Source organism: Coregonus clupeaformis, unplaced genomic scaffold, assembly GCF_020615455.1.
Source record: "Coregonus clupeaformis isolate EN_2021a unplaced genomic scaffold, ASM2061545v1 scaf0243, whole genome shotgun sequence".
NCBI lineage: Eukaryota > Metazoa > Chordata > Actinopteri > Salmoniformes > Salmonidae > Coregonus > Coregonus clupeaformis.
In genome coordinates, this window is record NW_025533698.1 from 460868 (window position 1) to 514279 (window position 53412).

The following is a 53412-nucleotide window of genomic DNA, read 5'->3' on the forward strand; positions in this document are numbered from 1 at the left end:
ATGAACAATCACAAACAGTAAACTTTAAACACACAAAAGTTTCAAAAGAGAAAGACATTTGAAATGTTAATAATTTAACTATAAACAAACAAAACATAAAATATGAGTGTATCAGTCCTGACCTGTATAGGCCGCCGGTCAATACACTGTAAATGAAATATAAACTAGCTGGCTCCACTAGGGTCCTCTCAGTCAGCCGGCTCCACTAGGGTCCTCTCAGCCAGGTGGCTCCACTAGGGCCCTCTCAGCCAGATGGCTCCACTAGGGTCCTCTCAGCCAGGTGGCTCCACTAGGGTCCTCTCAGCCAGGTGGCTCCACTAGGGCCCTCTCAGCCAGGTGGCTCCACTAGGGCCCTCTCAGCCAGGTGGCTCCACTAGGGCCCTCTCAGCCAGGTGGCTCCACTAAGCCCTCTCAGCCAGGTGGCTCCACTAGGGTCCTCTCAGCCAGCTGGCTCCACTAAGCCCTCTCAGCCAGGTAGCTCCACTAGGGTTCTCTCAGCCAGGTGTTTCCACTAGGACCCTCTCAGCCAGGTGGCTCCACTAGGGTCCTCTCAGCCAGCTGGCTCCACTAGGGTCCTCTCAGCCAGGTGGCTCCACTAGGGTCCTCTCAGCCAACTGGTGTGTGTAGGAGAGTGTGAGCTGTGTGTGCAAAATGTAGAAGTACAAATGGCAAGGGAAATGAAATAAACTGATAAATCTAGGCCTAGGTTTTATTTACTGTGGTGTTTGTTCTCCACTGGTTACCCTATTCTTATCACAACAGGTCACACATTTTGCTGCCATGATTGCACGCTGCTTTATTTCACCTAACAGATATGGGAGCTTATCAATATTATATTTGTTTTCAAAGTATTTGGGGGTCCTTGTAATCTGAGGGAAATATGTCTCTCTCATATCATCGTTTAATTGGCAGGAGGTTAGGAGGGGAAGCTCAGTTTCCTCTCCTCTTCTCCCCCTCTCCTCTTCTCCCCCTCTACTCTTCTCCCCCCTCTCCTGTTCTCCCCTTCTCCTCTTCTCTCCCCCTCTCCTCTTCTCTCTCCTCTCCTCTCCTCTCCTCTCCTCTCCTCTCCTCTCCTCTCCTCTCCTCTCCTCTCCTCTCCTCTCCTCTCCTCTCCTCTCCTCTTCTCCCCCTCTCCTCTTCTCCCCCTCTCTCTCACATCATCGTTTAATTGGCAGGAGGTTAGGAGGGGCAGCTCAGTTTCCTCTCCTCTTCTCCCCCTCTCCTCTTCTCCCCCTCTCCTCTTCTCCCCCCCTCTCCTGTTCTCCCCTTCTCCTCTTCTCTCCCCCTCTCCTCTTCTCCCCCCTCTCCTCTGCTCTCCTCTCCTCTTCTCCCCCTCTCCTCTTCTCCCCCCTCTCCTCTTCTCCCCCTCTCCTCTTCTCCCCCTCTCCTCTTCTCCCCCCTCTCCTCTCCTCACCTCTCCTCTTCTCCCCCCTCCCCTCTCCTCTTCTCCCCCTTTCCTCTTCTTCCCCCTCTCCTCTCCTCACCTCTCCTCTTCTCCCCCCTCCCCTCTTCTCTTCTCCCCCTCTCCTCTTCTCCCCCTCTCCTCTCCTCTTCTCCCCCTCTCCTCTTCTCCCCCTCTCCTCTTCTCCCCCCTCTCCTGTTCTCCCCTTCTCCTCTTCTCTCCCCCTTCTCTCTCCTCTCCTCTCCTCTCCTCTCCTCTCCTCTCCTCTCCTCTCCTCTCCTCTCCTCTCCTCTCCTCTCTCTCTCCTCTCCTCTCCTCTCCTCTCCTCTCTCTCCTCTCCTCTCCTCTCCTCTCCCTCTCCTCTCCTCTCCTCTTCTCCCCCTCTCCTCTCCTCTCCTCTTCTCCCCCTCTCCTCTCCTCTCCTCTCCTCTCCCTCTCCTCTCCTCTCCTCTCCCTCTCCTCTCCTCTCCTCTCCTCTCCTCTCCTCTCCTCTCCTCTCCTCTCCTCTCCTCTCCTCTCCTCTCCTCTCCTCTTCTCCCCCTCTCCTCTCCTCTCCTCTTCTCCCCCTCTCTCTCACATCATCGTTTAATTGGCAGGGGGTTGGGAGGGGCAGCTCTTTCCTCTCCTCTTCTCCCCCTCTCCTCTTCTCCCCCTCTCCTCTTCTCCCCCTCTCCTTTCTCCCCTTCTCCTCTTCTCTCCCCCTCTCCTCTTCTCCCCCTCTCCTCTCCTCTCCTCTCCTCTTCTCCCCCTCTCCTCTTCTCCCCCTCTCCTCTTCTCCCTCCTCTCCTCTTCTCTCCCTCTCCTCTCTCCCCTCTCCTCTCCTCACCTCTCCTCTTCTCCCCCTCCCTCTCCTCTTCTCCCCCTCTCCTCTTCTCCCCCTCTCCTCTCCTCTCCTCTCCTCTTCTCCCCCCTCCTCTTCTCTTCTCCCCCTCTCCTCTTCTCCCCCTCTCCTCTCTCTCCTCACCTCTCCTCTTCTCCCCTCTCCTCTCCTCTTCACCCCTCTCTCTCACATCATCGTTTAATTGGTAGGAGGTTAGGAGGGGCAGCTCATTCCTCTCCTCTTCTCCCCTCTCCTCTTCTCCCCCTCTCCTCTTCTCCCCCTCTCCTGTTCTCCCTTCTCCTCTTCTCTCCCTCTTCTCCCCCTCTCCTTTCTCCTCCTCTTCCCCCCTCTCCTCTCCTCTCCTCTCTCTCTCTCTCTTCTCTCCTCTTCTCCTCTCCTCTTCTCCCCCTCTCTCTCTCCCCCTCTCCTCTTCTCCCCCTCTCCTCTTCTCCCCCCTCTCCTCTCCTCACCTCTCCTCTTCTCCCCCCCTCCCCCTCTCCTCTTCTCCCCCTCTCCTCTTCTTCCCCCTCTCCTCTCCTCACCTCTCCTCTTCTCCCCCCTCCCCTCTTCTCTTCCCCCCCTCTCCTCTTCTCCCCCTCTCCTCTCCTCTCCTCACCTCTCCTCTTCTCCCCCTCTCCTCTCCTCTTCACCCCCTCTCTCTCACATCATCGTTTAATTGGCAGGAGGTTAGGAGGGGCAGCTCAGTTTCCTCTCCTCTTCTCCCCCTCTCCTCTTCTCCCCCTCTCCTCTTCTCCCCCCTCTCCTGTTCTCCCCTTCTCCTCTTCTCTCCCCCTCTCCTCTTCTCCCCTCTCTCTCTCCTCTCCTCTCCTCTTCTCCCCCTCTCCTCTTCTCCCCCCTCTCCTCTTCTCCCCCTCTCCTCTTCTCCCCCCTCTCCTCTTCTCCCCCCTCTCCTCTCCTCACCTCTCCTCTTCTCCCCCCTCCCTCTCCTCTTCTCCCCCTCTCCTCTTCTTACCCCTCTCCTCTCCTACCTCTCCTCTTCTCCCCCCTCCCCTCTTCTCTTCTCCCCCCTCCTCTTCTCCCCCTCTCCTCTTCTCCCCCTCTCCTCTTCTCCCCCTCTCCTCTTCTCCCCCCTCTCCTGTTCTCCCCCTCTCCTCTTCTCCCCCTCTCCTCTTCTCCCCCCTCTCCTCTCCTCTCCTCTCCTCACCTCTCCTCTTCTCCCCCTCTCCTCTTCTCCCCCTCTCCTCTTCTCCCCCTCTCCTCTTCTCCCCCTCTCATCTTCTCCCCTCTCCTCTTCTCCCCCTCTCCTCTTCTCCCCCCTCTCCTGTTCTCCCCCTCTCCTCTTCTCCCCTTCTCCTCTTCTCTCCCCCTCTCCTCTTCTCCCCCTCTCCTCTCCTCACCTCTCCTCTTCTACCCCTCTCTTCTTCTCCCCCTCTCCTCTCCTCACCTCTCCTCTTCTCCCCCCTCTCCTCTTCTCCCCCTCTCCTCTTCTCCCCCTCTCCTCTTCTCCCCCTCTCCTCTTCTCCCCCTCTCCTCTTCTCCCCCTCTCCTCTTCTCCCCTTCTCCTTTTCTCCCCACTCTCCTCTTCTCCCCTTCCAATTCTCCCTCCCCTTATATAATATACATTTGAGGAGGGAGGGAGGGAGGGAGGGAGGGAGGAGGGAGGGAGGGAGGGAGGGAGGGAGTAATGGTCAGAACCAGTAATGGTCAGTCCCCTCTTCTCTTCTCCCCCTCTCCTCTTCTCCCCCTCTCCCCTCCTCTCCTCACCTCTCCTCTTCTCCCCCTCTCCTCTTCTCCCCTCTCCTCTTTTCCCCCTCTCCTCTTCTCCCCCCTCTCCTCTTCTCCCCCCTCTCCTCTTCTCCCCCTCTCCTCTTCTGCCCCCCTCTCCTGTTCTCCCCCTCTCCTCTTCTCCCCTTCTCCTCTTCTCTCCCCCTCTCCTCTTCTCCTCCTCTCCTCTTCTCCCCCTCTCCTCTCCTCACCTCTCCTCTTCTACCCCCTCTCTTCTTCTCCCCCTCTCCTCTCCTCACCTCTCCTCTTCTCCCCTTCTCCTCTTCTCCCCCTCTCCTCTTCTCCCCCTCTCCTCTTCTCCCCCTCTCCTCTTCTCCCCCTCTCCTCTTCTCCCCCTCTCCTCTTCTCCCTCCTCTCCTGTTCTCCCCCTCTCCTCTTCTCCCCTTCTCCTCTTCTCTCCCCTCTCCTCTTCTCCCCCTCTCCTCTTCTCCCCCTCTCCTCTCCTCACCTCTCCTCTTCTACCCCTCTCTTCTTCTCCCCCTCTCCTCTCCTCACCTCTCCTCTTCTCCCCCCTCTCCTCTTCTCCCCCTCTCCTCTTCTCCCCCTCTCCTCTTCTCCCCCCTCTCCTGTTCTCCCCTTCTCCTTTTCTCCCCCTCTCCTCTTCTCCCCTTCCAATTCTCCCTCCCCTTATATAATATACATTTGGAGGAGAGGAGGGAGGAGGGAGGGAGGGAGGGAGGAGGGAGGGGGAGGGGGGGGGGTGGGGGAGGGAGGGGGAGGGAGGGGGAATGGTCAGAACCATAGAGAGGGGGAGGGAAGGCGAGGGAAAGATGGAGGAGGGGAGAGAGAGATCTGAGAGAGAGAGAGAATATATAATATATTTTTATCACAGACTTCTCACCAGTGATGTCATCATAACCAGTAACCTTACCCACTTTTGGCCCAGCCCAGCCTGACCCTGACATATAGCATCAGGCCTGTTGAGTTGACTTGGGTAACAGACCTCTAGCTTCTACAACACATCCCCCCTTCTCCTGCTCTAACATGAGACCTCATCAGTACTCATTTTGGGTGCTGGTACTGTTTATATTTAGGTGCTGGAACATTAACCAATATTCTATAAGAGGTGAACTCAAGCAGTAGAAAGTTTGATGTGACTTTCCCAAGTCAAGCATTGATGATAATTTAAGATATTATAGCACACACTATGTGAACTTTGCTGCTCTGTCAGCAGTTTCCAGTGGGGGGTTTCAAAACAGATCATTTTGCTGTATTTAGCTGAGTTCAACCAGTGATCCAAGATAAGTTGCTAAGAAGTTTATCTCACATCAAAGACCTAATGAACTAATAAGATAGAAGTCATATAGCCTAGCAGTATTTTCCACTCTTCAGTCCACTCTTCATGACAGTAGACTTGTATAGCTCAGTGGAGCCCTAGTTAGAGACAGATATGATACCTGCAGTGATATTGATGATCCTGTTCTGGAGCACAGGTAGGATGCTGTTATACTGATATAAACTTATGACAGTTACTGAGATAGAGGAGGGAGTGGGGAGAGAGAGGGGGAGAGGGATGGGTGTGGAGAGGGGAGGAGGAGAGAGAGGGGAGAGAGGGTGGGGGGGGGCAGCGGAGGGGAGGGGGTAGAGAGAGAGAGAGAGGAGGGTGGAGAGGCGAGAGGGTAGAGAGAGGAGGAGGAGGGGAGAGGAGGGAGGGAGTGGGGGAGAGATGGGAGGAGGGAGGAGGGACAGAAGCATAGCCATATACACTTGTGACAGTTACTGAGATATGATTTGATATTGTAATATATATGATCATTTACAGGGCTAGTAAAAGAAAATACAACTGGAAGCAGACAGTAAAAATCTGTCTCAAAGCAGGACAATGACGTTATCACCTGTAAATATACTTTACTGTAGCATAATTGTCCATCTGGGGACAGGCACTAATATCAGTTAGGTTGTGATGGTGTCATGCATCTGACTGTTGTATATTCAGTGTGTCAATGATTGATTGTATATGTCTCTATGTAAATGAAAGAGAGTATATATTATATATTTTATATTGGTAATCTGTTGGAGGGCGGGGGAGAGAGAGAGGGGGTAAATGCTAGATGCCACAAAACACACACCCACACACATTCAGGGTGATGTCTTTACACAAAGCCACACTGAGACACTTTGGACTAACTCCTTGATGAGATCCACAACTAGGGACTTTTTTAATGCCTTCCAAGGCCTGTCTTAATGAATTGGACCTGTCGTATAGAGCTGCTCTTTCTTTTTAAACAATCTTAAGAGCTGTCATTTTATTGTGAGGAACTGTAGTTTATCAGACCTTTTTCTGTTCTGTCCTCTGTTGTGTGAGTGATCAGGTCACAGACTCAGGTCTGGTCCAATGATAGAGGTCTGTGACCTGAGTCAAGATCAACAGGCCTGATGCTATATGTCAGGAAGAGAGAGAGAACTAGAAAGAGACGAGTAGAGAGATGAGAAGAGAGGTGGGTAGTATATGGGGCTTTGGTGACAAAACGGATGGCACTGTGATAGACTACATCCAATTTGCTGAGTAGAGTGTTGGAGACTATTTTGTAAATGACATCGCCGAAGTCAAGGATCGGTAGGATAGTCAGTTTTACGAGGGTATGTTTGGCAGCATGAGTGAAGGAGGCTTTGTTGCGAAATAGGAAGCAGATTCTAGATTTAACTTTGGATTGGAGATGCTTAATGTGAGTCTGGAAGGAGAGTTTACCGTCTAACCAGACACCAAGGTATGTGTAGTTGTCCACATATTCTAAGTCAGACCCGCCGAGTGATTCTAGTCGGGCGGGCGGGTGCAAGCAGCGTTCGATTGAAGAGCATGCATTTAGTTTTACTAGCATTTAAGAGCAGTTGGGGGCTACGGAAGGAGTGTTGTATGGCATTGAAGCTCGTTTGGAGGTTTGTTAACATAGTGTCCAATGAAGGGCCAGATGTATACAAAATGGTGTCGTCTGCATAGAGGTGGATCTGAGAGTCACCCGCAGCAAGGGCGACATCATTGATATACACAGAGAATAGAGTCGGCCTGGGAATTGAACCCTGTGGCACCCCCATGGAGACTGCCATAGGTCCAGACAACAGGCCCTCCGATTTGACACATTGAACTCTATCTGAGAAGTAGTTGGTGAACTAGGCGAGGCAGTCATTTGAGAAACCAAGGCTATTTAGTCTGCCAATAAGAATGCGGTGATTGACAGAGTCGAAAGCCTTGGCCAGGTCGATGAAGACGGCTGCACAGTACTGTCTTTTATCGATCGCGGTTGTAATATTGTTTAGGACCTTGAGCGTGGCTGAGGTGCACCCATGACCAGCTCGGAACCAGATTGCATAGCGGAGAAGGTGCGGTGGGATTCGAAATGGTCGGTTATCTGTTTGTTAACTTGGCTTTCAAATACTTTCGAAAGGCAGGGGCAGGATGGATATAGGTCTGTAACAGTTTGGATCGAGTGTCTCCCCCCTTTGAAGAGGGGGATGACCGCGGCAGCTTTCCAATCTCTAGGGATCTCAGACAATACGAAAGATAGGTTGAACAGGCTAGTACTAGGGGTTGCGACAAATTCGCGGCTAATTTTGAAAGAAAGGGTCCATATTGTCTAGCCCAGCTGATTTGTAGGGATCCAGATTTTGCAGCTCTTTCGGAACATCAGCTATCTGAATTTGGGTGAATGAGAAGGGGGGGGGGGCATGGGCAAGTTGCAGCGGAGGGTGCAGAGCTTGTTGCCGGGATAGGGGTAGTCAGGTGGAAAGTATGGCCAGCCATAGCAAAATGCTTATTGAAAATCTCGATTATCGTACATTTATCGGTGGTAACATTGTTTCCTAGCCTCAGTGCAGTGGGCAGCTGGGAGGAGGTGCTCTTATTCTCCATGGACTTTACAGTGTCCCAAAACCTTTTGGAGTTAGTGCTAGAGGATGCACATTTCAGTTTGAAAAAGCTAGCCTTTGCTTTCCTAGCTGAATGTGTAGTACATTTTACACTCCATTTCAAATACCTTTAAACCTAATATAAACCTCATATTGCAGTGATAATTCATGTCTGGGGGCATTTTGTTAGTTTTTGCTGTTCTCCAAATTGTATTTTAGAGTTTTAAGTACAGTAAATGAGCGTCAACTGGTGGGGGGATTTCTACACAACCCATTTAGCCATACACTAGGTTTAGCTGTGTTTCTACACACCCCATTTAGCCATACCCTAGGTTTAGCTGTATTTCTACACACCTCATTTAGCCATACCCTAGGTTTAGCTGTATTTCTACACCCCCAAACAACTTCATGCGGCTACGCAGGGGAGGGGGGGAGATGGATAGTGAGAGAAGAGGAGGAGAGAGAGGGAGATGTCAAAAGAGATAGGGCTGACAAACGATTAGTTGGAGTGTAACTCCAGTTCTATGAGTGGGCGGAGCCCCATAGGGAGCTCTGCTCTATTGGTTTACCCACTGCCCTAAGACAAAATGATGCACACACCTGCAGCCAATAGGAGTACAGGTGTCCCTATAAGAGGGGAAGCCTCTCCTCAATCAGCCTCCCGAGATATTTATCTTCAGCGAGACTAGAGAGGGTCGGCAGGGCCTTAAGTCCTATGGGGCTCCGCTCCACTCATAGAACTGGAGTTACACTCCGGTAACTAATCGTTCTATATCGTGGAGCTCCGCCCCATAGGGGATCTCTGCTCCTCGTGGTTTAAGGCGGAGCGTAGCGCTCCAAAATGTACTCCCTGCCGAGCCCAACACTTCCCATCAAAATGAAAAGGTCAGGCCTAGCAATGGCTGCAACCAATTCCCGCAGTACTGTAACCACTGTCACCCTACAAGTGTCACAATATACTGCGTCATCGGTTAAAAACCCGCCCCACCTAGTCCAATGGCAACACCAATGACTAGTGGGCAGATCACCAGAATACCGGCCATACTAATCTGAACAAGCAGATAGATGACGTCACATTCCGTCAAATTGTCATGACCGGTCTATTAGTATCGTAACCAAGTTACTACTATTATCCCCCATCATTCCGCCCCACTCCAGTGAATCACTGGTGGGCAGATCAATACACGCCCTCTACTGTACTGAACCTGTCAGTCAGGAGTCATGCAAAAAATATGTCCTTCTATCAGAAGCGGACCTGATAGAGACCCTGTCTCCACAGTCCTGCATTCCTCTCCTCCTAGCTCAAAGTCTCCCTTCAGCCACGCTGAGTACAGACTGAGCCAAAGAGTTAGAAGACATATCAAGAGATAGAAACTGATAAATGGAGACAGTGTTGACCATGACGCCGCTCTACATATATCCTCTACCCTGTTCCTCTGAAAAGGGCAGTAGAAGCTGCTACTCCACGAGTGGAGTGAGCTCCTGAAACCCTGAGGCAATTGTCGCCCCGCTGCCTCATAAGCTGTCTCAATGCCCTCACAGAGCCAATGAGACAGGCTGTTTCGACAGTGGTCTACCTAGTGCAGCAGCACCATGACACACAAACAGCTGAGGCAATGACCTAATCGCTGCTGTGCGCTCGACGTAACACGCCAAGGCGCGTACTGGGCACAGGCAATGGAGCCTTTCCTCACTCCTCTCCCTATGAGGATGGGGAGAAAAAGCCCACAGCTCCACGGTCTGTGATCTATATGAACTCCTAATAACCTTCGGCACAAATGCCGGGTTAGGACATAACACCGCTCTGCTCAGATCGCCATTAATGGCCAGGTAGTCGGGTCTCGTCGAAAGAGCACACAAATCACTAACACGCTTAGCCGTAGTCAAAGCGAGCAACAGTGCTGTCTTCAAAGACAGCATCTTGAGGGGTATTTGATTCAATGGCTCGAACGGCGACTTACATAGCGCCGAGTACAAAGCCAAATCCCACTGAGGAAGCGTGGCTCTAGGTGTTGGCCTAAGCCACCGCGTTCCTAATAGGAAACGTTTCACTAGAGGGTGGCTAAAGACATTGTCTCTGCCAAACCCCTCATGACAAGCTGAAATCGCCGCTGCAAACACCTTAATGGTGGCGGGCGATCTCTGCTTGTCAAACATAAGTTGTAGGAAAGAGAGAATACTCTCAACCTGACAGCTCATGGGGTCTACACCTTGTGTGACACACCATTGTGAAAACACGTTCCATCTACTGGCATACATCTTAGAAGTGGAACTGGCACGTGAACCCTGTATGGTCCTGATCACCGCATCAGATAACCCACGGCGCTCTAGCCTGTCCCTCTCAGCAGCCAGGCCTTCAGTGGTTGGCCGATTATGGCTTAAGGCGGCGCCTCGATACCTTATTTACATTCACCTCCTGTGTGTGCTCAGCTCTGCACCCCTGGTGGGCTGAGCTACACTCAGTGTGGTGAGCATCAGCACATTCTGAGAGAAACGGGGCCGCCGATATGTTGGTTAAACCTGTAACCGTAGTATTCCGGCCCTCCTTGAATGCAGCACGGGTCTGAACTGCACTAACAGAGGCCTTAGCCTGAGACAGTGCGCCATCCCCGAATAGCGGTTGCATCATCCTGTCACTATTTGACTGAGACTGCAGCCTGCTATGTGACACACTCACTACAGCACTCCTAGGATTCTATAATGGGAGGTCTCTATGAGGTAACACAAGGCGGCGCCTTGATACCATTTTTTAACATTCACCTCCTGTGTGTGCTCAGCTCTGCACCCCTGGTGGGCTGAGCTACACTTGGTGTGGTGAGCATAAGCGCGTTCTGAGAGAAACGGGGCGCCGATACGTTGGTTAAACTCGTAACCACAGTATTCCGGCCCTCCGTGAACGCAGCACGGGTCTGAACTGCACTGACTGAGACCTTAGTCTGAGACAGAGCGCCGTCCCGAATAGCGGTCGCGTCATCATGCCATTACTCCTAGGAGTCTGTAAAGTGAAGTCTTCATAAGGTAACATCTTAAAATTAATATCCTTTTTTATACCTACCTTATGTGTGCGCTCAGCTGCACTCGAGTGTTAAGAGAGAGAGCGAGAGTGAGGAAGGTCGAACGCTCTCGGATGTATTATGGAAAAAGGGCTATTTTTTTGACAAAGTCAGGTAGAGCCAATTCTTTATTACACACATCAACAAAAAACATTCTCCTCCATACACTCAACAGTAGGGTGGCGGGGAACAGTGGGCTCAGTCACACCAGGCGCTGCGCCGTCTTCCGTTCTCTCCCCCTCGCCATGTCATAAACGGCGTCTCTTCTGGCCGCCCTTCGGGTGATGCCAGGATGACGCTTTAATGACCTCTCTCTCCGGCGGAATGGTCGGCCCCTCTGGCGCTGCAGGGGGGGTGAGGCCCGCTCCCTTGCTGCTGGAGGCCGCCGTCTGACGCCATGCTGTAGCGAGAGTAACGGCCGCCCTCCATCATGTCCACTTCCGGGTTGGAGGGAATGGGGGGGCAGCTAATCTCCCGCTGTTTAGCAGCCCACTCAATGAGACCTGAAAATTCAGAGCACAGAGAGGCTGTGGCGTCATCATCCAGGGATGTAAATGACCTCACACTTTCCTGAGGGAAAAGGGGTGTTAAACATCTGGGTCGGTGTAATAAATTGTTCCAATAGAATATTCATTTCTTCCCCAATAGCCCTGTCATCCCCTGAGTCAGCGCCTTCAGATGATGCCTCAGAAGCTGAGGCTAACACTGATAGCACATCCTCAAGAGGAATATCCTCCCTAAAAATGCCCAACGCTGCTTCCTCTCCTTCAAAAAAGGAGGGCACAGCTGGCGCATAGTGGGGGATTAATGAGGCCGTCCCTGGCGTGCTGTGTCCCTCAACCCACGAAACATAAGTCGGGGGGGGTCGACAGCCACCAAGGGAAACAGCGACATTGCGAACAGAAACAGCGAAAAGAGCTTTTGTTAAATACTTACCCTATGGATAAGCTTGGTGTGCTCATCGTAGGACGACGTCGATGATCTGGAAATCGACAGCGTTTTCTTCGTCCTGAGTCTTCTCTTCGTCTCTTCTTGGCTTCTTCAGTCTAGTCCAGTCGCTAAAGATAAAGGGAGGCTGATTGAGGGGAGGCATCCTCTCTTATAGGGACACCAGTACTCCTATTGGCTGCAGGTGCGTGCATAATTTTGTCTCAGGCTGATGCTGCCTTAGGGCAGTGGGTAAACCAATAGGAGCAGAGCTCCCCTATGGGGCGGAGCTCCACGATATAGAACTAACACGCAGTCAACTGAATATCTTTTCATAACTGACTTCTCACCAGTGATGTCATCACAACCAGTAACCTTGTCCACTCTTCCACTCCTGGTACGGCTCAGCTTGACCTCTGACCTATGAAATGAATTATTTCAAAAAAAGACAAAAGCAGAGATATTAAATTATATATAAACTCATCTGCAAAGAGAGGTTCACCTTTCCACGGAAGGGGAATGTGTGTACACATGGGTGTTGTTGCACCATACCAACGATAAGCCTATCTTCCCCATCACATCATGAAAGGTCATGTTTATGTTCATTTCTCCTCTATTTTGCCTAGGTGGCTCCACTAGGGTCCTCTCAGCCAAGTGGCTCCACTAGGGCCCTCTCAGTCAGCTGGTTCCCCATTCCTCCTCTCCCTCTCTCCCCCTATTCCCCCTCTCCTCCTCTCCCACTCTCCCACTTTCCCCCTCTCCTCTCCCCCTCACCTCCTCTCCCCCCTCTCCTCTTCTCCCTCTCTCCCCTCTCTCCCCTCTCCTCTTCTCCCTCTTTCCCCCTCTCCTCATCTCCTCCTCTCCCTCTCTCCCACTCTCCCCCTCCCCCCCTCTCCCCTTTTCCCCCTCTCCCCCTCTCCTCCCTCTACTCCTCTCCCTCTCTCCTCCTCTCCCACCCTCTCATCCTCTACCATTCTCCCCCTGTCCCCCTCTCCTCTCCCCCCTCACCTCCTCTCACCCCTCTCCTCTTCTCCCTCTCTCCCCTCTCTCCCCTCTCCTCTTCTCCCTCTTTCCCCCCTCTCCTCATCTCCTCCTCTCCCTCTCTCCCTCTCCCCCCTCCCCCCTCTCCCCCTTTTCCCCCCTCTCCCCTCTCCCCCCATCTCCTCTTCTCCATCTCTCCCCCTCTCTCCACTCTCCTAATCTCCCTCTCTCCCCCTTTCTCCCTCTTCTATTTTCCTCCTCTCCCCCTCTCCTCTTCTCCCTCTCTCCCCTTCTCCACCTGTCTTTTCTTCTCCCCCTCTCCTCTTCTCCCTCTCTCCCCTCTCTTTTCTTCTCCCCCTCTCCCCCTCTCCTCTTCTCCCTCTCTCCACCTCTCCCCCTCTCCCCCTCTCCTCTTCTCCCCCTCTCAACTACTCCCACCTCTCCTCTCCTCTCCCCTCTCCCCCCTCTCTCATCTCTCTCTTTCCTCCTCTCCCCCTCTCCTCCTCTCCCTCTCTCCCCCTTTCCCCCTCACCTCTCCCTCTCTCCTTCCATCCCCCTCTACTCTTTTCCCTCTCTCTTCCCCTCTTCCCCTCTCCTCTTTTCCCCTTCTCCCCCTCTCCCCCTCTCCTCTTCTCCCTCTCTCCCCCTCTCTTTTCTTCTCCCCCTCTCCCCCTCTCCCCCTCTCCTCTTCTCCCTCTCTCCACCTCTCCCCCTCTCCCCCTCTCCTCTTCTCCCTCTCTCAACTTCTCCCACCTCTCCTCTCCTCTCCCCTCTACCCCTCTCCCACCTCTCTCATCTTCCTCTTTCCTCCTCTCCCCCTCTCCTCCTCTCCCTCTCTCCCCTTTCCCCCCTCTCCTCTCCCTCTCTCCTTCTTTCCCCCTCTACTCTTTTCACTCTCTCTTCCCCTCTTCCCCTCTCCTCTTTCCCCTTCTCCCCCCTCATCTTCTCCCTCTTTACCTCTCTCCCCTCTCCTCTTCTCCCTCTCTCCCCCTCCCCCTCTCCTCTCCCCCTCTCCTCCTCTCCCCATCTCCTCTTCTACACCTCTACTGTTCTCCCCCTCTCCCCCTCTTCCCCTCTCCCCTCTCCCCTCTCCTCTTCTCAGTCTCTCCCCATCTCCACCCTCTCCTCTTCTCCCTCTCTCCCCTCTCCCCCTCTCCTCTCCCCCTCCCCCCTTTCCCCCCTCTCCTCTTCTCCCTCACTCCCCCCTCTCCACCCTCTCCTCTTCTCGTCTCTCCCCCTCTCCCCCTCCTCTCCTCTCCTCCTCTCCTCTTCTCACTCTCTGCTCCTCTCCCCTTCCCCTCCTCTCCCTCTCGCCATCTCTCCCCTCTCTCTTTTCTTCTCCCCTCTCCCCCTCTCCCCCTCTCCCCCTCTCCTCTTCTCCCTCTTCCACCCGCTCCCCCTCTCTCCTCTTCTCCCTCTCTCCCCTCCCCCTTCTCCTCTCTTCTCCCCCTCTCCACCCTCTCCCCCCTCTCCTCCTCTGCCTCTCTCCTCCTCTCCCCCTCTGCTCCTCTCCCTCTCTCCCCCTCTCTCCCTCTTCTCTTTGCCCCCTCTCCCCCTCTCCTCCTCTCCCCCCTCTCCTCTTCTTCCCTCTCCCCCTCTCCGCCTCACCCCCCCTCCTCCACTCCCCCTCTCCTCTTCTCCCTCTCTGCTCCTCTCCCCCCTCTCCTCCTCTACCTCTCTCTCTCCTCCTCTCCTCTTCTCCTCCTCTCCCTCTCTCTCCCTCTCCCCCTCTCCTCCTCTTCCTCTCTCCCCCTCTCCTCTTCCTCTCTCCCCCTGTCCCCCTCTCCTCTTCTCCCCCTCTCCTCCTCTCCCCTCTCCTCTTCTCCCTCTCTCCCCCTCTCCACCCTCTCCTCTTCTCCCTCTCTCCCCCTCTCCCCCCTCTCCTCTCCTCCTCTCCTCCCCTCCTCCTCTCCTCCTCTCCTCCTCTCCTCCTCTCCCCTTCTCCTCCTCTCCCTCTCTCAACCTCCTCTCCCTCTCTCCTCCTCTCCCCACTCTCCTCTCCTCCTCTCCCCCCTCTTCCCCTCTTCTTTTCCCTCCCCTTACATTATATAATATATATTTGAGGAGGGGAGGGAGAGAGAGAGAGAGAGGGAGGTAGGGAGGAGGAAGAGAGTAATGTGGCAGATGTTGAGAGGGGGAGGGAAAGGGGAGGAGAGAGGGAGGAGAGGGAGAGATGGGAGAGAGAGAATATATTATTATCACTGACTTCTCACAAGTGATCATAACCAGAATCCTTTTCCACTCTTGGCCCAGCCCAGCCTGACCCTGACATATATTATCAGGCCTGTTGAGTTGACTTGGGTAACAGACCTCTAGCTTCTACACCACATCCCCCCTTCTCCTGCTCTAACATGAGACCTCATCAGTACTCATTTTGGGTGCTGGTACTGTTTATATTTAGGTGCAGGAACATTAACCAATATTCTATAAGAGGTGAACTCAAGCAGTAGAAAGTTAGAGGTGATATTATAGGACACACTATGTGAAACATTGCTACTCTGTCAGCAGTGTCCTGTGGGGGTTTTCAAAACAGACCAGTTTACTGTAGTTAGCTGGGTTCAACCACTGATCCAAGATAAGTTGCTAAGAAGTTTATCTCACATCAAAGACCTAATGAACTAATGACATAGAAGTCATAAAGCCTAGCAGTATTTTTCCACTCTTCAGTCCACTCTTCATGACAGCAGACTTGTATAGCTCAGTGGAGACCCAGTTAGAGACAGATATGATACCTGCAGTGATATTGATGATCCTGTTCTGGAGCACAGGTAGGATGCTGTTATACTGATATACACTTGTGACAGTTACTGAGATATGATTTGATATTGTAATATATATGATCATTTACAGGGCTAGTAAAAGAAAATACAATTGGAAGCAGACAGTAAAAATCTGTCTCAAAGCAGAACAATGACGTTATCACCTGTAAATGCACTTTACTGTAGCATAATTGTCCATCTGGGGAGAGGCACTAATGTCAGTTAAGTTGTGATGGTGACAGCAATCTGACTGTTGTATATTCAGTGTGTCAATGATTGATTGTATATGTCTCTATGTAAATGAAAGAGAGTATATATTATATATTTTATATTGGTCATCTGTTGGAGGGGGGGGGAATGCTAGATGCCACAAAACACACACCCCGCACACACACACACATTCAGGGGAATGTCTTTACACAAAGCCACACTGAGACACTTTGGACTAACTCCTTGATGAGATCCACAACTAGGGACTTTTTTAATGCCTTCCAAGGCCTGTCTTAATGAATTGGACCTGGAGTTACTGTCAGCTCAAAACAATTAGTTTGAATGTCGTATAGAGCTGCTCTTTCTTTTTAAACAATCTTAAGAGCTGTCATTTTATTGTGAGGAACTGTAGTTTATCATACCTTTTTCTGTTCTGTCCTCTGTTGTGTGAGTGATCAGGTCACAGTCTCAGGTCTGTTCCAATGATAGAGGTCTGTGACCTGAGTCAAGATCAACAGGCCTGATGTTATATGTCAGGAAGAGAGAGAGAACGCGAGAGAGAGAGAAAGAGAGAGGAGTAGAGAGAGACAGAGACAGAGAGAGAGAGAGAGAGAGAGAGAGAGAGAGAGAGAGAGAGAGAGAGAGAGAGAGAAGGAGAGGGGTAGAGAGAGACAGAGACAGAGAAGAGAGAGAGAGAGAGAGAGAGAGAGAGAGAGGGAGGAGGAGAGAGGCAGGGGAGGGGAGAGAGAGGGGAGGGGACAGAGAGGAGGGAGTGGAGCGAGAGAGTAGGGAGTGGGGAGAGAAAGGAGGGAGTGGGGAGAGAGAGGAGTGAGTGGTGTTCAATTAGAATTCAATGTGTCAAATCGGATGGCCAGTTGATTGGACCTATGGCAGTCTCTAATAGGGTGCCACAGGGTTCAATTCCCAGGCCGACTCTATTCTCTGTGTATATCAATGATGTCGCCCTTGCTGCTGGTGACTCTCAGATCCACATCGACGCAGACGACACCATTTTGTATACATCTGGCCCTTCATTGGACACTGTGTTAACAAACCTCCAAACGAGCTTCAATGCCATACAACACTCCGTCAGTAGCCTCCAACTGCTCTTAAACTCTAGTAAAACTTCAATCGAACGCTGCTGGCACCCGCCCACCCAACTAGAATCACAACTCTCGACGGGTCTGACCTAGAGTATGTGGACAACTACAAATACCAAGGTGTCTGGATAGACTGTAAACTCTCCTTCCAGACGCACATTAAGAATCTCCAATCCAAAGTTAAATCTAGAATCGGTTTCCTATTTCGCAACAAAGCCTCCTTCACTCATCCTGCCAAACATGCCCTCGTAAAACTGACTATCCTACCGATCCATGACTTCGGCGATGTCATTTACAAAATAGCCTCCAACACTCTACTCAGCAAATTGGATGTAGTCTTTCACAGTGCCATCCGTTTTGTCTCCAAAGCCCCATATACTACCCACCACTGTGACCTGTACGCTCTTGTTGGCTGGTCCTCACAACATATTCGTCGCCAAACCCACTGGCTCCAGGCCATCTATAAATCACTGCTAGGCAAATCCCCGCTTTATCTTAGCTCATTGGTCACCATAGCAGCACCCACCCGTAGTCTGCGCTCCAGCAGGTATATCTCACTGGTCATCCCCAAAGCCAACACCTCCTTTGGCCGCCATTCCTTAAAGTTCTCTGCTGCCAATGACTGGAACAAATTGCAAAAATCTCTGAAGCTGGAGACTCTTATCTCCCTCACTAACTTTAAGCATCAGTTGTCAGAGCACCTTACCGATCACTGCACCTGTACACAGCCCATCTGAAATTAGCCCACCCAACTACCTCATCCCTATATTGTTATTTATTTTGCTCATTTGCTCCCCAGTATCTCTATTTGCACATCATCTCTTGCACATCTATCATTCCAGTGTTAATATTAATTGTAATTATTTTGCACTATAGCCTATTTATTGCCTTAACTCCATAACTTGCTACATTTGAACACACTGTATATATATTTTCTGTTGTATTTATGACTTTATGTTTTGTTTTTACCCCATGTGTAACTCTGTGTTTTTATCGCACTGCTTTGCTTTATCTTGGCCAGGTCGCAGTTGTACATGAGAACTTGTTCTCAACTCGCTTACCTGGTTAAATAAAGGTGAAATAAAAATAAATAAATAAAAAGTGGAGAGAGAGAGGAGGGAGAGGAATAGAGAGGAGGGAGTGGGGAGAGAGAGGATGGGACATAGAGGAGGGAGTGGGGAGAGAGAGGAGGGAGATCGCAAAATCGTTTATTATGCATGTCAGATTTCAATACTGGCCGATGTCATGACTCGGGAGGTTGTCTTCTCTCGAATGAGCCATTGATCATATTTCTGCGATATTCCTACCTACTGAAATGTGTAATTTAACGGAGGGTCTAGCACATTTTTCCTATTTGTCTGCCTCTTTAGTCCAGGGTGCATTGCATGGTGCAGTTCCACAGATATTATAGAAAAGAGATAGAATCCAATGAAGAATGTATAATGTCCCACCCAGCAGACTGTCGACCAATCGCGTTCACGTTGTCAATCTGCGTCACGCGGTTGCTAAGCTAATCGTCAGGCTATTCCTTCTCAAAGTCAGTCTGTGTCGAGAAACGTGCCTATTTTCCTCAAAAGTACATAATAACACGATTCCAAAGCTATACGATACTACAGATAGCAAGTTAATTATCTCACATCTCGCAAAAAGATTTGTGTTGCACTTCTTGTGTTGACGAAATTCGTGCTAATGTTAGGTTTTTGAGCTAGCGCCCAATAGACTACCATTCACTTCTTGAAGGAGAGCTCTCCTTGTCCCGGAATCGCCCAGAATGCACCGCGCTGCCCATTGACCTAGTATGGGCAACGTTTCCCATCTCCTCCAAGTATATCTGCTGTTGTGAATGTTAGACTCCACTCTGTGAGCGACATCGATCTGCAGGAGATTGTAGACTCCTAAATTGATTGTGCAGTTTGTTTAGGCGATTTTACAGCTAGCTAGCTACTTCACATGCTGATATTGTCTTTGTATTATTGTGTATAGCCAGCCCATAGAGAGAGCATTGCATTGTGGATTTTGTAGTCTACTTGAGCTGCAACAGATTTCCACAACGAGTTTCCATGTTGCTACCAACATTATTATAACGTCAAAATTAAACATTTGTTTACAAAATTGTTTTCACATGTTAGTGTAATTTAACACTGTAAATGAAAGTGATGAGTGGCTTTGTGTGGATTTTTCCTTTAATGTGTAGATTTGCATTTTGTATTTCATGATTTTCTTCATTCTTTGGTTGAGTTTGTTTGTCTTTATACGTCCTTGTCGATTGTAGGCCTAAGTAATTCCTTTGATGTATGCCTTTTATTTCAATGCATGTGTAGGATTTATCTGGGATAGTTTGCATTCACAGTCAGCTGTTTTATGCTCCAGTTACTTTCACATTGATGTCAGTATTTGAAGTCAGTCTTTGAATCGTGTATTATGCATCTATTTCATTGCACTGTATTTACTGTTCCCCAAGTAGGCTAAATGAGTCAATGGGGAGGTTGAGTAGTATGATGAGGTTGAGTTTGTTTATATGTTATATATATATATATATATATATATATATTACCATTATTTAACCAGATAGGCCAGTTGAGAACAAGTTCTTATTTACAACTGCGACCTGGCCAAGATAAAGCAAAACAGTGTGATAAAAACAACAACACAGAGTTACATATGGGGTAAACAAAACGTACAGTTAATAACACAATAGAAAATAGAAAAGCTATATACAGTGTGTGCAAATGTAGTAAGTTATGGAGGTAAGCCAATAAATAGGCCATAGTGCAAAATAATTACAATTTAGTATTAACACTGGAGAGATAGATGTGCAGAAGATGATATGCAAATAGAGATACTGGGGTGCAAATGAGCAAAATAAATAACAATATGGGGATGAGGTAGTTGGGTGGGCTAATTACAGATTGGTCTGTGTACAGGTGCAGTGATCAGTAAGCTGCTCTGACAACTGATGCTTAAAGTTAGTGAGGGAGATAAGAGTCTACAGCTTCAGAGATTTTTGCAGTTCGTTCCAGTTATTGGCAGCAGAGAACTGGAAAGACTGGCGGCCAAAGGAGGTGTTGGCTTTGGGCATGACCAGTGAGATATACTTGCTGGAGCGCAGACTACGGGTTGGTGTTGCTATGTTGACCAAAGAGCTACGATAAGGCGGGATTTGCCTAGCAGTGATTTATAGATGACCTGGAGCCAGTGGGTTTGGCGACGAATATGTAGTGAGGGCCAGCCAACGAGCGAACAGGTCACAATGGTGGGTAGTATATGGGGCTTTGGTGACAAAACGGATGGCACTGTGAAAGACTACATCCAATTTGCTGAGTAGAGTGTTGGAGGCTATTTTGTAAATGACATCGCCGAAGTCAAGGATCGGTAGGATAGTCAGTTTTACGAGGGCATGTTTGGCAGCATGAGTGAAGGACGCTTTGTTGCGAAATAGGAAGCAGATTCTAGATTTAACTTTGGATTGGAGATGCTTAATGTGAGTCTGGAAGGAGAGTTTACCGTCTAACCAGACACCAAGGTATTTGTAGTTGTCCACATATTCTAAGTCAGACCCGCCGGGGGGCATGGGCAAGTTGCAGCGGAGGGTGCAGAGCTTGTTGCCGGGATAGGGGTAGTCAGGTGGAAAGCATGGCCAGCCGTAGCAAAATGCTTATTGAAATTCTTGATTATCGTAGATTTATCGGTGGTAACAGTGTTTCCTAGCCTCAGTGCAGTGGGCAGCTGGGAGGAGGTGCTCTTATTCTCCATGGACTTTACAGTGTCCCAAAACCTTTTGGAGTTAGTGCTAGAGGATGCACATTTCCGTTTGAAAAAGCTAGCCTTTGCTTTCCTAACTGATTGTGTAGTACATTTTACACTCCATTTAAAATACCTTTAAACCTAATATAAACCTCATATTGCAGTGATAATTCATGTCTGGGGTCATTTTGTTAGTTTTTGCTGTTCTCCAAATAGTATTTTAGAGTTTTAAGTACAGTAAATGAGCTTCAACTGGTGGGGGGATTTCTACACACCCCATTTAGCCATACCCAAGGTTTAGCTGTGTTTCTACACACCCCATTTAGCCATACCCTAGGTTTAGTTGTATTTCTACACACCCCATTTAGCCATACCCTGGGTTTAGCTGTATTTCTGCACACCCCATTTAGCCATCCGTTAGGTTTAGCTATATTTCTACACACCCCATTTAGCCACACACTAGGTTTAGCTGTGTTTCTACACACAACATTTAGCCATTCACTAGGTTTAGTTGTATTTCTACACAACCCATTTAGCCATACACTAGGTTTAGCTGTGTTTCTACACACAACATTTAGCCATACCCTAGGTTTAATTGTATTTCTACAGCCCCCATTTAGCCATACCCTAGGTTTAGCTGTATTTCTACACACCCCATTTAGCCATACCCTAGGTTTAGTTGTATTTCTACAACCCCCATTTAGCCATACCCTAGGTTTAGCTGTATTTTTACACACCCAATTTAGCCATACCCTAGGTTTAGCTTTATTTCTATACACCCCATTTAGCCATACCCTAGGTTTAGTTGTATTTCTACACACCCCATTTAGCCATACCCTAGGTTTAGTTGTATTTCTACACACCCCATTTAGCCATACCCTAGGTTTAGTTGTATTTCTACACACCCCATTTAGCCATACCCTAGGTTTAGCTGTATTTCTGCACACCGCATTTAGCCATACCCTAGGTTTAGCTGTATTTCTACACACCCCATTTAGCCATACCCTAGGTTTAGCTTTATATCTACACACCCCATTTAGCCATACCCTAGGTTTAGCTGTATTTCTACACACCCCATTTAGCCATACCCTAGGTTTAGCTGTATTTCTACACACCCCATTTAGCCATACCCTAGGTTTAGTTGTATATCTACACACCCCATTTAGCCATACCCTAGGTTTAGCTGTATTTCTGCACACCCCATTTAGCCATACCCTAGGTTTAGCTGTATTTCTACACACCCCATTTAGCCATACCCTAGGTTTAGCTTTATATCTACACACCCCATTTAGCCATACCCTAGGTTTAGCTGTATTTCTACACACCCAATTTAGCCATACCCTAGGTTTAGCTGTATTTCTACACACCTCATTTAGCCATACCCTAGGTTTAGCTGTATTTCTACACCCCCAAACTACTTCCTGCGGCTACAGGACAGAGGAGGAGGGGAGGGGAGATGGATAGTGAGAGAGAAGAGGAGGAGTGAGAGGGAGATGTCAAAAGAGATAGGGCTGACAGACTAACACGCAGTCAACTGAATATATTTTCATAACTGACTTCTCACCAGTAATGTCATCACAACCAGTAACCTTGTCCACTCTTCCACTCCTGGTACGGCTCAGCTTGACCTCTGACCTATGAAATGAATGATTTCAAAAACAGACAAAAGCAAAGGTATTAAATGATATATAAACTCATCTGCAAAGAGAGGTTCACCTTTCCACGGAAGGGGAATGTGTGTACACATGGGTGTTGTTGCGTCATACCAACGATAAGCCTATCTTCCCCATCACATCATGAAAGGTCATGTTGATGTTCATTTCTCCTCTCTTTTGCATAGGTGGCTCCACTAGGGTCCTCTCAGCCAAGTGGCTCCACTAGGGCCCTCTCTGTCAGCTGGTTCCCCAATCCTCCTCTCCCTCTCTCCCCCTCTTCCCCCTCTCCTCCTCTCCCCCTCTCCCTTTCTCCCTCTCTCCCCCTCTCCCCCTCTCTTTTTTTCTCCCCCTCTCCCCCCTCTCACCTCCTCGCCTCCTCTTCCCCCTCTCCCTCTCCCACCTTCTCCTCCTCTACCATTCTCCCCCTCTCTCCCTCTCCTCTTCTCCCTCTTTTCCTCTCTCCCCATCTCCTCCTCTCCCTCTCTCCCACTCTCCCCCTCACCCCTCTCCCCTTCTACCCCTCTCCCCCTCTCCCCCCTCTCCTCTTCTCCATCTCTCCCCCTCTCTCCACTCTCCTACTCTCCCTCTCTCCCCCTCTCTCCCTCTTCTCTTTTCCCCCTCTCCCCCTCTCCTCTTCTCCCTCTCTCCCCTTCTCCACCTGTCTTTTCTTCTCCCCCTCTCCTCTTCTCCCTCTCTCCCCCTCTCTTTTCTTCTCCCCCTCTCCCCCTCTCCTCTTTTCCCTCTCTCCACCTCTCAACCTCTCCCCCTCTCCTCTTCTCCCCTCTCAACTACTCCCACCTCTCCTCTCCTCTCCCCTCTCCCCCCTCTCTCATCTCTCTCTTTCCTCCTCTCCCCCTCTCCTCCTCTCCCTCTCTCCCCCTTTCCCCCTCACCTCTCCCTCTCTCCTTCTATCCCCCTCTACTCTTTTTCCCTCTCTCTTCCCCTCTTCCCTCTCCTCTTTTCCCCTTCTCCCCTCTCCCCTCTCCTCTTCTCCCTCTCTAACTCTCTCCACCCTCTCCTCTTCTCCCTCTCTCCCCCTCTCCCACTCTCCTCACCTCTCCCTATCTCATCCTCTCCCCCCTCTCCTCCTCTCCCTCTCTCCTCCTCTCCCCATCTCCTTTTCTCCACCTCTCCTGTTCTCCCCCTCTCCCCCTCTCCCCCCTCTCCCCTCTCCTCTTCTCACTCTCTCTCCATCTCCACCCTCTCCTCTTCTCCCTCTCTCCCCCTCTCCCCCTTTCCCCCCTCTCCTCTTCACTCACTCCCCCTCTCCACCCCCTCCTCTTTTCCCTCTCTCCTCCTCTCCCCCCCTCCTCTCCTCTCCTCCTCTCCTCTTCTCACTCTCTGCTCCTCTCGCCTTCTCCTCCTCTCCCTCTCGCCATCTCTCCCCCCTCTCTTTTCTTCTCCCCTTTCCCCCTCTCCCCCTCTCCTCTTCTCCCTCTTCCCCCTCTCCTCTCTTCTCCCCCTCTCCACCCTCTCCCCCCTCTCCTCCTCTGCCTCTCTCCTCCTCTCCCCCCTCCCCTCCTCTCCCTCTCTCCCCCTCTCTCCCTCTTCTCTTTTCCCCCTCTCCCTCTCTCCCCCTCTCCCCCTCTCCTCTTCTTCCCTCTCCCCCTCTCCCCGTCTCCTCTTCTCCCTCTCTCCCCCTCTCCCCCCTCTCCTCCTCTCCCCCTCTCCCCCTCTCCTCTTCTCCCTCTCTGCTCCTCTCCCCCCTCTCCTCCTCTACCTCTCTCCTCTTCTCCTCCTCTCCCTCGTTCTTCCTCTCCCCCTCTCCTCATCTTCCTCTCTCCCCCTCTCCTCTTCCTCTCTCCCCCTTTCCCCCTCTCCTCTTCTCCCCCTCTCCTCCTCTCCCCTCTCCTATTCTCCCTCTATCCCCCTCTCCACCCTCTCCTCTTCTCCCTCTCTCCCCTTCTCCCCCCTCTCCTCTCCTCTCCTCCTCTCCTCCTCTCCCCTTCTCCTCCTCTCCCTCTCTCCTCCTCTCCCCACTCTCCTCTCCTCCTATCCCCCCTCTTCCCCTCTTCTTTTCCCTCCCCTTACATGATATAATATATATTTGAGGAGGGGAGGGAGAGAGAGAGAGAGAGGGAGGGAGGGAGGGAGGGAGGAGGAAGAGAGTAATGTGGCGTTGAGAGGGGGGTGGAAAGGGGAGGAGAGAGGGAGGAGAGGGAGAGATGGGAGAGAGAATATAGTATTAACACTGACTTCTCACCAGTGATGTCATCATAACCAGTAACCTTTTCCACTCTTGGCCCAGCCCAGCCTGACCCTGACATATAGCATCAGGCCTGTTGAGTTGATTTGGGTAACAGACCTCTAGCTTCTACACCACATCCCCCCTTCTCCTGCTCTAACATGAGACCTCATCAGTTTCCTGTGGGATTTTTCAAAACAGATCAGTTTGATGTAGTTAGCTGGGTTCAAATAGTGATCCAAGATAAGTTGCTAAGACGTTTATCTCACATCAAAGACCTAATGAACTAATGACATATAGCCTAGCAGTATTTTCCACTCTTCAGTCCACTCTTCATGACAGCAGACTTGTATAGCTCAGTGGAGCCCCAGTTAGAGACAGATATGATACCTGCAGTGATATTGATGATCCTGTTCTGGAGCACAGGTAGGATGCTGTTATACTGATATACACTTGTGACAATTACTGAGATATGATTTGATATTGTAAGATATATGATCATTTACAGGGCTAGTAAAATAACATACAACTGGAAGCAGACAATAAAAATCTGTCTCAAAGCAGAACAATAATGTGATCACCTGTAAATGTACTTTACTATAGCATAACTGTCCATCTGGGGCCAGGCACTAATGTCAGTTAAGTTGTGATGGTGTCATGCATCTGACTGTTGTATATTCAGTGTGTCAACAATTGATTATATCTGTCTCTGTGTAAACGAATGAGAGTATATATGATATATTACATTGGTCTTATGTTAGTGTAGGATAATGGGTGGTGTAGATGCTAGAGGTCTGTGACCTGAGTCAAGCTCAACAGGCCTGATGCTATATGTCAGGAAGAGAGAGAGAGGACAGAGCGGAGGGGGTGGGGAGGGCAGAGGAGAGAGTGGTGGAGAGAGGATGGAGGGGGCAGAGGAGGGGAGGGAGATAGAGAGGGAGAGAGAAGGGAGAGGAGAGAGAGGGAGATTTCAAAAGAGATAGGGCTGACAGATTAACATGCAGTCAGCTGAATATCTTTTCATCACTGAATTCTCACCAGTGATGTCATCATAACCAGTAACCTTTTCTACTCTTCCACTCAGCTTGACCCTGACCTCTGAAACAACAGACAAAAAAAATGTAATAAATTGGATATAAACTCATCTGGAAAGAGTGTTACACATTTCCATCTATAGTGTATGTACACATGGGTGTTGTTGCATCATACCAACAATTAGCCTATCTTCCCCAGCACATCATGAAAGGTCATGTTGATGTTCATTTAACCTCTGCCTCTTTCTCTCTCTCTCTCATCCTCTGACTCCTCTCTTTCTCCTTTGTTTCTTTCTTTCTCTCTCTCTCTCTCTCTCTCTCTCTCTCTCTCTCTCTCTCTCTCTCTCTCTCTCTCTCTCTCTCTCTCTCTCTCTCTCTCTCTCTCTCTCTCTCTCTCTCTCTCTCTCTCTCTCTCTCTCCTCAGATAACCAGGCTCAAAGCATCAGTCCACCAGGTAGGTAGAGTATAAATCTACAATGATTATAGCAGTTCAATATTAGTCAACTTTATTATCCCACATGGAGAAAGTCATGTGTCCATACACACCATTCTAAAACCCAATAACAAGTACTGTTTTATGGCACTACTAATACTTGTCAACCACAAAGCATTACTGCTGTTAGAATAACAGAAGCCCTGTCATAATCTGTCCTCACCACTGTGTTTTCCTCTCTGCTGTTTACAGCTGAACTCTCAGTCAGACTGGTGAATGGGACCAGTTCCTGTTCTGGGACACTGGAAGTCTTTTATGAAGGAGAGTGGTTAGGTCTATGTCCTGGGTGGTGGAGCATGATAGACGCTAAGGTTGTGTGTAGAGAGCTGGGCTGTGGGAATGTTGTAGCTGTATCTAGAGGACCTCTGGTTGAAGAGGGAAGAGGAGGAGGAGTCATACTAAGGGGTAGTACATGCAGTGGAAATGAGTCTACTATTAGAGAGTGTGACATCAGTAGAGCAGGACCTACTGTCTGTTATAGTGGATATTATCATCATGTGATCTGTTCAGGTAAGAGACTGGTAATATTGAGAGATTTAATATGTACATTATACAAGATTAGCATATATCATGTTTTATGTTTTTTTCATTTAAAGAGGGAGAGATGTTAGATGTATTTAAACATTATATTTGTGTTTGTCATATTCATTTATGGGAGATGTGCATGGGCAGATCATTGTAGTTCAGATGTTACTGAAGTGAAGCTGCCTGATGGATGTCCAGCTGTTTATTTTCTATAAAGTGAAGTGAACTTATTCCTGTCTCCTGCCTGCATTATTCCCAACCCTGTCCTGAGTGACTAAGAACCCATTTCTACCTCTTACAGTATCAAACATAGCAACCTACAATCTTTTATCCAACATATTTGTGTTTAGTCCTTGACAGTGTCATCAACAAAACGGATTGAATGTTCAACCAACTCTTTTTCTCCAGAGTCTGTGCAGCTTGTGGATGGAGCTGGTCTCTGCTCTGGGAGACTGGAGGTGAAGTCCAATCAGTCCTGGGCCTCAGTGTGTGAAGCTGACTTTGACCAGCAGGATGCAGAGGTAGTCTGTGGGGAGCTTGGCTGTGGGGCTCCTGCAGCTCTACAGGGGGGGCTCTATGGAGAAGATGAGGGTCAGACCTGGGATAAAGAGTTCCAGTGTAAAGGCAATGAGTCCCTTCTCCTGGACTGTGACACCTCAGACAGAAAAAACAACACCTGCCTACCTGGTAATGCTGTTGGACTCACCTGCTCAGGTAAGAAACAGTTTGTCACTCAATCAACATTGTTTCTCGCCTGGAGTGAAGAATATGAGAGGCAATATATAGTGGGCTCCAAAATTACTGGCACCCCTGTCTGGCAATGCACAAACAATACTTACAGAAATATAAACAATATCATTATAGAGAGAAACTGAAAATACCAACATGTGAGAAATACTGTACTATATTAATGTTCCAATGGAACCCACCAAAATCATTTATTGATTAAATAAAAAATCAATGTCCTCCAAATCAAGGTTTCACAATTAATTGCACCCTTAAAGACTATTGTAAATAACATCTACCAAAATTAAACCAGTGTTAAGTGAATATTTAAATCTCAATGGTTGAACTCAACTATTTCAGTGTCTCTGTGCGTATCCCAAAAGGTTGTAATGCTTTTGGATCAAGAAACGGACAGAGTCCCGGTCTGCATAGTCAGGCCTTTATTCATTGAGAATTCTGTTCATCACAATTTCAGAGTCCATCTTTTATACTCACACATCATACAAAAATCCCACCCCTTTTAGGCGGGCTGTTTTCCTCTGCTCTCCTAACCATCAGGTCACACACACATGTTCTTATCATAGGCTGCATTCCTTAGTTATCGCCGTCCTCATACTCCTTAAAAAGCCTAACCGTTTCTCTCCTCCCTTCATTGGGAGGCCTCTTTATCTTGGTTTCCCAGTTGTCTGTAGCCAGTTCTCCTTGTCCTTTGTTGTCTGGTCTAACTCTTAATCACATTGCTAAATAGTAGCTCAATGTCATAGTCTTTACTGGTCCTACACTCACACATTCTAACACATTTCACACAGTTTCAGGGTGTAAAATTAGTCATTAATAATTATTCTATCAACCAGGAAATAAATTCCACTTATTTAAGTGTATCTAAGTCTTAAGGAACTATATTGAGCCATTACATCACTTCCTGTTTCACTAGGATATAAAAATGAGGTAACACGCATACAATATCCCTTTGTCATCCAACACCATGAAGAAAACAAAATAACTGGCAGTTCAAAAGAGACAGATGGTCGTAGACCTTCATAAATCTGGTAATGGCTACAAGAAGATCCACAAACGATTGAATATACCACTGAGCACTGTCAGGGCAATTATTAAAAAATAAAAAAGATATGGAACAGTTGAAAACCTCACGGTAGAGGACGCAAATGCATTTTGCCCCCCAGGATAGGGAGGAGGATGGTGAGAGAAGCAACAAAATCCCCAAGAATAACTGTGAACGAATTGCAGGCCTTGGTGGCGTCTTGGGGTCACCAGGTTTCAAAAAGCACCATCAGACGCCACCTCCACAACCACAGGCTCTTTGGAAGGTTTGCCAGAAGAAAGACCTTTCTGACCCCAAGACACAGACGCAAGCGCTTTGAGTTTGCCAAATGTCATTTACATTATGACTGGAAGAAGGTGCTCTGGTCAGATGAGACCAAAATTGAACGTTTTGGTCAGATACAGCATCGACATGTTTGACGTCGAAACAGAGATGCATACAAGGAGAGGCACCTCATACCCACTGTGAAATATGGTGGTGGGTCAGTGATGATTTGGGGCTGTTTTAATTCCAGAGGTCCAGGGGCACTGGATGGCATAATGAATTCCACCAAGTATCAGGCCATTTCGGCTGACAAAGAAGGCTGGGATTTGGCCGAAAGTGGACATTCCAACAAGACAATGACCCAAAACATACCTCAAGATCCACACAGAAATGGTTCTGTGACAAAAAATATATATCTTCTGCCATGGCCATCTCAGTCAGACCTCAATCCAATCGAAAATCTGTGGGCTGATTTGAAGATGGCAGTTGATAAGCGCAAACCCAAGAATGTGAAGGATCTTGAAAGGATCTGCATAGAGGAATGGTCCAAAATCCCTCCAAATGTGTTCCTTAACCTTGTCAAACATTACAGGAAAAGACTCCATGCTGTTATCCTTGCCTGAGGTGGTTGCACTAAGTACTAAATGAGGAGTGCCAATAATTATGAAACCTTGATTTAGGTGACTTTTATTTTGTATTAAATAATTGTATGATTTTGGTTGGTTCCATTGAAACATTAATAAAGTACAGTATTGTTTATATTTTTTTATGTATTGTTGGTGCAGTCAGGGGTGCCAGTAATTTTGGAGCCCACTGTAGATGTGTTTTAGTGTGAAAATAGTAAGATTACTGTCTCTCTCTCTTCTCTCTGTGGTCCTCTGTAGCTCAGCTGGTAGAGCACGGTGCTTGTAATGCCAAGGTAGTGGGTTCGATCCCCGGGACCACCAATACACAAAAATGTATGCACGCATGACTGTAAGTCGCTTTGGATAAAAGCGTTTGCTAAATGGCATATTATTATTATTATTCTTTTCTCAGAGCCTGATGATGTGAGGCTGGTGGGAGGAGGCAGTCGCTGTGCTGGTGGACTGGAGCGGTACGACCAGGGAGAGTGGAGGACTGTGGGAACTGATGACAGGAACAAGGAGGCTGTAGCTGCAGTAGTGTGTAGACAGCTGGGTTGTGGCTCCACTGTTTCAGTACTAGCTGGAAACACCACTATGGGGTTTAATGTTATCTGTTATGGGTCTGATCCTTCACTGAGGGAGTGTAGGAGAACAAATAATCTCCTTCCTGGACTCACAGTGATCTGCTCAGGTAATAACAAGATATTATAAATATATTCAACTGATTTCCTTCATTCATACAACTTCCTCTGCACCTCTCACAATGACTGTTTAGCTTGTAAGTCTGCTTTGCAAAACAGATCACTCAGTCAAGTAGGAATAAAATACAACTTAAATATCCCAGAATGCTTTTGTATTTGAGTGTTATCTCAGTGAACGTCTCTACTCACTGCCACTGTCACATGTCATGTTATTGTCATATCTAAATGAGGAAAGTAGTTGAGGAGCTACGTTTTCTTTTTCTCTCCTCTTGTTCCAGATGTCCTGCTTCAGCCTGATATCAACATATGTTGTCTCAGTGACTGTAGGCCCACTACTCATGTTGCCATGTGAGGGAGGGTGGCTAGCACTGTTACATGCTGATGTTATTGTCATATCTATAGGAAACTATTAGAAGAGGTTTTTCTTGTTCTCTTTTCTTGTTACAGATCTCCTGGTCCAGCCTGATATCTTCCTGACTGACTCAATGGGAGGGGTCTCCAGGGGCCACCAGGGGCCCGAAGTGTTTAGGGGCTACAGCTTCACCATCACCTGCTCCACTCAGCCACAGTACCCAGGAGGCTCCTTCCTCCTCACGTTCACCGGCTCCAACAGAACCCAGACCCAGCCAGCTGTCAATCACTCTGCTGCCTTCCTCTTCCCTGCTGCAGATGACTCCCACCAAGGGAACTACAGCTGTGTTTATGACAATTATGTTTTCTCTCATAACTTCTTCTCTGAGAGTGAGCTCCTCAACCTCACCGTCACAGGTAACTGAACATGAACCAGACTTCTAACTTTGTCATTGACAGATTTCCCACAGATCTATGTGATGATGACCAGTCCCCTCATCAAAGGTGTTTCTGTTTTCAGCCTCTCCTCTACCAGCCTTCATCATCAGACACGTTGTAGTGCTGCTGATCCTACTGACAGCCATCACCACCATCTACCTGTACTACAAGGTAAAGACAGTTACTCAGACGTTACAAGTCATTTAAATGTTTGTGTCTATGAGCAGGGTTCAGATTCTACATTGGTCTATATCTGTGTTTAAGGTGTGTGATTAACCAGATGTGTATCTTTGACTTGTGTTGCACTATCTTGGGTTTGTTCTTCAGTACTGTTCTGATTATGAGAGAACGAGAGGGGGAGAGAACGAGAGGGGGAGAGAACGAGAGGGGGAGAGAACGAGAGGGGGAGAGAACGAGAGGGAGAGAACGAGAGGGGGAGAACGAGAGGGGGAGAGACACGGACAGAGAGGGAGAGAGAGAGACAGAGAGAGAGACAGAGAGAGAGAGACACCAGTGGCAAGGTGACTGTGAACATGGATGTGTATCAAACAGGCACAACGACAGTACAGGGACAAAGTATGAGCAATTCAAGGGCTCATACACGAGACGTATGTGGCAGGGACTCCAGACAATCCCAGATTATAAAGGGAAAGCTAGCCACGTATGGGACACCGACGCCTCGCTCCCGGACAAGATAAACACCTTCTTCTCCCGCATTGAGGATAACACAGTGCCACCGACGCGTGTGGTGAAGGTAGGCAGCAACACCTCTGCCACCCTGATCCTCAACACAGGGGGCCCATAGGGGTGCGTGCTCAGCCCCTTCCTGTACTCCCTGTTTACCCATGACTGTGTGGCCACGCACGTCTCCAACTCAATCATCAAGTTTGCTGATGACACAACAGTGGTAGGCCTGATTAACAACAACAACGAGACGGCCTACAGGGAGGAGGTGAGAGCCCTGGCGGAGTGGTGCCAGGAAAATAACCTCTCGCTCAACGTCAACAAAATGAAGGAGTTGATCATGGACTTCAGGAGACAGCAGAGGGAGCACGCCCCCATCCACATCAACGGGGCCACAGCGGAGAGGGTGAAAAGCTTCAAGTTCCTCGGCGTGCACATCACTGACAACCTGAAATGGTCCCTTCACACAGACAGTGTGGTGAAGAAGGCGCAACAGCACCTCTTCAACCTCAGGAGGCTGAAGAAATTCGGTTTGGCCCCTAAGATCCTCATGAACTTCTACAGATGCACCACTGAGAGCATCTTGTCGAGCTGTATCACCGCCTGGTATGCAACTGCACAGAATGCATCCTCAGGGCTCTCCAGAGGGTGGTGCGATCAGCCTGTCGTATCGGGTGAATGGTGGCCATTATTGCTGTCAACAAAGAGTCCGTTTATGCTGCATCGTATTAGAGGCTTTTATTAAAATCACGAGGTTACAGCATAAGTACAGACCCGCGGTGTCCGGAGAACGGCTTCTCAGATTGCCATGGCCGCTCTGACTTTCTTCTTCGTTTAACCCCTATTTATAAACAATGAAGCTCCCTCTTCTGGCCAATCACCAGTCTCCCCTGTCTACAATCCACTTCATGTCTGTTGTACATGATGTTACACTAAAACATATACTAACATCACCAACATTCCATTTCTTCATGAAAAACATTTAACAAAGACATCATCTTCAGATACGATATTCCCCCCTTCGAGATGAACAGTCTCGAAAACAAACAGAATAGGAATATGACTAGTAACAATTTATCTTATTGAGTATCTTTAACATTAAACCAAACACATTCTCCTCTAGAGTGTAAATACCTTTCTATGAAATATGAATAACTGTTTATGAAGTGTGAATACATTACTATCTTTATGAAGTGTGAATACATTACTATGAAATATGAAGAAATCTCTATGGAGTGTAAGAGCGAAAAACTGTCCGGCAACCTTCCATCCATCAATCAAGACAGTAAAATTCTCTCACGGTCCCTCTGCCCCAGGCAACCACCTTCGGTACTCCAGATAACCTCATAAACCATGTAAATGTATTTAAACTATGATGCAATTAAATACACATGTAAGCCCCTGCAAACAAAATCCTATCCAAAAACATCCACTCTAAGGCTGGTCAACCCATTGGACCCTAAAGTGGAACTCTCCCTGCCTAAATTCCCTGTCCCTAAACATCACCGAAATAAACAAAAACATCTAAGATCCTCACATGTATTCAACAACATCAAACATCATTCTACTAAAATGAATACCTAAGAATATGACACAATTATGTATTACACATGTCTATATTTCATTGCAAACACTGGAATGTAGTCCACTACACTTAATCTCCCTGTAGTCTCCTCTTCCAATGGATTGTTGATGATGGAATCAGCCACACCCTCCTTGTTTCATCTCCTCCAGTCATTGTCGTTTCATATTGTCCCTTCATATTGTCCTTGTTTGAGTCACATGTTCCCCCAAATGCTTCTGGAAGAAAAGAAAAGAAACGACCAAACAGTATCTTTTGCAAAACAACCCTTTCAAATTAAACATCAATATCCACTAAGAATATAAAAATGATATATAAATGATGCATGAATCACATAAACCCATTCCCCCCTTTGATTCATAAATCATACCAACATCACCCCAATATTGAATTTTTTTTGAAAAATCATCAAATAATCAAAATGATATTTATCCATCAGTTCCACTTGTCCATCTTTATCCAGATCAGGAACAGTCAACACCGGCATCTGAGTGTTGTCTCCAGGAATCACTCTCCAACCTATCTTTAATATCATAGCTTTCTCAAAGGTCAGTAACAAATTACAAACATCACACAGTGTTATCAAAGCTGAAACTAAAATCTGACCCATCACTGCCCCTACTGGGCCTAACTGATTTTGCAACCAAATCTTCTCAGATCTCCCAATCCTTCAATGATAGGCTTGAAGACTATGACATGTCGCGCTGTCACCTTTTAACCCTAGATTTAGCTGTGTCCGGTGCTATCCCTCTAATAATGGTAGAAACCTCATATGGAAGCTTCAACGTTGACATGTAACAACCTCCTATCCATCCATAATGTAAGAATATATATGCTTTATCACCACAAACCCTCCAAATATCTCTAAAATTCCCCATAGTCACATTGTCAGGCAAAACTAATCCTTTAACCATCAAAGTCCTGCTGTTCTTACTAACTGGTCCATAAAAATTACATTATATTTGTCATCTCTAACCTTATGTTCATGCTTATCCAAAGTCATCATATAATCATCACAATCTGATATTCCCATAAACATACCCCTTACCTCATATGTTTTATTAGAACAAAAACAACTTTTAGCCCTCCATGGTTACACCTCAAATGCTTCAGGGTTTGCTTGTTACCTGATTTTACTTTCCATCTAACAAATGCACCCAAGTTAATTCACTTAACCCAATTACACCTAACCCTAGGCTTAAACAAATGTTTTGACAACGACATTATTTTATCTGTTACTGACTGTTGCTGCTGATACAACAGTCATGACAACGCATAAGATTGACACATACTTGATAGAGGTCGAACGACCGTCTCTAACATGTTTGACTGGAATTCTAACCAGACATGGACCCTCAAGATTCCTTCCTGATCTTACAGAATGAGTTAACCGCTGGAACCAAAGATTCCTACCTGGCCATCTATCTTTAATTTTCACAACAGAAGAATCAAACCACTCCCTTTAGTTTCTCTCTTCCCTAACGAGCGGTACTGATCAGATACCTCTCCTTGTCTGTCATTAAAATCAAAGACCTCATCCTGTCCTCCATGATGAATCTATATTATCTCTACTACTATCTGTTCTCCTATTTTAATCCTATTCGTCTTGCTACCCCCTTTAATTTCAGAAAAGTTGTTGTCGGTGTCATACTTCCTATATCTGCTATTGCCATCGTATCATTAATCCCTTCCAGAGTTACCATTAAAGTAGTTGACTTAATTGCTGTATCAACCCTAATTACTTCTAGTGACAAAGCTACCGATATCCTATGTGTATTATTCACTGTTGGAGTGACTACTGTAATCTACTCCTCCTGAACTCCTTCGGTGACTGCGGAAGCTTCAACAGATTTCAAATCTTCCATTATAGGCATCACTTTACGAATTACATAGCCTTTTAACCAATAATTCTTAACCTGAACAACTTCTAATGCTTGCACTAGATAAGTATACATATATTCTCCCTGACCTTTCTCTGTAACATTACGCAACATAAGTGAACAGTCACTCCTAACCCTCTTCCAAACTATACCTCCTTCTACTCCTGGTCCTGATAACAATACTTATTCTCCATAATTATCTCTCCATATGGGAGGAACGTCCCCATCCTAACCCTAATAAGTATTTTTTCCCTAAAATTGGTGCTGTATTGGTTGTCTTCGCTTGTACTTCCATCTATCACCACTACTAGTGTCACTTTTTCCCCAAATCTCAGTACATTCTCTAATCCCTGACTTTCAAACTTTTGATTACACAAAATACCCCTATAATTACCTTGATCTTCCTACTCTACAGTGTCATTCACCATTGTTCTCTCTCTTACTACTAACTTTGAGACTTAGCTTACTGTCTCAGAGTTCCTTCAACCCTAATCTACTCCTAACTTATTTTAATCTAATCTTTTCTCTCATAACATTTAAAAACATTTTCCACTGATTTATTCACAAAATCCCTTTACCACCAAATTTTTAGAATATGTGATTGGGACAGTTCCCCACCTGCTTCTGACTCATTTCACACATACTTGGCAAACGACTAAACACCTTTTAGCCTAGCCTGAAATCTCTTAGTGTAAGAATGTAAACCCAGAATAAACAATGCATCTCTTTCCAATACTGCAATAACAGTATCTTCTAATATTAGTATCTTAAGAGTAATTAACTGTTTTACTACCTCAAATCCCTATCCTAATTAGTTAATTTTACATAGTGATATGTTTAACCTCTTTAGGCTGAACACAGATAAGTTTTTCCACTTCTAATGGTCCTCTGGTTTTACTTCAATTGTTAGCTATTTTCTCTTCTTCTCTAATCGGTGCTATCAGCTAACACCCCCCTTCCGGATCTTCTAAGCACTCTAGAATTCTTTAGGGTTCACCTGGAGAACAGGTGATCTTGAATTGCCCCTGTATCTTCCTTAAAAATGTTCTCTGTTTTTCCTCCTGACTGGTTGCATTAACAGGTAAAGTACCCAATCTGTCCACAATTATAACAGTCTTCTGAAAGTTGCTGGAAGTGTAGCTGAAATCTTCCTCCTCCTATTTCTTCTCGTCCTCTTCCTCTCCAATTCTGTGTCTGTCCAGAAACTGGCTGTGGATATGGAACATCTGATACCCCCCTTGGCTGGTACAATTGCATTTGATATTGTTCAGTTGAAGCTGTAACAGTGATTGTTGATTTGGTTCACTCTGATTCTTCATAACCAAAGCTTCTCTTCTCCACCCGTTGTATGATTGAGTTTTCTCAGAGCTCCTTCGTCCTGTTCTTTCTTCTTCTCCAATTCTTGGGATTCTTTTCTCAGCAGTTTCTCCTCTTCTGTATCTTCAGCTGTGTTACTTCTTCTAAACTATTTGCTTTATCCAGGCATGATAAACATCGGTCTATATCTCCTTCTATTTCTTCTTTGCTAGTCATTGTAGGATAACATCCTCTTGAACATAAAGCACCTTTAATCTCCAAATCTTCATCGCTTTCTTCATCTTCAACTTCCATCAGAGATCAAATCTCGTGTATCCTTCTTCTTTCCTCTCTTGCCAACTTCCTTCTGATCACAGAGTCATATCCACCCATGACCTCTTCATCATCACTCATCTTCATCATCCTCTTTAACCTCACTCTTCTCTTCCATACATCACATTTTCTTCCTTCTGGAGTTTTGATTCATCTTCATCGTCGTTTCTGCTTGTCCTCTATCTATTATTCATCTTCATCTCTGATGCAACAATCACCCTGCTGGATGATCACTGAAAGCTGAGGATAAACATCCCTAAGCTGTACTTTTTGCTGAATCCGTATGTGAGAAAGGTGTACTAACTTCTGCCATTAGTTTTTCTAACACTACTTTCTAACACTACTTTAGTTAAAGGATTACTATTTTTCCCTATATCAATCGGTGTAATCACCTTCATCTAGCCTTGCTGTCCTTTCTCCCCATTGTAACAACCCTTTTATATTCCTTTATTATGAATTAGCTTATTTTAGACTGTATAGCCTATGGCTTCCCTCCTGTAATTATTAATATAAACCTAACAACTACAAATAAATCCAAATAAACTCCAAATAAATCAATTAAAAATCATGAATAATTAAAACCAATTTTTATTCCTATGTCACCAATTTATCAATTAGTGTTGGCTATCTTACCACAACCCATCAAATGCAAGTAAATGTAGTTAGTCAACTTCAAAGCAATCCCCCAAAAACAAAGCCTCTAACCCTTCAATACTACAATTCCCATAAACCCCTTGCTCTATCAGCTCTATCAGCACCTAATTATCTTAAATTTACAAAATAATGTCAGTCCTCGATTCCCAACACAATTCCCATCAAACCCCAGTGATGCAGAGCCTCCAAAATGCAATTTTTCATGAAATAGTATTTGCCAAGCCTATGTGAAATTGTCATCAAATATTTTGTAAGGGATGATTTTGTGCACTAGCCTGATCTGATCCTCTGCCTCGTCACACCTTGTCACGTGACGCACGTCAGTCACACGTTAGCCCCTCCTCTCTCCTGTCGTATCGTATTGCTCCACTCATATGACAGAAAAACAGAGACACAGAATCACATTTTAGTAGTTAATGCAATCACTGAGTTATTTCAACCATATTCAATATTCCTTCGTTCACCCATTATTCACTCTAAGACTAACCTCCGAACTAAATAGATCGCTAAAAAACATTTTTATTTTAATCCGTCATTTAATTATTTAATTCAATTTATTATAATCCGTTACCATATATCTAATTTATAAATTCACTACATCTCAACAAATAGTTTAATGTTCAAACCCCAGCCGCTTTAAACTACAAGATTCGTGTTAAAATCTCTCCTCTTTGTTCCCACGTCTGTGTCTCCCTGTCTCCCCCTGCAGTGTAACAGATGTGTTGTTTAGTAAAATCCCACGCATGCGCGATACATTCTATGATACGATTCCCCGTGGAAGGTAGATTCTCTACTCCCTCCCCAAACAGACAGAATAACAGTCCCGCTTTACCTCCGTTTTCCCCTCCTAGTCAAACAACATTTAACAGCGCTCACAAAACATATAACCTGACTTAAACACACAGAGACAAATTTAAGAGACTTTAATCCATCGCAATGGCGTCTCTAAGGATATCCGTTAGCATGTAGCACGCAACACAATTAGCATTTAGCATTAGCATTATCATTAGCCTTAGGTACACTGTGACACAACACCCATTTAGCATTTAGCATTAGCTACACTGTGTAGAATGTAGCATGAAACACACTCCCATTTAGCATTAACATTAGCCTTAGCCTTTAGCTAACTGCGGCCTACCCAGCCCTAAGTAACCTGCACCGTGGCCAAATCATTGTCCATCATTATCCATATCTCCGCCTAACTTTATGCTGCCGTAAGTTCTGGATAATCATAGAGAGGTTACCCCACACATATACTTCGTCAACTATAAGATGAGCATAACATGCATATAATCCGTCCAGCTTATAATTCCCAGAATCAACCTTACCCACCGAACGCGTTGCAAAGATTTCATGGCCCATTCCTAAAGAATCGCCTCGCTTCGAGGTCTTTACCAGATTCACGGTGCCCTAAAGAATGCGCATATCGGCCTTCTCTAAATTTCCCATTGCCTATCGTTACCAATGGAATCTATTTTAATGCTCTAAATTTCCCATTGCCAACCGTTACCAATGGAATAACATTTTAGCAGACTCTAGTCAACAGCAACAACGCCACCCGAGGCAAGGTCGCAATGGTACATCTCTCCAGTGTACACAAGTCGTATCCAATCTAACAAACTCCGAAGCGGTAAGAAAAACTCACCCTTTTTGGCCATGCTTCAAAGCGAGTTAGCCTGGCGGTTGACTGAAACAACGAAGAGACGCAAACCCAGCCCCACGTTGGGCACCATTATGTCATATCGGGTGAATGGTGGCCATTATTGCTGTCAACAAAGAGTCCGTTTATGCTGCATCGTATTAGAGGCTTTTATTAAAATCACGAGGTTACAGCATAAGTACAGACCCGCGGTGTCCGGAGAACGGCTTCTCAGATTGCCATGGCCGCTCTGACTTTCTTCTTCGTTTAACCCCTATTTATAAACAATGAAGCTCCCTCTTCTGGCCAATCACCAGTCTCCCCTGTCTACAACCCACTTCCTGTCTGTTGTACATGATGTTACACTAAAACATATACTAACATCACCAACATTCAATTTCTTCATGAAAAACATTTAACAAAGACATAATCTTCAGATACGATAAGCCCAACACATCACCAGGGGCACACTGCCTGCCCTCCAGGACATCTACAGCACCCGGTGTCACAGGAAAGCCAGGAAGATCATCAAAGACCTCAGCCACCCGAGCCACGGTTTGTTCACCCCACTACCATCTAGAAGGAGGAGACAGTGTAGGTGCATTAAAACTAGGACAGAGAGACTGCGACAGCTTCTATCTCCAGGCCATCAGACTCTTAAACAGTCACCACTAGCCGGCCCAGTACCCTGCCCTGAACTTTAGTGACTGTTACTAGCTGGCTACCACCCGGTACTCAACCCTGCACCTTAGAGACTGCTTCCATATGTACATAGTCATGGAACATTGGTCCCTTTAATAATGTGTACATCCTGTTTTACCCACTGTATATGTACAGTGCATTCAGGAAGTATTCAGAGCCCTTGAATTTTGTACACATTTTGTCACGTTACAGCCTTATTCTAAAATTGATTAAACCTATTTTTTTCCTCATCAATCTACACACAATACCCCATAATGACAGTGAAAACAGGTTTTTAGAAATGTTTGCAAATGTATTGAAAAGGGGAAAAAAAGAAATACCTTGTTTACATAAGTATTCAGACCCTTTGCTATGAGACTCGAAATTGATCTCAGGTGCATCCTGTTTCCATTGATCATCCTTGAGATGTTTCTACAACTTTATTGGAGTCCACCTGTGGTAAATTCAATTGATTGGACATGATTTGGAAAGGCACACACCTGTCTATATAAGGTCCCACAGTTGACAGTGAATGTCAGCGCAAAAACCAAGCCATGAGGTCGAAGGAATTGTCGTAGAGCTCCGAGACATGATTGTGTCGAGGCACAGATCTGGGGAAGGGTACCAAAACATTTCTGCAGCATTGAAGGTCCCCAAGAACACCGTGTCCTCCATTCTTAAATGCAAGAACTTTGGATCCACCAAGACTTTTCCTAGAGCTGGTCGCCCGGCCAAACTGAGCAATCGGGGGAGAAGGGCCTTGGTCAGAGGTGACTAAGAACCCGATGGTCACGCTGACAGAGCTCCAGAGTTCCTCTGCAGAGATGGGAGAATCTTCCAGAAGGACAACCAACTCTGCAGCACTCCACCAATCAGGCCTTTATGGTAGAGTGGCCAGACGGAAGCCACTCCTCAGTAAAAGGCACATGACAGCCCGTTTGGAGTTTGCCAAAAGACACCTAAAGACCTCAGACCACGAGAAACAAGATTCTCTGGTCTGATGAAACCAAGATTGAACTCTTTGGCCTGAATGCCAAGCGTCATGTCTGGAGGAAACCTGGCACCATCCCTACGGTGAAGCATGGTGGTGGCAGTATCATGCTGTGGGGATGTTTTTCAGTGGCAGGGACTGGGAGACTAGTGAGGATTGAGGGAAAGATGATGAACAGAGCAAAGTACAGAGCGATCGTTCATGAAAGTCTCTGAATGTCCTTGAGTGGCCCAGCTAGAGCCTGGACTTGAACCGGATCTAATATCTCTGGAGAGACCTGAAAATAGCTATGCAGTGATGCTCCACATCCAACCTGACATAGCTTGAGAGGATCTGCAGAGAAGAATGGGAGAAACTCCCCAAATACAGGTGTGTCAAGCTTGTAGCTTCATACCCAAGAAGAGTCAAGGCTGTAATCGCTGCCAAAGGTGCTTCAACAAAGTACTGAGTAAAGGGTCTGAATACTTATGTAAATGTGATATTTCCGTTTCTTATTTTAATAAATTTGCTAAATGTCTAAAAATCAGTTTTTGCTTTGTTATTATGGGGTATTGTGTGTAGATTGATGAAAAAAAACAAAACAATTTAATCCATTTTAGAATAAGGCTGTAACGTAACAAAATGTGGAACAAGTCAAGGGGTCTTAATACTTTCCGAAAGCACTGTATATCCTGTATTCTAGTCATGGCTCATCCTATATAACTACTGCTCTACAAACTTTTTATATCCACATACTGTCTATACTGTCTTTACACACCATTATATGTATATATACACTGAGTATACCAAACATTAGGAACACATATTTACATGATATATATTTATATTCCAGACTCTGACACTGCTCATTCTGATATTTATTAATGTAATGTATTTTTCTGGATTATGTGATTATTTATTTTGTTGCTAGGTATTACTGCCCTGTTGGAGCTAGAAATACAAGCATTTCGCTGCACCTTCGATAACCCCTGCAAATCTGGGACAAATACATTTGATTTGATTTGAAATGTCTGACTCTTGGTGCTGTGTCTCCCTAGACCACCAGGAGGCAGAAGAGAGTGAACAGGGTGAGCAGCGTGGTTCTTTATGTTGATGCCAATGCCATGGAGATGGTCTCTCTGAGCTCCAGAGCTGAAGCTGGACCGGGAGAGGAGAGAGCAGCCCAGGGGACTGAGTAGGAGTAGAATGATGCTGACCCTACATGCTGATCCACCATTATTCCTTTTAGTTCGTTTTTTGCTACCAGGGGAACATGGGGTTTGGGTAACTTGGGGTTTGGGTAACATGGGGTTTAGGGTAACATGGGGTTTTGGGTAACATGGGGTTTTGGGTAACATGGGGTTTTGGGTAACATAGGGTTTTGGTTACGTGGGGTTATGGTAACATGGGGATTGGGGTAACATGGGGTTTTGGGTAACATGGGGTTTTGGGTAACATGGGGTTTTGGGTACGTGGGGTTTGGGTAACATGGGGTTTTGGTTACATGGGGTTTTGGTTACATGGGTTTTGGTTACATGGGGTTATGGTAACATGGGGATTGGGTAACAACGGGAATGGGGTTACGGGTAACATGGGGTTTTGGGTAACATGGGGTTTTTGGTAACATGGGGTTTTTGGTAACATGGGGTTTTTGTAACGTGGGGTTTTGGGTAACGTGGGGTTTTGGGTAACGTGGGGTTTTGGGTAACGTGGGGTTTTGGGTAACGTGGGGTTTTAATTATTTTTAGAGAGTAGCTCAATTAAGTCTGTTTTGTGTTCCAGAATTTATTGCTGCTTTTAGCTTTGTCTTCATCTTATTTAGTGTTTCTCTTAGATTCTTTATCTTGAAGTGTTTCCATTATTAGACCATGTATTATTATAATCATCTGTTCATACTTAAATCAAGGGATCAACTTTTTCTCAAGTCATTTTGGTTTATTGATTGTTGTGTTGTTTACCCCTCATGATGTTATTGATTATAAATGTTATGATATTGATTAGGATGTAGATTATTGTTATGATGTTAGTAGTATATAGATAATGATGTTATTGATTATAAATGTTATGATATTGATTAGGATGTAGATTATTGTTATGATGTTAGTAGTATATAGATAATGATGTTATTGATTATAAATGTTATGATATTGATTAGGATGTAGATTATTGTTATGATGTTAGTAGTATATAGAGATATGTGTTATTCTCTTATGATCTGTGGGTTAAAGAGAAAGTATAGTACTTAGTGCAGGTCTGATATACAATAGATGGTGTTGTACAAATCAATCAATCAATAAGTAGCGTAAATGAATATTGTATTGTATTATATCAATGACATTAAAGTTATTGTTGACAAGTGCTAATTCTACACTGAGTATACAAAACATTAAGAACACCTGCTCTTTCCCAGACATAGACTGACCAGTTGAATCTGGGTGAAAGCTATGAAGCGTTATTGATGTCACTTGTTAAATCCACTTTAATCAGTGTAGCTGAAGGGGAGGAGACAGGTTTTAAAAAATGATTTTTAAGGCTTGAGATAATTGACACATGGATTGTGTATGTGTTCCATTCAGAGGGTGAATCGGCAAGACAACAGATTTAAGTGTCTTTGAACAGGATATGGAAGTTGGGGCCAGGCAAACCGGTTTGAGTGTGTCAAGAACTGCAACGCTGCTGGGTATTTTACGCTCAACAGATTGCCGTGTGTATCAAGAATGTCCTCCACCCAAAGGACATCCAGCCAATTTGACATAACTGTGGGAAGCATTGGAGTCAACATGGGCCAGCTTCCCTGTGGAATGTTTTTGACACCTTGTAGAGTCCATGCCCTGACAAATTGAGGCTGTTCTGAGGGCAAAAAGTTGGGGTGCAACGCAATATTAGGAAGATGTTTCTAATGTTTTGTACACTCAGTGGATAGTTGATGTGAGTTCAGATAATGTTTTGTTTTTATGTTATTCACCCTTTCCAGATAAAGACCTGTTGCTCTCTAAACTGCCATGTAATCACTGAATGCTTTTAATAAACTCAGTCTTGTGTGATTTCCCCTCCAGTTTTTTATTTCACAGTGGTCAAGGGATTATTGATCATTAGTGATTCCATCAGTGACACCAAACATCAGGTCAGCCCAGAGGTTCAGCACTTTGACCCTTAGTGACCTCTCCGACAGACAGACAGACAGACAGACAGACAGACAGACAGACAGACAGACAGACAGACAGACAGACAGACAGACAGACAGACAGACAGACAGAGCAGCAGAAGAATGTCAGAGGCAGAATTCTGCATCTTCATATCACAATAACAGCTTTTTAATGCAACTGGAGGTGGTCTGAATATCGCTCACACAGGACAACGACTCCCATTGTTAGGGGCATAGACATGAGAATCTTGTCACTATATACAGATCTCTGGACGGGTGGATACACTTTTACACCTGCTACGTTAGGTTAGATACACACAGACCACATGACAGAGGAATGTCCACAACACAACTACGAGAGGGACAGAGACAGTTGGTGAAAGTAGACCTCATCTACTCTGAAGAACTAGTTAAACGATTTGTTCAGACGGTTCTGCAGTATACTTAGACAGGCTAGCTAAATAGGATGACTAAAGACAGTACAGTATGGGGAACACATACACAACTGAAATATTTGATTATTTCATAGTCATTTCCTATTTTTCTATTTATCACTACCCAGTGTAGACTTGACAGAGACAATGGAATATTTTCAATGTTTTGGCAATTGAATGTTCAAATAAAGTATTGTGAGTGAGTGTGTATATACTATAGTGTGAATATATAGAATTGTGACTGAGTATGTATATACTATAGTGTGAATATATCGTATTGTGAGTGAGTGTATATAGTGTGAATATATAGTGTTGTGACTGAGTGTGTATATAGTATTGTGACTGAGTGTGTATATAGTGTGAATATATAGTGTTGTGACTGAGTGTGTATATAGTGTGAATATATAGTACTGTGACTGAGTGTGTATATAGTGTGAATATATAGTGTTGTGACTGAGTGTGTGTATATTGTGAATATATAGTGTTGTGACTGAGTGTGTATATAGTGTGAATATATAGTACTGTGACTGAGTGTGTATATAGTGTGAATATATAGTGTTGTGACTGAGTGTGTATATAGTGTGAATATATAGTATTGTGAGTGAGTGTATATAGTGTGAATATATAGTATTGTGAGTGAGTGTATATAGTGTGAATATATAGTACTGTGACTTAGTGTGTATATAGTGTGAATATATAGTACTGTGACTGAGTGTGTATATAGTGTGAATATATAGTATTGTGACTGAGTGTGTATATAGTGTGAATATATAGTACTGTGACTGAGTGTGTATATAGTGTGAATATATAGTAGTGTGAGTGAGTGTATATAGTGTGAATATATAGTATTGTGACTGAGTGTGTATATAGTGTGAATATATAGTACTGTGACTGAGTGTGTATATAGTGTGAATATATAGTATTGTGAGTGAGTGTGTATATAGTGTGAATATATAGTATTTTGACTGAGTGTGTATATAGTGTGAATATATAGTACTGTGACTGAGTGTGTATATAGTGTGAATATATAGTATTGTGACTGAGTGTGTATATAGTGTGAATATATAGTACTGTGACTGAGTGTGTATATAGTGTGAATATATAGTATTGTGACTGAGTGTGTATATAGTGTGAATATATAGTACTGTGACTGAGTGTGTATATAGTGTGAATATATAGTACTGTGAGTGAGTGTGTATGGTCAGTGCAGATAGTTTAAGTAGTCATTAATTCACTATTCATCAGTCTTATGGCTCATTAGCAGGGTTAGAGTTAGGTTCACCTGAGTCCATAGAGGAAACTTCACTATGTTAAGAACTATTAACCATGTTGGTAGTCCAAGCACCTGTATCCTGCTGCTGCCCCCTAGGGGTGGGATGTTGCCACAGGAAATAGACTGTCTTACTGTGGTCTCAGCTCCAGGGTTTTCCCAAGGCACAGATCAGGATCAGCTTCCCCAACCCCAAGGTCATGGCAATAAGGGTTCCATCTTTTGTCAAATTAACATCAAAAGTTGATCATCTTTTGCATTTTAGCTAATCCTAACACTTTTCCTAACCTTAACCTAATCATCCTAACCTGCTACGTTAATTCTCCTAACCTGCTGTACAAATTCTCCTAACCTGCTATGAAAAGTCAAATCTGGCGTTAATCTGACAAAAGCTGGATCCCTTCTAGCCATGACCCAACAGCAACACCGTCAGAACAATAGCAGTCTTCATTCTGAAAGGAGTCTGGTCTTCTTCAGAAGTAGTGTAGTAGTCTACAGGGTTCAGGACTCACCTTTTTAAACACTTCTTATCTCTCATATCATGAGGTTCCACATGTGTTTGGTTACATAGTGCCCAATGTTCTTCTTAGTGATAAAACAGCAAACATTAACTGTTTACTTATCAGACCCACATATACAATAAATATACTAGAATATAATATACTATATTCATATGCTTTGAGTACTCACACATGAATCATATCATGAATGCAGGTCATGTGTTGTTAAGAGCAAGCAGTAAAAACATACTGACAGGACAGTTCCTCTTATGGCCACTAGGTGATAGTCTGGTGTCACAGACGCATGACTGCAGTCTAGAACGATGCATTGTCCCAATTATGTCTCCTTTCTCTTAAAGTGTGCACTTGTTCACTTCCCTAAACTGAAATGACTGGTATACTAAATATGGTGGAAACTCCCACTTGATCACAGAAGGTATAGTCCCACGGGTGGAACGGTGGGAGACTAACAGTACCCCCTCTCCCCCTCTCCCCCTCTCCTATTCTCCCTCTCTCCCCCTCTCCTCTTCTCCCCCTCTCCCCCTCTCCTCTTATCCCCCTCTCCCCCTCTCCCCCTCTCCCCCTCTCCTCTTCTCCCTCTCTCCCCCTCTCCTCTTCTCCCTCTCTCCCTTATATTATATAATATACATTTGAGGAGGGGAAGGATAGAGAGAAAGGGGGAGAGAAAGGGGAGGAAAGAGGGAGGAGAGCGAGAGATGGGAGAGAGAGAATATATTATTATCACTGACTTCTCACCAGTGATGTCATCATAACCAGTAACCTTTTCCACTCTTGGCCCAGCCCAGCCTGACCCTGACATATAGCATCAGGCCTGTTGAGTTGACTTGGGTAACAGACCTCTAGCTTCTACACCACATCCCCCCTTCTCCTGCTCTAACATGAGACCTCATCAGTACTCATTTTGGGTGCTGGTACTGTTTCTATTTAGGTGCTGGAACATTAACCAATATTCTATAAGAGGTGAACTCAAGCAGTAGAAAGTTAGAGGTGATATTATAGGACACACTATGTGAAACGTTGCTACTCTGTCAGCAGTGTCCTGTGGGGTTTTTCAAAACAAATCCGTTGTGAAGTGGAAACATCTAGGAGCAACAACGGCTCAGCCACGAAGTGGTAGGCCACACAATCTCACAGAACGGGACCGCCGAGTGCTGAATCTCGTAACATGTAAAAATGGTCTGTCCCAGGTTCAGGGGCGGTGTGTTCATTAGGGCGATATGGGCGACGCACTGCCAAACGGGAAAAGGAAGGGATTTTTTTTCTAATCAATTATATCACGGCAACAGTAGTTATCAGTGTTCTAATCTAGACGTCTGATCTGCCACTAAATGTCCAATCAGGCTAAAGTCGTGCTTCAAATGTCCCCGCCCGTTTTGGGGCGATTTCAGTCAGGTTGAAAATCGCCCAGAAGTCTCTCATAGCCTCTAATGTAAAATCAATTTTTTTCAAATATCAGAGCTTTCAATACAATCTCTATGGGTTTCTGAGGGCTTGCACTTACGCGCTTTCGTCATACGTAACATAACCATGAACGTAACTAAGAAAAGAGCGGGTAGCCTCATCAATCAATTCACTATTACTGTCAAAATGGCTAGCCTTCAGTGCAACGCGATTGTCTCTTTGAAAGAAGTTCCTTTTTGTCTTCGAACAAATCAAGATAAATTGGCAACGAAACAATTAGGACCTCCCAGACCAAATTTAATAATTCAACAGGTTTCTACTAAGCAGAGTCGTGAAAACTGTCTACGAGAATCGAGACGACCTCATAGAATGTTTTGAAGCCATTCGGACGGGTTCATTGGGTTCATTTGACTGGCTACGTGAGGATGCTACATGATGAAGATTTTATTTTTTTCCTGCGGCTTTTTCACAAAATCATGCCCCACGTCGACATTCTGTACCAGAAGCTACAGAAGAAGGACATTGATGCTGTCTTTATCAAACGTGCCCTCGACAGCTTCACAAGCAGTGTGCAGGCCATAAGGTAAGATTAAACAATATCATTCGATCTTTCTCAATGTTCATTTTTACAAATCTATACAATTGGCCAGAATATGGTTGTTCATATTTACAAATCTATACAATTGGCCAGAATATGGTTGTTAATTTTTACAAAGCCATACAGATAGCTGTGTTTACCTTTTCTAGAAATTACTTTCAAATTCTGTTTTCAGGCAAAATGTCTATCACTGTTCATTTTCACAAATCTATACAAGAGGGCAGAATATGGAAGTCTATAAAAATGTCTTATTACCAATAACTTGCATCAATGTTTTCAGTAGCCTCTATCAAAAGCTCCTGCTTGCTTGTTGTGAATTATGTGCACATATTTCCAATTCAACCATGAGGCAAAAAATGTGGTAAAAGCTCTTGTTGATCCTGCAATCTGAACAAATACCAAGATGCTGTATTTTCAGCTGATATTTCATTTGTTTATGGAAATGCATATTGTTTATGCAGTGTTGAGGAATGTGAAAGAACACCCTTGATTATTTTTACTGTGATAACTTATTTTGATTTTGTAAGCCAACACTTTTGAGATCAGTCAATAAATGCTTCTGGTATTGACTTATATGCTGCCCCTGTCTTCATGTTGTTGCTGGACATATCTTTTTAAAAATGTGTGTAGGTCACCTAAATCATCAGAAAAATTGCCCCCCCTGAGAATTTTTTCAGGAGCCGCCACTGCCCAGGTTGCAACACTCACTACCGAGTTCCAAACTACCTCTGGAAGCAACGTCAGCGTAATAACTGTTAGTCGGGAGCTAAAACAACTGTTTCTACTAAAACCAAATAGCCTCCAGTACAGTAACCACTAGAGTAATACAGGATACAAGATAAACATGTTCCAAAGTAGTATCGCTCCCAGTTTCCTCCATCCAGTAATACATGAAACCATGACTTTGTTTCCCCTTACAGTATGTATTGGAATCTACAGTCTTTACTGTGCTTTATGTAGTGCTACTGTCCAGTAGTAAAAGTAGTAGACAGGTCCAAGTCTGCAGTACATACCTATTGTCATTTTGGGACGTCTGGATGATGGATGCTACAGTGAAACGGCTCATATTGGGCTGCACTCTCTGCCCAGCCTCTATCAAGGTCAAACCATGGTGACCACATGGTCCACCACAGTCACCCCACACTCTTTCATCAGAGATTACTCTCCTTGTTCTCTGTCTTCCTCCTCTCCTCCTCCTCCTCCTCCTCCTCCTCCACCTCATCCCCTCCTCCTCCACTCTCCTCCTCCTCCTCCTCCTCCTCCTCCTGTTCCTCCTCCTCTCCTCCTCCTCCTCTTCCTCTTCCTCTCCTCCTCCTCCTCCTCCTCCTCCTCCTCCTCCTCTCCCTCTCCTCCTCCTCCTCCTCCCTCCTCCTCCCCTCTCCTCCTCCTCCTCCTCCTCCTCCTCCTCCTCCTCCCCCTCTCCTCCTCCTCCTCCTCCTCCTCCTCATCCCCTCTCCTCTCCTCTCCTCTCCTCCTCTCCTCTCCTCTCCTCTCCCTCTCCTCTCCTCTCCTCTCCTCTCCTCTCTCTCCTCTCCTCTCCTCTCCTCTCCTCCTCCTCCTCCTCCCCCTCCTCTCCCCCTCCTCCTCCTCCTTCTCCTCCTCATCCCCTCCTCCTCCTCCTCTCCCTCTCCTCCTCCTCCTAATCCCCTCCTCCTCCTCCTCCTCCTCCTCCTCCCCCTCCTCATCCCCTCCTCCTCCCTCTCCTCCTCCTCCTCATCCCCTCCTTCTCCTCCTCCTCCACCTCCTCCTCTACCTGATTCTAATGGTGATTCTGATACAACCATAAATTCATACATTGTGCACCTAGGCTGAGAGGATGGAAGTTCAACATTTAGCTAGATGTAGTATGCTAATGTTAACTAGCTAACGTTGCCCTTGAAAGGAAGTTAGGCTAGCGAGCAAGCATTTTAGCCAGGTAGCCTAGAACAACAAAAACGTAAAGCGTGTACTGTGTGACAGTCATATAATTCATCTCATATGGCCTAGTAATACTGTAGAGCTTTTTTTACATCCACACAATATAGCTGGGTCACCCTGTACTGTCCCTAGGGGTCCACTGCCCTGCAGCGCCCCAACCCAACACACCCCACTCAGCTTTAGGGTCTTAGTGAAACATTCATTATTGGTTTCAGGTGTGTTAGGCCAAGGCCAGAGGGACAACTCACAGGACGGCAGACCCCCAGGGCAGGACTGAGCAACACAGTAGCTATTGAAAACATGACGTGGGCAATACAGACTTCCATATAAGGCATCCAGACCTTATTAAAGTTGCCCAGTATACACTTATAAGAGGTGAACTCAAGCAGTAGAAAGTTAGAGGTGATATTAAAGCACACACTATGTGTAACTTTGCTGCTCTGTCAGCAGTTTCCTGTGGGGGGTTTTCAAAATAAATAGGTAGGTAGCTGGGTTCAACTACTGATCGAAGATAACTTGCTAAGAAGTTTATCTCACATCATTGAAGTAAGGAACTAATGAGATAGAAGTCATATAGCCTAGCAGTATTTTTCCACTCTTCAGTCCACTCTTCATGACAGCAGACTTGTATAGCTCAGTGGAGCCCCAGTTAGAGACAGATATGATACCTGCAGTGATATTGATGATCCTGTTCTGGAGCACAGGTAGGATGCTGTTATACTGATATACACTTGTGACAGTTACTGAGATATGATTTGATATTGTAAGATATATGATCATTTACAGGGCTAGTAAATGAACATCCAACTGGAAGCAGACAGTAAAAATCTGTCTCAAAGCAGAACAATGATGTGATCACCTGTAAATGTACTTTACTGTAGCATAACTGTCCATCTGGGGACAGGCACTAATGTCAGTTAAGTTGTGATGATGGCATGCATCTGACTGTTGTATATTCAGTGTGTCAATGATTGATTGTATCTGTCCCTATGGAAATGAATGAGAGTATATATTATGTATCTATTTAATATTCGTCTTATGTTTTCTATGGCCTCCCATAGTTAAATAAAGGTTTAATTAAAGGTTCAATAGAGCAAGAGGAAGGGGGGTAGCTAGAGGTCTGTTACCCAAGTCAACTGAGTCAAGTTCAACAAGCCTGATGCTATATGTCAGGAAGAGAAAGAGAGAGAGAGAGAGAGAGAGAGAGAGAGGGAGGAGGGGAGGGTAGTAGAGAGAGAGGAGGGGACAGAGGACGGGAGGGGAGATAGAGAGGGAGATGTCAAAGGGCTGCGAGAGATGAGAGGAGGGGTGGGGGTCGGAGGAGAGCGTAGTGGAGAGAGAGGGGAGGGGAGGGGAGGGGAGGGGAGGGGAGGGGAGATAGAGATTTGTGGAGGAGAGAGAAAGATTAAGGGAAGGGAAATATATATTTTTAACTGACTTCTCACCAGTGATGTCATCCTAACTAGTAATCTTTTACACTCTTCCACTATTGGCCCAGCTCAGATTGACCTCTGACCTCTGGAACTGAACGATTGAGGAAAAGCTGATGTATTAAATTAGATAAACTGTAAACTCATCTGCAAAGAGAGGTTCACATGGAAGGGGAATGTGTGTACACATGGGTGTTGTTGCACCTTACCAACGATAAGTCTATCTTCCCCATCACATCATGAAAGGTGATGTTGATGTTCATTTCTCCTCTCTTAACTATATAAAAATGAGTTACCCTAGGTTTAGCTGTATTTCTACACACCCCATTTAGCCATACCCTAGGTTAAGCTGTATTTCTACACACCCCATTTAGCCATACCCTAGGTTTAGCTGTATTTCTACACACCCCATTTAGCCATACCCTAGGTTTAGCTGTATTTCTACACACCCCATTTAGCCATACTCTAGGTTTAGCTGTATTTCTACACACCCCATTTAGCCATACCCTAGGTTTAGCTGTATTTCTACACACCCCATTTAGCCATACCCTAGGTTTAGTTGTATTTCTACGCACCCCATTTAGCCATATCCTAGGTTTAGCTGTATTTCAACACACCCCATTTAGCCATACCCTAGGTTTAGCTGTATTTCTACACACCCCATTTAGCCATACCCTAGGTTTAGCTGTATTTCTACACACCCCATTTAGCCATACCCTAGGTTTAGCTGTATTTCTACACACCCCATTTAGCCATACCCTAGGTTTATTTGTATTTCTACACTAACACGCAGTCAACTGAATATCTTTTCATAACTGACTTCTCACCAGTGATGTCATCATAACCAGTAACCTTTTCCACTCTTCCATTCTTGGTCCGGCTCGGCTTGACCTCTGACCTATGAATTGAATGACTTCAACAACAGACAAACGCAAAGGTATTACATTATATATAAACTCATCTGCAAAGAGAGGTTCACCTTTCCACGGAAGGGGAATATGTGTACACATGGGTGTTGTTGCGTCATACCAACTATAAGCCTATCTTCTCCATCACATCATGTGTGTTGTTGCACCACACCAACTATAAGCCTATCTTCTCCATCACATCATGAAAGGTGATGTTGATGTTCATTTCTCCTCTCTTTTGCCCCTCCCCATCTCTCTCTCTCTCTCTCTCACTCTCTCTCTCAGTTCAATTCAAAGGGGTTTCATTGACATGGGAAACATATGTTACCATTGACAAAGCAAGTGAAATAAACAATCACAAACAGTAAACATTAAACACACAAAAGTTTCAAAAGAGAAAGACATTTGAAATGTTAGTAATTTAACTATATAAACAAATAAACAAATAAAAACGAGTGTATCAGTCCTGACCTGTATAGGCCGTCGGTCAATACACTGTAAATGAACTAGCTGGCTCCACTAGGGCCCTCTCAGCCAGCTGGCTCCACTAGGGCCTTCTCAGCCAGGTGGCTCCACTAGGGCCCTCTCAGCCAGGGGGCTCCACTAGAGCCCTCTCAGCCAGCTGGCTCCACTAGGGCCCTCTCAGCCAGGTGGCTCCACTAGGGCCCTCTCAGCCAGGTGGCTCCACTAGGGCCCTCTCCCCTCCACTAGGAAATTTCAAAATGTGTGCTCAGCAGTCACTCAATTAACCCATGTCAGCAACATTTTCTTTAGATTGGTAAATTAGTCTTGTAGTAAGAATGGTCGAATTACCGACCCGGTTGAGGCCCATTGATTATCAGTTATCATATTAAAAAAGGCAAACATTTACCTCCACCCTTTGGAAAAATGTGTAGAATTGCAGCAAACTTGCTTCAGAACGGCAACATTTTCTCTATGCCCCATGGCAAAATGTTCCAAATTGAAGGAAATTAACTTTAAAACGTACATTATTTTCAGAAAAATTACTTTTAAGTGGCACTGACCCAACAATGATACTCTCTGCTGGTGCCAATAAGATAGGCCTTACTGTTGTTCACTCAATTAAGTTGAGAATTTTGATAACTAAATAAAAGAAAGATTAAAGTATTTTCACTGCCTTCTCTTTACAGCAATAGACATTTGCTTTCCAAACTATGTTTTCCCGCGATTGTATTTGGAAATATTGCGATATGCCTGGCTGGGCCTCTGCTTTTCGCTGACAGTCTCAACTCAACAATTACCTGTCGAAATTGCGCACGATGCCTTTCCTTCTGACAGTAGGCAATGAGATTTAAAACAATCCACAACATATATATGTTTTAAAGAAGCTAATGAATGATCCTCTGTGGCCAAGTCATGCTTTAGTGGCCTATTTTGGAATGCTTTTCATTTTAGGCTAATC

General features: G+C 45.8%; 1 protein-coding gene across 1 annotated transcript; it reads left to right on the top strand.

Moving 5' to 3' along the window:
* The first annotated feature begins 27070 nt into the window (after positions 1-27070).
* On the top strand, positions 27071-41650 carry LOC123484242. Its single transcript, XM_045214358.1, has 5 exons — positions 27071-27191; positions 29569-29847; positions 30305-30625; positions 30729-30817; positions 41424-41650. Exons 2-5 carry the CDS (start codon positions 29751-29753, stop codon positions 41562-41564), a joined length of 648 nt encoding a protein of 215 aa, XP_045070293.1. The 5' UTR covers positions 27071-27191; positions 29569-29750; the 3' UTR covers positions 41565-41650.
* Positions 41651-53412: the final 11762 nt, after the last annotated feature.

Excerpts from the sequence above, each read along its gene's own strand:
- LOC123484242 (XM_045214358.1), top strand. The coding sequence starts at position 29,751 with ATGGGGTTTAATGTTATCTGTTATGGGTCTGATCCTTCACTGAGGGAG. Across the intron at positions 30,626-30,728 it reads CCTCAACCTCACCGTCACAG|CCTCTCCTCTACCAGCCTTC; the intron begins GTAACTGAACAT and ends TTCTGTTTTCAG. Across the intron at positions 30,818-41,423 it reads CCATCTACCTGTACTACAAG|ACCACCAGGAGGCAGAAGAG; the intron begins GTAAAGACAGTT and ends GTGTCTCCCTAG.